This window comes from Seriola lalandi, unplaced genomic scaffold (assembly GCF_002814215.2).
Source record: "Seriola lalandi dorsalis isolate HSWRI2012SDOR001 ecotype SW California unplaced genomic scaffold, Sedor1 jcf7180002054832, whole genome shotgun sequence".
Taxonomy (NCBI): domain Eukaryota; kingdom Metazoa; phylum Chordata; class Actinopteri; order Carangiformes; family Carangidae; genus Seriola; species Seriola lalandi.
In genome coordinates, this window is record NW_019525385.1 from 280,974 (window position 1) to 351,802 (window position 70,829).

At 39.4% G+C, this 70,829-nt stretch overlaps 5 protein-coding genes across 7 annotated transcripts in view; 1 reads left to right on the forward strand and 4 right to left on the reverse strand.

The window, feature by feature from the left end:
* Positions 1 to 9,683, reverse strand: part of ptena (phosphatase and tensin homolog A) — a 10,788-nt gene extending 1,105 nt beyond the window's left edge. The window contains exons 1-10 of one of the 2 annotated variants that reach the window (XM_023426604.2): positions 8,901 to 9,682; positions 4,841 to 4,925; positions 4,635 to 4,679; positions 4,492 to 4,535; positions 4,051 to 4,289; positions 3,515 to 3,656; positions 1,849 to 1,917; positions 1,140 to 1,306; positions 135 to 434; positions 1 to 15 (exon numbers count right to left, since the gene is read on the reverse strand). The exon at positions 1 to 15 is cut by the window's left edge and continues 1,105 nt beyond it. In XM_023426604.2, coding sequence (XP_023282372.1) covers positions 1 to 15; positions 135 to 434; positions 1,140 to 1,306; positions 1,849 to 1,917; positions 3,515 to 3,656; positions 4,051 to 4,289; positions 4,492 to 4,535; positions 4,635 to 4,679; positions 4,841 to 4,925; positions 8,901 to 8,979 — 1,185 coding nt within the window. In that variant the 5' untranslated portion in view covers positions 8,980 to 9,682. Of the gene's footprint in view, positions 16 to 134; positions 435 to 1,139; positions 1,307 to 1,848; positions 1,918 to 3,514; positions 3,657 to 4,050; positions 4,290 to 4,491; positions 4,536 to 4,634; positions 4,680 to 4,840; positions 4,926 to 8,900 lie in introns of both variants that reach the window. The other variant, XM_023426605.2, reaches the window with a different exon arrangement.
* A 2,341-nt stretch (positions 9,684 to 12,024) lies between these two features.
* Positions 12,025 to 24,299, reverse strand: LOC111670080 (bifunctional 3'-phosphoadenosine 5'-phosphosulfate synthase 2-like). Its single transcript, XM_023426640.2, has 12 exons — positions 23,980 to 24,299; positions 21,264 to 21,378; positions 20,881 to 21,116; positions 20,631 to 20,769; positions 20,333 to 20,451; positions 18,058 to 18,171; positions 16,967 to 17,078; positions 15,821 to 16,026; positions 15,508 to 15,643; positions 13,915 to 14,183; positions 13,576 to 13,805; positions 12,025 to 13,028 (listed from the first exon to the last, which is right to left on the reverse strand). Exons 1-12 carry the CDS (start codon positions 24,193 to 24,195, stop codon positions 12,887 to 12,889), a joined length of 2,034 nt encoding a protein of 677 aa, XP_023282408.1. The 5' UTR covers positions 24,196 to 24,299; the 3' UTR covers positions 12,025 to 12,886.
* Positions 24,300 to 25,904: 1,605 nt separating this feature from the next.
* On the reverse strand, positions 25,905 to 30,898 carry minpp1a (multiple inositol-polyphosphate phosphatase 1a). Its single transcript, XM_023426645.2, has 5 exons — positions 30,210 to 30,898; positions 29,936 to 30,130; positions 28,836 to 28,933; positions 27,740 to 27,870; positions 25,905 to 26,657 (listed from the first exon to the last, which is right to left on the reverse strand). Exons 1-5 carry the CDS (start codon positions 30,796 to 30,798, stop codon positions 26,273 to 26,275), a joined length of 1,398 nt encoding a protein of 465 aa, XP_023282413.1. The 5' UTR covers positions 30,799 to 30,898; the 3' UTR covers positions 25,905 to 26,272.
* A 486-nt stretch (positions 30,899 to 31,384) lies between these two features.
* Positions 31,385 to 34,884, reverse strand: LOC111670039 (multiple inositol polyphosphate phosphatase 1-like). The gene is made up of 5 exons (XM_023426582.2): positions 34,249 to 34,884; positions 33,975 to 34,169; positions 33,307 to 33,404; positions 32,198 to 32,328; positions 31,385 to 31,838 (listed from the first exon to the last, which is right to left on the reverse strand). The coding sequence occupies exons 1-5, from the start codon at positions 34,811 to 34,813 to the stop codon at positions 31,454 to 31,456; spliced, it is 1,374 nt and encodes a 457-aa protein (XP_023282350.1). The 5' UTR covers positions 34,814 to 34,884; the 3' UTR covers positions 31,385 to 31,453.
* A 2,631-nt stretch (positions 34,885 to 37,515) lies between these two features.
* On the forward strand, positions 37,516 to 58,711 carry sgms1a (sphingomyelin synthase 1a). Of its 2 annotated transcripts, XM_023426565.2 has the most exons (7): positions 37,531 to 37,651; positions 48,860 to 48,981; positions 51,809 to 52,702; positions 52,822 to 52,939; positions 54,273 to 54,426; positions 55,143 to 55,309; positions 56,265 to 58,711. In XM_023426565.2, exons 3-7 carry the CDS (start codon positions 52,089 to 52,091, stop codon positions 56,439 to 56,441), a joined length of 1,230 nt encoding a protein of 409 aa, XP_023282333.1. In that variant the 5' UTR covers positions 37,531 to 37,651; positions 48,860 to 48,981; positions 51,809 to 52,088; the 3' UTR covers positions 56,442 to 58,711. The 2 variants fall into 2 exon arrangements, with proteins under 2 accessions (XP_023282334.1, XP_023282333.1); XM_023426566.2 differs by lacking the exon at positions 48,860 to 48,981 and having other exon boundaries at positions 37,516 to 37,651.
* Positions 58,712 to 70,829: the final 12,118 nt, after the last annotated feature.

Sequence of the window (70,829 nt, forward strand, 5' to 3'; positions counted from 1 at the left end):
AAAATACAACTTCACCTGAAAATGGGAATTAAAGACAATTGACTTCAGTCTGTGCAATAAAAAAATAACCATAAACAAACCTTATAATTGCTGTGTCAATTAACTGAATCCCGCCAGCCTCTGTCCCTGCTTACCTTGAAGTTTGGCGAGAAGTAGCGGTTAGCTTTGTCTTTGTTGGCCTTGTCCAAGTCGTTCTTAGTGAGCGTCAGGATGAGGTAGTCCCTGTCGCTATCCCTGCAGCTGTCCCTGCTCTCGGCGCGCTGTGGCTGCGTCTGTAGCTGTGGCTGTGGCTGTGACTGCGGCTGCCCCTGACCCGGTCCAGGTCCCCCCTGCTGGCTCTCTGCGTTGTTCACCGCCCCGTTCTCCATCTTTTCCCCACTCTCCTCTGGTCCAGGGATGAAGAAGGTGTTCACCCAGAAGTGAAACATTTTGTCCTGGAGGGCAGAGAGGAGATGAGCAACTAGGTTTTTGATTTAATTTGTTTATGGGCTCATATTTTCCTTGTTGTAAACAAATCTCACTATAAGAAAAAAAAAAAAAACAAAAAAAACAAAAAAAAAAAAAAACCAAAAACTACTTTACAACTTGCCCACCATGTTTCTACTCAATCTTTAAAAACTAATCAAAAATATAGTTTTATTTAAATAAAGAAAAAGGCTCATTACTTTCCTAAAACACCCAGCTGTCTTAGATCCTTTCTGAGGCTTAAGCCACTGGAGTTTTTAGGAACATTACTCAAAATAGGGCATTTGACTATTTTTAGCCATCGATTAATACACGTATTGCGTTAGTGGGCATTTACGGCAGAAGGATGGTGACTGTGGGATTGAGCGCCCTCGCTCACGGTACTGAGGGAACATGCAAACCAGTGTGGCAGAGCGGCTCATTGATGTGTTTTTAATCATTTTTGGACAACAAAAGCAGATTTTAACAATAAAAATAATGCGTTTTTGGTTTTGGTCTTTTCTTGGGATTTATGGATAATAACGACGAATAGTGAGAAAATGCTTAGTCACATGCCTGCTATTGTTCTTTCACATAGCAGACGTCATAAAGATCAACATCAGGAATGAGCTCTAAATGACTGTCAAGGACCCAGCTAATTAAGCTACAATGAAAGCAACAAAAACACAACTAACCTTTTTCATCATCTTATTCTGTTTATGGAAGAACTCCACTTTGATGTCTCCACACACTGGCAGCGGCTGGGGGAATTCGAAAAACATGTGCTTGTCCTCACGCCGCGTGTGAGCGGGGTGCGACGTGTGAATCTTCACTTTCAGCTGGTACACCACAAACTGGGGATCTGCAAAAAAACAAAAAAGTTGACATTGCACAGGGAGGGGAGGGTGGGGCAAGATTATGAGATTCATGAGGAGATGAGAAAAAAAAAAAAACAAGTAGAAGAGGAGTGAGTGACAGAGGAGCAGGGAGTGAATCAAGAGAGTAAGACAGGATACTAGTGTTATTACATGAGTTTGACAAAAGAAACACAGCACCCCCCAAACATTATACAAAACTTTATCTTTAAACTGAAGAGGAGAAAGGGAAAAGTTACAGAGCACAATATATAACACCCAAAGACCCATAACCAGAGATACAGGACCCTATTCTGATGGACAGTCACGGTTTGGTCTTGGACCAGCGCAACACGTTGCATATAGAAGAATTTTAACCATTCCTTCTTCCTGTCAGGGTGGGGGTGGTGTTGGAGATGACTTCATATGCCTGTAAGCTAGTCCTATCCTGCTAGGCAACATGTCTAACTCAGACTGCTCCTGGTGGATCTCTGGGGCCATATAAAAGCAAATGAATGAAATGATAATAATGGATGAAAGGCTCATTTACCCCAATGCCAATTCCCTTTCTTGAAGCCCTGAGGGGTCGGCTCGGTCCTGTTTTTAACGGTACTGTCCCCTTAGAGAGAAAGAAGGAGATTATCACAAGCAGGGCCTAGCTGGCCTGTCAGGGGCTTGACAGCACAGCAGACACAAACACAAGAGCTCTACACCAATATTTACAGATATTTGCATCTACATAGCTTTTCTTAAAAACAACATACAGTACGTGACTTTTAGGTGGAGGTACACATAGGGAAAGGGGGTGGGGGGGTGAGATTGAGGAAAATCTCAAACAACCATAAAACATTGGATTCAACAAAACAGAGATGTGTGATCTTGCATTATTTGTAACAGGTTTATCAAACTAGCTTCTCCTCTTTTATTGCTGCAGTGAGCTAAAACCTGAGGCTAGAAAAAGGGTGATGTGTGTGTACATGTATTAAGACATCAAACTCAGAATAGGTCCTTTTTAAAAAGGGAGAGTTAGGAGGAAAGAGAAGGATCAATACAGTGAGAGCTGTTCAGTACAGTCAGGTGTTAGGGTGAAAAAGCCACAGAAACGAAGGAAGAGGAGGCGTTTTTTTTTTTTTTTTTCTTCTTTCTTTCTGACCCATGGTTAAAAATGGACAAATTCAGATACAAAAAAAGCACAACAGCGTGTGACTCAGACACAATTGAGCAAAAAAAAGAGGATTGTTTGACATCTTTTCCTCCAAAGGCCATAACAGAGCACTATTAAACCACTAAACATCGTTTCCTCTGTACAGTAAAATACACGAAGACTAAAGGTGAAAAGGTGTCATTATCTGCTTAGACGTTTTACTCAAGGTCTCACAGACGTGTCAGTGGTATTTTAGAGGATGTGGACAGCTCAAGCAGTATTGATGTTGATACTGAAGTTTTGGTTTCGGCATGCTTTTCAAATTGCGCTTATTCTGAGTCTGACAGCTTTTTGTCTGTGTCACTCTTGCCACTGAGCACGGGGGACAACAAATGCCACTGTTAGCATACAAACAATTTTACAATGTCATACCACTCAAGCTCCAAGCAAATATGCAGTGATATGAAAATAATTGTGAACTACACTATGTGTATCTGTGTACAGAAACGTATAAATGAAGAAATGAAAGTTTACAGACTCCCTCTGAGGAAGCTAACAAAAAAAACAAAAACAACAATGGCTAAAATACCTACTTGCTCAACTTTTGAGATTTATAGAATAATAAAAATCTTAAAATGATTTCTGTTTTCGTGTGCTTTTCTTCAGTGAGAGTTGCCACAGAAAAAAATAAAACAAACATCCTATGACCCTAATAACATTTGAAAATTCCATTATAGCAAACACAGGGGATTTGGTTTTGGCAGAGAATAAGTTGGCCATGTTGTAAGCAGCAACAAGAGGACGTGATCAATAAGAAGCAGCTTTTTTTCCTCAGTCAAAATGGTCCAAAAATAGTGCCGTGGATTCAGCCACACTTGATTTGGTTTTAAAAACCGCAGCAGAGGACGACTCAACTGTACCATAGGTGACCTGCTCTGTTCTGTGATGCTAAACTGTAGCGTGGGTGAGCCCTACAGTGCACAACACATCCAAGGCTCTTGTTCCGTTTGAACAGCGGCATGCATGCCTACGCCCTAGTTTGGAGTTATAGTTGAACATAAGTGTGACTCACTGCAGGTGCCCCCGCTGAACATGGGGAGAGTCTCGAACACCATTTTGTGGAAGAGGAGCGCCACCGGCTTGTACTCTAGCTGGTTCTTCAGTAGGTAGCTGTAGTAGTAGACGTAGCGGCGCTGGCTCGGGATCGTTACTCCCTGCAACAACAGTAACAATATTTAGAAATCCTGAAATGAGGTTCTCTTTTTCTGTGCGTGCTCAAGCGCTTGCAACTGAAAATTAATTGACATCTATTTTGATAATGAGATAATTGGTTTGGTCACTTTTCAAGCAAAAATGGCAAATATTTTCAAGGACCAGACTCTTAAGAGTATTTTCTGCTTTTCTCTGTTTTACATTGCTACAAACAGAATATCTTTGGATTCTGGTCGAGAAATATAACAGCCATTTTAACCATTTTCCAATATTAAGCAGACAACACATTTAATCAAGAAAATAATCAGCAGACTAATGGACAGTGAAAATAATCTGTTGATCTGGGCTGATAAAGAGTTGCTGTGTTGCGACAGTTCTCTCTGATGATCATCTCACCTTCTTGTCCCTTGTCCTGACTTCCCCATAAAAGTCAAGCGCTTCTTGGGCCTCCAGGAATTTGCCGCGATGGAGGAGATAGGCGCAGATCATGACTCCAGTGCGGCCCTTCCCGGCCTTACAGTGGATGGCCGCCACGTGATTGTCATCCTCACTGAGCCACTGGTCCAGGTCTTCACAAAACGGCTTAATTAGCTCCAGCTGAGGAGGGTTGTGGTCTTCGAAGGGGTACTGTGCAACTGATGCGTGACGGGATGCAGGCCCACGCAGAGTTGTAACGGGAGAGGGGAGGATTGTGGACAGGAACACAGCAGCAGACAGGGGAGAGGAGACGAGGAGGAAGACACAGTGGACATTTTGTGAGATTTTCATGACACTGTGTCACCAGGCTTTGATATCAGACTGAAGAAAAGCATCTATAGAACTTATAAAGCAGCCTACCTCTGCAGTTAAATTTGGCAGCATCGTAGTGTCTTTCTGCGCAGCTGAAATGGGAAGAACAAGTTCCAGTTAGCCATCAAACAGAGGAAGTTAGTGAGTAAACAAAGAGCAGTTCAGGTATGAGCAACATGTGGAGCACTTACAGGTTGTAGATTTTGTAATGGTTTTTATGTTTTGAATCCAAAAACCTGTAGGAGCAAACATAAAACAGACAAAACATATTTATTAGGTCAATAAACAAATTCAACAGCCAGTAAGAAATGAATAAGCACAAGTATTCTATAATAAAATGTCTTTCTCTTCTGCTTTTCTATGATCACATAGCAGAAGCAGAGGCAACACAACTCACCGTACTACGTCGTCTATATTGTTTCTGTACACGCCTTCGAGTCTCTCTGCAGGAAAGCCCATTGCAATGATGTTTGGGTAGATATCTGTTCAGGGTCAAGGAAATGTACACAGTGCATGCCTGTGGAAATCAAGCCTTTACAGAACAGAAAGTGCCATTACCGAGCTGCCCAGCAGCACATATTTAATAACACATTCTAACAGCTATTAACTTCTTTTAGATAAAATAAAAAGAATTTCATGTTAGTCTTTAGCTGTTAGAGCATAATTACAAGAATGCAGAGATGAGCAGCAGAGCACAGAAAAGTGTCAGCCAATGTCAATATGAGGGCGTCATAGTTATGGATAGATAGGAGGTTTGCTGGTCAGCGCGCGTGTGTTTGTGTGTGTGTTGTGACAGATGGCCTTGACAGTGAGAAGCAGGCAGAGAGGACGGGAGTAGCAGCGCTCCCGCTCGAGCCAGGCCCACATGTGGGTGCACGAGGAGAGTCTCCGCTCCCTGACCTGCATGTATTTTTAGCGCCCAAAGTTATATTGGGATGATCGCAAATGTTCGGCTTATCTCTCTTTCGAGCTCAGCTGGACCAATTTGAATATCTAGGAGTTTGAATGCAGGCAACACGAAGACATGGGTAGAAAAAAAGAATTTCATCGAACAAGAATCCTTTGTGTCATGACTTGCAGGTTGCAGGTGCAGCAGGAGGTAGTTGTTGTGTTTCCATAACATTCAGCAATAGACATGACACAAGTGTAACCACACAAACACCAGATTCCACTGTGAGTTCAACTCCTGTTTGCACAACCTTGCGCGTGCTGCACCTCGTCTGCGTTTCAAGTCGCCTTACATCATCAAACGTGGCTCCACAATCCAGAGCAGGATAGTGATGGAAAATGTCGTGGCCAATTATGTGGCGACACACATTTGATCTTAAAAGGCACAAATCAGTGTCATGTTGCAGCGAAAGGAATAATTGAGTTGGCATGCATGTCTTTGAGGCTCGCCTGCAACGCCTACCTGTAACTGAAGTCTGCTTGTCGCCATAAGCTGTGGGATTTCACACTTTAACCACTGACTAAAGGGCAACCTTTTCTTACACTTCCTGTGCCATGGTGTCAAAAATAGAAAAGCTGAATATTTCGAATTAGATGTGTCTGTTTAATTTTGTGCAGACTTTATTTTTCCAGAGTCAAATCACTTTTTAACTGGTCAGAAAAATTTGACACACACGCCTGACAACTCTGGTGAGAAAGTGTGGTTGGCTCTACACAATCTTCATTTTTGCTAGTGTGCACACATGCAAGCACCTGCACATGTAAAAACACACAAGAAAAAGCCTCTCTCATGGTACACACACAGTACATTGTTCAATCAGTAGACCTCCGGAACAAGTAGTGGAGGTTTACTGTACGACAACTGACAGATACACAAAGATTAATGCAATATCAAACATTTCTGAATGATGATATTTCAATAAAGCCCTGTAAGAGGAATTCAGTAAGTGCCTTAACACAGCTTCATGCAGCTGAGGTATGCTTAACACAGGACTTGATGCATGAATTCAACAAGCCCAATAGCAAATTTATCGCATTATTTGCATACTGCCAAGCTACCTTCCCTTTAGCTCACAACACAGTAGCCTATATGTACATACTGTGCCATAATCCCTTCCATTAATGCCTCAAAGACCTAATTAGGATCCAAATACAGGTTTTCTATGCTATTTAATGGGCTACTCTAACCCGTGGACCTACTGGCAAAGTGATCCCAGTCAGACTATTCTAAGTGTTTTGAAAAAGCTCCAGAGCTCCCAGGAGAGCCTCAGCCCAGGGCATGGGGGGCTTGGTCTCTGCAGCTGGGAGGAAACGCACATGCGGGACCCCCGACGGAAGCTCCAAGTAGGAGGGGGGGAGGGAAAAAAAAAGAAAAAGAAAAAAAAAGGAAAAAAATCCGCCGTTTCAGGCACGCCTTTTCTTTAAAGCCAGCCCTGCCTCAGCTCTATGCATACGCCAAATCCACAACTGAGAACGAGAGAGGGGGGAAAAGGGAGAGTGGGAACCAGCGAGCGCTGAGCGAGGAGGGGGTGGGGAGGACAGGAAAGGAGGAGAGCAGAGGAAAGGGGGCAAGCAGAGGGAGGGAGAATTAGAGTGGGAGTAGTAAAGAAAAAGAGCAAAGGAGAGGTGGTGGGTTGAGAGGGTAAGAGAGGGAGAGAGCACTCAGACAGCAACGCTGATACAAGATCACTGGCAACTCTATTTTAAGGGCAATTCCCAGAACTGTGATACTGCATTACATAACGCCAGAGAGCCCATATTGTTTTTAGACACCATGCCAAAAATGATAAAAGGGATAGTTCAAAAGGGCCCACATCTGAACAAGAGGAGACTTCAAGCCAAAGAAAGATGCCACTTTAGAGTGTCGTGACCCCCTTCACACCTGCACACCACAGTCCTGCCAAAGGCAGACATCACACAAGTTTCACCACATTATAACACCAGATGAAAAACATCTTATCAATTGTTGTGATGCACTTCAGCATCTGCATTCACACATACATCACAGCTGACACTTCGGCCTGAATTCCATTCATTATGTTTCTATCTCTAGTGGCGGTATTGAATCAAGGTAACTCACTCAGCTTCACATTTCCATTCTTTGAGAAAAGAAAAAACGCTACTCAGCAATGTTATCATTGATGCCACAATATCAGAGCAAGTTCAGTCCATAAGTACAGGCCTGTTTAATTTTTTACATTCTGCACTGAACCAGATAGGGCTGCAACTTAAAATCATTTTTACTAATGATTCATTAAGGATATGCTTTCTTCTATTGTTCAGAGAGCAAGATGACATTTTCAAATGTCTTGTTTTGTCCAACCAACAATCCAAACCCCAAAGATGTTCAATTTACTCAAAGAGGACTAAAAAACCCAGCAACTTTTCAGATTTGAGGAGCTGGAAGCAGAGAATGTTTGCTTTTTTTTTTTTTGTTGAACGATGATAGAATGGTAACAAACAATGTATTGTCAAAATGACTGGATACTGCAGGTCATGCAGATATCCTGGGGGGACTGACTAACCAATTAATCGACTACTTGTTTCAGCTGTAAAACCAGAAATATCAAACTCAGAAATCACAGATTGAAAAGGCAGCTTGTTATGGTAATACAAAGTCAAGTGCACATCCACAGCAACCATGACCCATGTCACACATCAGAGTTTGTATTTAGTTTGCCATGGTCAACCACATCAGCTGCTAATCTAGTTTATCCCCAGCCAAATGAGTAAAAGTACCAACTTTAGTACCAGCGATGCAGCACCAGGGAACCAGGTCAACTATTATCAGTGGTAATAAATGAGAAATGAGTCCTGCAGAAGGGCCTGAAATAGCAATACTTAAATTTGGAAATGATCATATCTCCATAAATGGAAAGGAGAATATTAATTTGATTTTTTAAAGATTTGTTGTAAATCCATCAATGAATGCTCCTCCATAGAGGACACAGGAGAGGTGAGGCAAGGTGAGAGTAAACTTACACAATTTTGTCATCATAAACCAGAGATCTACCATATAATGAAGTGACATATACCGTGTAGATGTGTCTACATAAAAGAAAAAATAATAGGCAGACATTTCAAGATAAATACTAGACAAGATCTACCTGCGTTCAACCACCAACTGATTTAAAAGAAAAAAAAAAAAGAAAAAAAAGAAAAAAAAAAAGACTTAATGCCACTGACAATTTCACAAGCTCAAACTAGGTCCACCACTGGGTTAGATGCCTCGTCTTATTCTTTTTTTATACACAGTACTGTCCAGTTAAACGGGCTTTTCCTGCTATAATATGACTGTGACATTTATGCCTGCTGGTTTGACAGATCCACCATCTTTCAAACATGCTGGGTGACAGCAAAGCTGCGCTGTCTGACCAACTAGCCAGAAAGCTAAGTAGCAGCTAACTGCTTCACATCTCTGCTTCCACTTTTACTCAACAATGCAACTATTACACGTTACCAATTAGTGTCCAGAGTGCTGTGAAAATAAGCAACACAAGGAAGGATACATGTTAAGTCCAAGTCGAACCCATCCTCTTGATATCTCCTTTTGTTCCGGCTGACCATTTCTTTTATAATCGCAGCCATTGTAGCAGGTGACAGGAGTCTATTCGGGATAAATGATGAAAACAGGTTTTTCTAGTATTGGCTGTCTGGTCGTGTTTGTAGCAGTCAGTGGGTCTGCTCTCTGAATTTTGCAGGTCCTCGCAGAGACGTGCTAGCCCGCAGAGCTAGCTGTGGCTGTGGGTCGGATTAGACAGGCTTCCTCTGGATCATAAAGACGGGCCTCGCTCTGCTCCTCCGTGCAGGCCCGACTTTCCCAATCCTGCAATTCGTCTTGCAAACACCTCCGAATTAAATACATGCAGTTGTCCTCAGATAACCCTCTAGATGCCAGACACGATCCAAGCCGATGGCTCGGTCGTAGCAGCCGCCGCGATTGACAGCGAGATGGACTAGAGGACTCACCGGTTCCCGAAATCTGAATCCAGACGGAGCTAGCTCGCTAGCTAAGCAGCTAGCTAGCACAGCTAGCTAGCAACAATGGCTAATGCTGCCTCTTCGATCCAAAATCCTTCTACCGATTTAACATTGTCATCATTTGATTGCCAAGAACACATCTGAAAAAAGTGACAGGCTCCACCGTAATTGTATATAGAATATACAAAGCTCAGGAATCGGCAGAGATTGGTTTGACAGCTCGGTCCCGGGGAATCATCTTCTTTTCTCGGTCCTCTCGCTCCAGCTGAACTCTCAGGCTCCCATCATGGCCTCCACCGAGGGAAAAAAAGAAGGTAGAGCAGGCTGGGATTTTAGAACAAATATCCCTCCGCTCTCACCACATAGTTCCACAGCTGAATTAAAACCAGCAAATGCACTCTCAAATAATAGTGTATTATCAATTGAAATTAGATTCTGATCAACACCATCTTATACATATAATTGATTCAACCCAAAAAGGCGCAACAATCGAGTTATTTCGTGCTTCTGGCGGAAGGATAAAGTGAGTCTGCTCGCTACGCTCCCTTCTGTCAAAGTGATCACGTGTGTCTGTAATTAGGGAAGTTTCCAACATAATGTCACTTTTCGCGGTTTAAACTGTCATTTCAGACTGTCGCAAATGTATCCTTTTAACATGTAAATCCGCAACACGTTTAGTATGTTTACACTGAAAAGATTATATAGTTGAACGTTCAAGCAAAACCAATGGTAAATCCTAAATTGTACCAACGTTGTTAATTGCATGGGCAGTGTTATTGTTTTCACTGACGCAGACTAGCAGTGACAAAAACATCACGTTTTACACGTTAAAATGAAAGATACTTCCATTGCCTAACTTTGCATGACGAAATTTTCAATAATAATAATAATAATAGGCTACTTTACAAACATAGAAAAATAATATATTATATTGTTGATGAAGATGTAAACAAAAGTAAGTTTACTGGGTTTAAATTAAAACTTTGAAAAAAATTGCCAGTTAATGATTAGTTGATCCACAGAAAGTTAACTGGCATTTTATTGATTAATTGTTCCAAGTTTTACTTTCTCTGCCAAAATTTCACTGGTTCCAGCTGCTGAAATGTCAATATTTATTGGTTTTCTTATTTCTTTATGATAATAAAATGAAGCAAGCAATGTGAAGATGTCACTTTGGATTGGAAGATCCTTATTTTCTGACATATTTGACATAATCAGTTAAGTGATTATTTGAGAAACAGAATGGCAAATTAATCAACAGCAAAAAAATAATTTAGTTTTTGGATGCAATTCCACCACACCAAAAGTCATTACATGTGACTATGTTCTGCCTTTCAGAAAATAGTCCTGGAGACCTATTATTGATATTACCTAACAGAACCAGCCACATAACGAGAAGGGCATCACATCCATGATCTTCACACCCATAATGCAAAATAACCGAGGACACAATCTCTCCTTATGATCTGTGTGGAAATATTGGCCTACATCTGGAACTAAGGAAGCCCAAATCATCCCACATCCATGTAACATGACTGCTGTGCAAACCACTCCAGATAAACTCCGATAACTAATTTACATTTTCATATTTAAATAAGCAGCCTTTCACATCAGCCTTCATGCCAGCAGAGATGTGACTTGTGTGCTTCTGTAAGTTATACATCTCATTTTGGGGTGTAAAAATCAGGTTAGCCCATATTCAAGAATAATAGGCATGTAGAGCATAAGTGATTAACACCTGTGGCCGTCCTGGTCATTTCTGTGTGACATGACATATTGGATGTACAGTAGTTGGAGATTTTATAAAGCACTGAGGGTGCAGTTCAGCAGATTTAAATGGGGTTACCTGGAACATCGCAGATTAAATGATCTGATCACACGTAAGGCTAATTAGGAATCTGCTTCTTACAGGGGAGACTGGTTCTCCTCATAGAAGAACACTCATCTCATAGCAATGTAAGCCCTTAAAGCTTAATGACTGGCAAAATTAATCAGTCCTTCAAGTTCACTCGACCATCTCTTAAGTGTAATTTGAAAGCGTCTCAGGATCTCCTTAATCTGTTATAAAAGATCTAGTTGGCAAAGCCAGTCCAGAGCCAAACCATGTGTTTGTGCACAAGATTTTAGATAATTTTAAAGAACATCACCATTGTTGACTGCTGCTAGTCCAAGTTCACTCCATTAAACATGAAATCTGACTGTTTTTGGACAACAGTGAGAAACACAGGATTATCTTTGGGTCTGGTCTCAGTGAGTGAAGTTATCATGATTAGTGCAGTTATTAAGCCAACCTCCTGTCAGACACCAAAGTGACTGTGCACGTTCACACGCACTTACAGTAGTTTCTCCTGCAGTTATTCTTGTGTTTTCCTTTACCAGTTCTTGCCAGCAGAGAGCAGCATTGTACCATTGGCTTTGCAGCCCCAGAATACCACACTGCCCTATCCTTACAACTTTAACCTTAAACTGATAAGTGTGCACCTTGTTCTGACAGATGGAAATGTAAGGTATGTTGCACAACCAGTGGCACACAGACAACATCAGGACAGAGATATCACAGAAAAGAAAACCTTTAAATCCATTTAATTTAAAGGTATCTGGTTAAGGGTTACAGTACATAATGTCCATGTTAAGCACTCACCAATGACTCAATAACAAATAATTTCCTTTTATTACTGCATTTTACATACTCACTTTCATCTTCCTAAAACTGCAGGCCTTTATTACACGAATGCACTTCCCCACTTTATAAAGTCACACAAATCTCAGATGCATTTCAGGCAAATGCCGACAAGATATTTAAACAATTTCTCTTTTTTATGAATGTTGACATTTGAGAGAAAGGCACTTTCACATTATAAAAAAAAAAAAATCTATGTTGTGGTTCACAATAATATGACACATTAACATGATGAATTAATTAACATCCATACATGTGAAACAACAGGCACTGTAGGTAGTGATAAAACTGCATGTAACTTTCATTGAGGTCATACAAGTAACTTGACAGACTGTGACAAAACTGCCTTAAAATGCTACGAAAAGTGAAATCTACATGTTTATGTCATGCATTCCTTTAGATATTACATGTAAATATCCAAAATCATTTCCCTGTCTTGGGACGTGCTCCTAAACTTAAAATATAAAATTTAAAAAAGAATCTCAAGTTACTTTTAATTTATTAAAATACATAGCTTAAGTTAATATGTATATAAACATACAATGGATTTATAAATCACATAGTTTTATAGGAATGTAAAAATGTAATGCTTAAACTGCTTAAGACAAGTCATTTTGATTTGGCGAAGACAAAACACCCACCCCTGCCAGAATTACTCATTATTTATAGCAATCTAAGTTCATCACTCTAAATACCATTTTTTGTATAAGATAAAAGAAGAATCTATCTAAAAACTCCAGGAGGGATGGATGTGATGTATATGTAACCTCCTTTAAGAACTAACTATATTATTTTATATTATACTGCTGACTGGTGATCTGAGCATTGTGTTGATTACTCGTCCTTTTGAAGAGACATGTAGTATTCGACCAACACCTTCCAGGCCTTGGGGGCCATGAAACCATCGGGAGGGTACTCTTTACTCCGAGCCAAGTTCCTCATCTTGGTTCCAGAGATGAACTCAAAATCAGTATGTCTAAGAAACAGGGCAGTATAGAGAAAGAGGGTCAGAGAGTGAGGATAGGTCATTACAAGTGTTATCTAGTCTTACAAAATTACAATATTTACAAATTATACAGTATGATGAGGCCATGATCACAACAGCAGAAAAATACCAAATGGTACTGAATCGAGGATGAGCCTCATAATTCACATTGTCAGAATTTTGGGAGCTGTTTTAAGATTTATACTATAATCTGCTGGCAGTGTCAACAGGATAGGACACGGGGTCATTGATGGTTCACATTTTCATGAAAATCATGTTTTCGTTTAAAAGATTTGGGTGTACAAATGTGTGTAGGAGGATGTTATGTAATGCTACATCAGAATTTCACAGCAAGTCTAAAAATAATGTTATAACACATTCTAATTTAAGAACATTACACCTTAAGTAAAATAGCAGCACTTATAATCTACAGCACTTTGTCCCTTTCATTTGCTCTAGTTTTTGTTCTCACAAAGTGCATCAGTCCCAATACATTCAAGCTTCCACACTACCAATCTGCAAATCTTTCTCAACTCACCGCTCTGGGTCATAAAAGTCCATAGCCTTCTTAGTCTTGTTGTAGGCGGCTACCCTGAAGGGGATGATCTCCACAGAGGTGAGGCCCGGGGCCATGGTGAGGACCTTGCCTCCATGGGTGGGTTCATACAGGTCCTGCTTAGTCTCTGGGTGAGGCATGCCTGCTGGGTCTCGGCCAACAATGTAAAAATTTGCTCCAGCAATCATTCTGGCTCTACAATGCCACTGCACCTGTTGAGAAATTGGACGACATGCAGGTTAATATTCAATCATACACATATATAATAGGTTACTGATCATAACCGCCGACTTAATAAGTTACTGCAACACTGCTCCTCACCTCTGTGGGTCCAGCATACATCATAGGTGAGGGGAAGATGGCAACAATGGTGCTTGCTGGGTCGAGGATACCCTCCTCCAAGACAGCAGCATGCTGCTTCATCCGCCAGTCCAGAGGCACATCATCATCTTTAGTCCAGCCGCCAAGTGGGTGCAACAGGAGGACTGGATTCTTGTATCCTCGCTCTAGCAGACGGCGCTTGGTGTCCTGCATCAGCAGGGCGTGACCATTGTGGACTGGGTTACGCAGCTGGAATGCAAATACTGCGTCTAAGGAGGACAACATGGAAGAGCACAAAATAAAGTTCACTTAACAATAGTGTTTGCAGCAATAGCAGCAGAATTAAAGTATTTGAGTTGCTGAACTTCATGATTTGTGCAGTCCAAAATGTGAGGCTCATATTGTGCATTTTAACATCTGTCACAGCAAAAATGCTCATCATGCCTTTTACAAAACTCAAATGGACTTTCTGTCATAAATTTGGCAATTCAATTTCCTTTCCTAATTTCCTTTAAAGGACAAATCTGTTGATATTCTATATTTTTCTTACTGTCAACAAATCATATGATAAATCAAAAACCAACAATGAATTGATCTTACCAACAAGCATTGTCAGTTTAGCAAAAGCCCAACATAGATTATTTATCTGTGCCACTTAGCTCCATTGTATCCAAAAACTATTAAAAACTCATCAGCGTTGCACTGGGTGACACAACAACCACAAACATGAGCATTATTTTGTGTCAATCTCACATATACCATCATAAATACTCACAAGTATACCTGCAGCAGAAAACAATCCCCAACAAATGCACTTCCTTGTTTAAGTAATGTTAAACTACAGTCCCCACCTATTGTAGAAATTCAGCCTATTTATACAATGAACGTATGCATTTTTGAACCGTTTCAAAAGGTTTAATTCCTTAGTAAGTACAAATGCACTTGGGTCTGAGAGATAGGCTTGGGAAGTTGGAAAGTACAGAGGGATGGATATTGTTGGTTTTGGACTTTTCATAGGGTTTGTTAAGAATAGGAAAACATAGATTATTGTCAGCCTCATCTGTTCTGTGGACATCACAACATGCTTGCACTAGTACCAAAACTCAGACGAGCATCACGGAGCAGCAAAGAATAGAGAAAAACAAAAATGACCAAAATAAATACTGCATTTCGGTGCAGATAAATAAAGGACACAATCTTGAGCACAGCATTAATTTCAAAGTGAACGGGTGAGAGACAATAAAAATAAAAGGTGATCACATTTCATTGTTCATTACTTTTCAGACAGATACCGCCCTGTGTGTCTGCACTGAACACAAATCACAATCATTGCCATGCAGCTTTAAATTTACCATTTTATTTTTTCATCTGGTCCTTTGTCAAGTTTTTCTGAAAGACAAATGGTGCACTGCTAAATACATTGCTTTAATGTTTCATTTACTTTTTCCCTCACTGTGATGGATATATTATTTATAGAATGGTATTTTTTCAGAAGACACTTCTGAAATCACATCAGAAGCTACTTACAACAATTCATATTCCATTTTGTGTTCTCTAATTGTGACTTTTTGTGAGCAACTCAAACCAACTAACCCGCTTTCATGTCTTTGAACCTCTGCTTGAGCTCCTGTGGAGTAAGGCGGTACTGGTCAAGTCCATCATTCCATTTGATTCGCTCCAGCACCTCCAGGTCGCCACCCACCAGCCAATCACCTCCCTCCATAACCATCTGCACAAGGTGATAATCAGAGAATACCAGTTAGGCTATGTTTTACTGACTCAAATGTTTACCTGTAGCTGCAATTAGTATTAATCTTCATTGCATTTTAACTGACATTAATAATATGATATTTTTCTGGGGTTTGATTTATGTTCTGTTTTATTCAATATATATAGGCCTTATTACCTTAATGTAAGGGTGCTGTGGACAAGTGGTGCCCCACTGTCTGGCACAGCGTTCCTCCTTGCGGTGTACATAGAACTCTGGGTTCCTGAGAATAGCCACTCGTGAACCCTGGTGCTCCAGAGCTACAGCCGCACAGCCATCCAGCTCCTGCTTGGCCTCATTGCTAACAGCCAGGACAATGGGAACAGACAAGTTGATGGCCCCACCTGAGACAGAGCAGGGTTCAGTGATTTCAACCGCTCAGCGAAGGCAAATATCATTTCAGATATGTTATTTACATTAAGGAAACAAATACAACGCATGTCAAACTTATTACAACAAATTATTAAAAGTGTTGATTTCCAAACAGGTGTATTTGTATTACAAGTACAGTTGCTGCCAGCAGGTATGTGGTAAAATTGTTGAGAGGCGCAATTAATTTGAAAAACTACAAAGTGTGATTTGGTTTAAAAATATCTTTACACATATTGAGTGACTGTAATAGCTGTATACCACATGTTGCATTGAAATTAGTCTTACATCAGTGATAAAATGAGTTATCAAAAATATATAAGTAATGAATAAACAGTTCAAATAGTTAATAAAGGTAAAGGTAATAGATGACAGTTGAAATGATTTGATAAAAGTAATGATCAAATAGTTGAAATAGATCAGTTTTATAGCACTTGGCTTCAGTGCTAACAGGCAGGACGATGGCAACAGACAACTTGATTCATTATCTCAATAATGTATAATTATAAGATAAATAGCTAAAAGTAATGGACAAATGGTTGAAATGTCATCATGTCCATCATCTGCTACTCCAACTGGTAGTTGTACAAATGCAAACCACACTAAATATTGACAGTTCCATTGTATTAAAAAATAGCCCATTTTATGTAATTAACATTGTTAAACACCACCAGTTTTATATCAAATGAACACATTTGGAAAATGACGGGTGATGTTGATGGGAACTAACTTAGAGGATATAGATCCATAAAAATATCTTGTTTTTTATTGTAATGAATATATAAATTCTGTAAAAAAAAACACGCATCTGAGTCCTCTAGAAGGGCTTTAAGTGCAGCATTTATGTGTTGGACTACACTGCTGGGGTGTAAGGGTTTAAAGCTTACAAGGAACGTGAGTGCAGTCATCTCTTACCATCCAGCAGGTTGCCAAAATGTAAGACCTGGAGGAACTCTCTCTCTCTCATGAAACCCTTAAGAGGGCTAGCCCAGCCCTCTGCCAAAACCTGCACCCACTGTAGATCTAACTGTGGACAAAGAATATTCACTCATTATCAACAGCCTGAAAGGAAGATGTTACTAAAGTTGAACAGCATTTAACATGCAGTATGTTTCAACCTCAGGAAAGCCACAGATTTAACTACGCTGATGGTATTCAGTGTATTGTAAATGTTGATACACTAATAAACAACTCTATGATTACTCTATGAATGAAAGACTCAATGCATTGTGGTAGTAAGAATGCTGGAGGGTTGGAAAACAGGCACAGCAAATCTGTGCTTTCTTTTAAACTCACATATTGGCTCTAACCTTTTGACCTCCAGTGCCAAACCTTATAAAGGCCTCATTGTGCTGTGTTTGATTGAGACGTTGCTGCTGCCTTATTTATGAACAGTATATTAATTTACTCACTAAACCATAGTGAGATGTTCTGAGATAACATGTTGTGCACACAGCTTTGGATGAGTAACAGACTGAAGACATATTTCACAAATGTTCAACATGATTATTACTGGTTTATTTTCTGGCCAAAAACAAATCAGATGACTTATACTGAAAGGAAGTTAGTGGCTTGCCATATTCAGGACATTGACTAGAAAGCAGTCATATGTAGCGTACTGACTTACAGTCATATTGTCATTATACATTAACTGCCATAAATTATTTTACTAGAGATATTAAGGTGGCATATTGCCCTAAATTCTGGAAAAAATAAAATGCTTATGGTGGTAAGCATCCATTCACCTCCAGAGAACTGACCTGAATGGTGATTTGATAAGACAATCCTATTAGTGTGCGTTTCAGTGCTTCTGCCCTACGCCTGGTAGGGTTTTATGTCTTTATTAGTACCCCGGGAAGTCAGAGTGGTCATTAGTACACAGGGTCCAAACAGAGGAAAATGTTTATGGGCTCATCATGAGCAGCTCTCCGCCATGCCCAGCATTGACCCCCTTGTCCATTTGCTGTGTGATAAAAAGAAACCTATATACTGGAGCGCCGGGTTACCTTGGTGATGCTGATGGTGGGAAGCGTGTTTGCGTCAGCCACAGCAAGAGTCAGCTTGTTCTCCGGAACAAAGAGTTCATTCACCTCCTCCATGATCTCGCCTGGTACAATATTCTACATACAAGCAGAAAAAGGGAATATGACGATTGATTTCTCGACTCATCAATTAATTGTTTGGTCTATAAAATGTCAGAAAAAGTGAAATATGCCCATCACAATTTCCCAGAGCGTAAAGTGATGTCATCAAACTGCTTGTTTTATCCAACCAGCAGTTCAGAATCTAAAGATATACGATTTAGTGTCATATGTGACAAAGAAAAGCAGCAAGTCTTCACATTTGAGAAGCTAGAACCAGAAAATGTTTCACAATTTTTGCTTTAAAAAAACTGAAATTCTTAATCAATTATCAAAATGCTTGCTGATTCATTTTCTTTTGTCAACTAATCAATCTATTGACAAATTGTTGCAGCTCTATAGTAATGTATTAACTTACAGGTTGTGCCTGTGAGTTTGGTCTTTAATTGCAGATCTGACGGTTGTAGTTGTAAATATTTTTTATGCAATTTGTGTGGCTCTATTGTAAATAGTCAAATGTTCAATATAATTTTATGTATATTTTATGTATTGTGTTGTGTTAAAAGCAAGGGTGAAATAATTGTAAAACCTTCATGTCACACCTGTGTCGCTACATTAGTTTAGTTAGTTAATTTGTCCTTGTGGGTATTATTAGTTTCCTATACTAGCGAATAGTTTATTGCATAAACCAGTTGTCTCAGGTCACTATTAAAAGACGAGAATGAAAAAACAGCTTAGAGTTGTCTTAGAGGCCTCTGGAGAAAAGTACTGATAACTGCTGCCCTCCTTCCACAAATCGAACTTTTCTCTTTACTTGATACATTTTCAAAAACACAAAAATCCAGCACCTAGTTTATGTACAGGGAAGCATGAACAGTTAGGTTTAAGATCTGTAACTTTCTCTGGTTGTTTTGATGTGTAATTGTGTATTGCATACGAGTTTGCATCCTAGCTCTGTGTTACCGAGAGAACATGAACGTGGCAACTCTTTGTTTCGCTCAAACCCTTTTCATACCAGTTCCCACTAAATTACTGGCACCGGATTTGAGCAGATGAAAAAGGTGCCATACTTTAGTAAATTTACACTGCTCTATTGTTTTTGGAAGTGCAGTTTCCAAATAATGAAAGGAATCAGTCACAACTTGAAATGTGGAAATGACCCAACTTCATGGAAGTGTATTGTGACGCAGACTGCTACAAAAATTGCCTCAAGACATTTAATATGCAATGCGCGTACATGCGTGTAAATGCCACTACTTACTACATTTTATCTTCCATTCCTTCAGTGTGACTTGAGTGCTACAATCACAATCCTCAATTTCCTCTCTCAACAGCTGTTTTTAAATATAATTAATTTACTGTATTTATCAATTACAGGGAACACAGCATTGTTTAAATCAGCTGTACCTCAGAGACAGAGCTGGGAAAACCTTATGTGCTTAACTTTAAAAAAAAATTTTTACACAGCATGATCCTTGGCAGCAGATGTTCAAATGTATGTTCATTGCTTGCATCTAAGTCTATTAATAGTACTTTCATTTCATAAGACATGGGCTGGGTCACACTTGTCTTTCCAGTTTAACTTATAAAGTTAGGGTGTGACAGAAACTGGAAATTGTAATAGATAAACTTTATATCTGTACGTCAGCTGACAAATCTGCAGCAATGATGTTATGTAATCATGTCAGCGTGGAACAGAACCTCAAAGGAGTGTTTCCAGCATTTTGTGGTATCCATGCCATGAAGAACTGAGGCGGTTTTGAGAGCAAAGGGAGGCCCTAACCAGCAATAAGTATGGTGTTCCTAATAAAGTGCTCGGTGAGTGTATGTGGTAGCTACTTTTTTTTCAACTGAATCATTATTCTTGCTGCAAAAACCTACCTTGTTGTTTGGTTTTAGCACAGCACATCATGGACTATAATGAAGTTTCTTTGTGACATAAGCTGCTTGTTTAAATGGGGATATATTATTCTCTGTCACTGACAATCTAATAGGTATTAGTATTTGACATTTACATCACTTACACAATGGTTCCTTAGCCCACAGCTGAAACCTGTGTGTGCATGTCGCTTGTACATTGTCATTGCTTTACAGATTATTTTCTTCCTGTTTGTAATGTTAATTGTTTTGTGAGAATATGTGCAGTACAGTGAGTCATTTGTTCAACTGTGAAACCAAAATTCTTGTCGGTCGCCCCCACCTGGTCTCTGAGCAGCTCCAGCACTTGGTGGAGGCATTCGTTCACTGAGAGTTCTCCGGTTTTCAGTACAAGCTCTGGCACCTCAGGACGCTCATAATCGGAATCAATCCCAGTGAAACCTGACGACAAATGTAAAACCATTAAAATAAATGTCATTGAAATCCTGTAGCCATTGAGAGTCCATTTTTAGATATATGTATAACCACACGCCCTGTGGTTGTAAAAAGGATTTGGTATTACTTGAATAACTCAAAGGGTGGTAGCGTGCTAAACAGGGAAAGTTCATTGTCTCACAGACCTTTAATCTCGCCAGCCCGAGCCTTCTTGTAAAGTCCTTTTACATCTCTGCTCTCACACACCTCAAGAGGAGCATGGATGAACACTTCGAAAAATGGTAGCCCGGCGCTCGCATGGATCTTCCTCGCCTCAACACGATCCTAAAGAAAAACGATAGATATATTTCATTTAAGCCTTCATCAGATAATGGTTTTCTACCTACTTAAATGAACAGATATGCACCATCCCATGAAAACAGAATGTTTTCTGACCTTGGCGAAGGGGGAGATGAAACTGGTGATGCAAACCAGCCCAGCATCTGCAAACAGTTTGGCCACCTCAGCAACGCGACGGATGTTTTCCTCACGGTCTTCGGCGGAGAAGCCCAGATTCTTGTTCAGGCCATGGCGAATGTTGTCTCCGTCCAGTGAGTAGCAAGGGATGGCATGGGACACGAGATACTCTTCCAGGGCAAAACTGATGGTAGTCTTCCCAGCACCAGACAAACCTGGGACAATGTAGTAAGACGTGTAAACAGTGTGTTTAAAATAGTCCATATCAGTTTAATCCTTATGCAATGTATGCTTCCTGTATGGCTGAGGAATGAGCCACTTCATGACTAATAAGTGGATATCATACGAGTATAAAGATTTACCGGTGAGCCAGATGGTACAGCCTCTGAAGCCTCCTCTGGTACCCACGACCTGCCCTCTCTTGCTCCGGCTGACATGGTGGGCCTGGTACACCACATTGGTTGACCTGTTGAGGTCCTGAAATAGAAGAACACGGGTTCAGATAGAGGCAAACTGAAGTGATTCTGTGGGAGATACTAATGATACAGATAGCCTGATGTAGAAAAAAGGCAAACAGTAATTGAGTAGTTGCAATAAGCCATCTTACTGGGGTATATCTAAATGTGAACAGCTCAGATCATGTTAATGTTGTTATGTTATGTTGTTACACGTCACACCTCCTCTTTGTTTATTCTGATCAGTTTGTCAAGTCTGGTAACATATGTAAGCTAATGGTTAGCATGGCCTTCAGAAAAAAATGTAGACACAATGACTTCAGACCTGAACAGACTTGCTGTGTCGTGCCAATAACATGTCATGGAACTTTACAGAGAAATCAGAGCCAAGTTTAGCATAGTACCACTTGTTCTAGATGCCCTGCCCAAAGTGACTATGTGGACCAAGCTGTGGATAAATGGGGCTGTATTGACTTCTAGAGGGGAGGGGTAGAGGAGGGAGGCAGGGAAGGGATGGAGGGAGGGAGAGGACTGACACAATGTGTCCAGTGTGCTGCCTGCAGCCCAGCGATGATGTGGCAGTGCTCGTGCCCACACGTTTGCCCTCTGCACCCACTCTCCCTTCTTCCATACATCCACCCCACAGCTTCACTTTTTTTACCCCCCCCCATCACTATTACCTTTTGCCTATAACCTGTCTTCCACATTTCAACCCAGTGTTACAGCAGTTTAACATGCTATTTGATCTGACAGGGTTTCATTTTAAAACCAACCATCTGCATTTAAAGAGCTATTTCTCACACACACACACACACGCACACACACACACACGCACACATACACACACACACACACAGCAGTGACTGTGAAAATTGGTGACCTCAACAAACAAAGGTGTGCTTCAGTCAAGAATGTGGGAAAAGCACAGCATAAAGTTTTTCTTTATGGCTGTCTTCCAAGTGGATGAGGTGCTGCAGTTTATAGATAATCAATCTTGCCAGTGCTGGTATTAAAAAATAGAAATCACACGAAATATGACTTATTACTTCTTGAATTTCTCCTAGGGGATCAATAAAGTATCTATCTATCTGTCTATCTATCTATCTGACCTTGATTTTAAGGGCGTTCATTTACCTGGTACATAGCGCTGTATATACCGGGTATTATGTTGTTGAGCTAGACAAACAGCATTATTACAGTGTTATTATTAAACACAGGAGACACCTTCGCACCTTTCATCACACTCCCAATGTCAACACATTGCTCCTTATTCTCTCTCTCTTCCATTCAACAGTTGAGGAACCATTCAACAGTGGGAACATTATGTATTTTTTGGCACATCATAACTGTGAGTTTAGTGAAGGGAAAACTTGAAGACCAAAACCCAATTTTGAAGACATGCCTTTATCGCAAAAAACATTACTTCACTTCATATTATTATTCTTATTTCATTTTAATAATTTTTTCTTTGCATTTCAAATGCTTTTATGTTTAACCAGCATGCTGATAAGCACTTCCCAGCTGAATTCCTGTGTAAGAAACATAATATAAAGTATTGTTATTGTTCATTCAGAAGACCTTATGTAACTCCTTTCTCTTGCTCCCAGTTCAGCCTACATCCTCTTTCTAAGGAAATAGCAGCAGATGAGACGATGATAAGCGCTCTGAAATTTCTCAACGGAACGCATACATTTAATAATGAAGATAGTCAAAGTATTCTGTCAAAATTTGGGTGACTAAACAACTCAAACAACAGTATGCATTAAATTACACTTGATTTTTAGGGCTGCAACTAATGATTATTCCCATCAGATACTGTATAATAATAAATATCTATTGAAAAAAATAAGTTTAGGTTAGATATTTAAATTGATCCTTGTCAAAAAAATCTGTTCATAACGCAAGGATATTCAAAATACTCTAATTTAAGAAGCTGGTTTCACCTTTCTGATTAAAAATAGCTGCTAATACTCAGCTCTGTAATTAATATGGTGGAATCAGTGTCACACACTGTGTGCAATGTTGAACACTATAAAATACAGGGTTTTTTGGACAAAATTCTCCTGGTCGTGTCTGATTTCTTGCTATTCTCATTTTTTTTAGGATAAATCCGCATATGCTCTCCAAGTTAGCAGCATTCCTGTACAGCATCAGCCTGCCATCTCACAGTGGCTTCTTTCTCCCCACCCTCACAAGACACTCTATGTTATGAATGGACCAAACAGACATGGATACGTTACTACAACAACCAGCCTATTCAGAGTCAAGGCATGTCTGTAACCATCACACCTGGTAGTGCAGTAAAGAGGCACAAAAGTGAACATGGCATTGAAGAAAACAAGCTTTAAAGCAACGATCCAGAGCTACTTTGAAGGAAAAAGTCATCTATTGTGTCAACTTTGTGCTGCCTTTTCTGTGTGAGCGCACCAGACCTCAGTGGAAAGAGTCTCGTCAACAACTTGAACGTATACGTTGAGTTGTGATATTCACACTATCATTGTTGTGTATTAATAAGACACCCACTTGACACATGTTCATGTTTAACCACATCTCAAGCGCTCACACACACTTTTTTGCACTTTTGACACTTCTTCCCCTCCCCGTTATCTCCACATCTACTTACCGTTCTTAGCTTTTTCACTCCGGACATTTCGCAAGAGTCTAACACCGCCGACGGACCGGGCTTCACACACACACACACACACACACACACACACACACACACACGGGCCTGGGTGGTGACAAGGTCTGCCGCTCGCTCGAGTCGTAACAACCTTTTGGCTACGGTAATCGAAGAAGACGACGGGCTTTTAAAAGGGACTACCGAGACACGTAGCATTCCGCTGGCCCAGCCTCAAGCCCTCCTCCTCCTCCAGAAATCTGCATAATTTGCCGGATAGCAGCCAATACTCAAGCATAACGACATGACGGGGCCGAGCACCGTTACCGGCAGGACTTGTCGGAGGCTGGGCGTGATATTCCTTTACAGCAGAACTGAATTAACCCTAATACTTTCAACTTACACCAGGCAGTGCCGGTGTATCCTTTGGCGGTGACTAGACAATGTCACACCCAACTCAGATTCCAGTAAAAATCTTGAGTGCAGCTGTAGCGACTCAACTATAGACCGAACCGTTAAAACACATTCGCTAGCCTCTAAGTCACAGCTGTACGTCAGGAGGCAACCGTTAAGCGTAATTTAAAAGCAAGCAAGCACATATCAGTTAACGACGGTTGAGTTCTATCGAAGCAAAATGGCAGTAAGTTTTTGTTACTGTCTTCTGTCTGAATTTATTCACACTTAATTGATGTTATTCAGCCAAAGTTACTAAACCCTTGAAGAAACTGAGCACTATAGTGCACAAGTTAATATTTGGGTGGGAGAACATGCTAATAAAACCCACCAAAACTAATGAAGCGTTAGATACTCTGCGTTTGCAGTTTAAGGTTCTACGTGTATATTTTAACCTCCTGTTACAGTTGATTATCCATGATTGAAATGAGCTAATGCGTCTTGTGAAGTCATAATTAACTTTAGTAACGATGAGTTTTTGGGTCTCAAACACCGTCGTTTTGGGGAATATTTCACTGTCCTTTTACAGGTGGAAAAGTGTTCAAGTGCTAGTGATTATTTTGTTGGTCATCCAAACCTTGCAGTCAGAACAGATCCACACCAACATAATCTCTCTATGTAAATTATTGCCAAAAGAGTAATATTTATTAATAAGTTATTAGTATAGTTGTATAGTTAGGATAGAAAATCATTGGCTTTATGCAGTAGATGTAAGCCATTCATAAGAATAACTTTGAGATTGCCTGGTTTTGAAATAGTCCTTTAAAAAGTATATATCTTTTCATAACCAGGCAGTTACACCTTACCAAATACACTTTACTCACTTCTAATAAGCCACCTGCAGTTATAAATGTGAGTAAGTCATCAATAAAGGGTTTTAATCTATCTGGTCTGCAGTTGTAAAGGTTTAATAAATGGATTCATTAATAAATTGATTTTGGACAACCTGGAAAAGTAAATGTTCTTATTGGCACAGACAATCAGAAACCTGGATGATGTTAAAATCATACAGGGCTATGAATATCCACTTTTGTTATATATACCGAATAAAACCGGGATAAGGGACATAGGGACATAAGGTACACAGCTGTGTACCCGTAAAGGTGTAAAGGTACTATGTGCGGTTGATGATGGTATGTTGCATGTTGCATGTTGCATGCATGTTGAATTAAACCAAAATGTCATGTGATTTCAGAGTAGTCACTGACTTGTTTGGCCCATGGCACCAGAAACAGCTGCCAAATTCAGTATATATATATATAAAAAGGTTAAATGACTTGTGAGGCATGTATAATGTAATAAACACCACCAATTTTCTTGATATACATACTGACCACACAATATTCTATCCAGCAGCCACAAATGGCAGCGCACTTCAGTTCAGGAAATGCTTCAAGTGCTTCTTGAAAAACAGGAAAAGAGCAGAATGATGAATACAGATACATAAATTTCATACGCAGAACATATAAAATGTGTACACTGCAAAAATAAATTCTTTAATTTCTGCAAGTTATGCAACAATGGAAAGAATCCTTGTAAAATAAGCGATATAGCAGTAGCAATACTGTGATGGTACAGATAAACTTGAAATTCAATTCTAAGGCTGGGATTGTGGTGCGTTTCAGAGCCAACAAATCTGCCTTTTCTCAGGCCTAAGACAAAGGGAGTGAAAATGCTTCTTAGTTGATTCATTCAAGTCAAAAAGTAATATGTTCATGATTCACATAAGAGAAACATTCAGACTAAGCTGCGCCAATTAGCAACACAAGATTCACTCCATTTTGCAAAGAAAAGACAATACATCCATTATAATATGTTCTTTTCCAGAATCCACCCTGTCAGCTTAAACCTGAGCAGGATGCTTGAACAGCTCACACTCAGTCTCAAAGTCACAGCCCTGGAGCAGTTCTCTGTAGTGCTCTTTGACGTCTTGATAGAGCGGCATGGAGGCCTGCTGGCCAGTTAAACCAGAGAAAGCCACAGGCTTCTCGTTGAGCAGTGGCTGCAGTCTCAGGTCACTTCCCCCACAGTCGTACAGAACCAGGACTAAGTTAGCTGCATAGGGCAACATGTGGCTGGTGCGGAAGGAACGCTCGGTCTGTGTGGCGTAGTTGGTCGATGTCAGGGCTTCACTGTCCTTGAAGAAGCCCAGCAGGGTAAGCAGTGGCAGGAGGGTCTCTGCATGGCCGACCTGGACTGTCACAGCTTCAGTCACCTGCTGGCCTGACCTAACATATAGCATATGTCAGACAGTATTAAAAAATGTCCATTACATGGTCCCAGAGTTGAAGATGAGTCTTGTTTTGTCCAACCAACAATCAAAAACCCAAAGATATTCAATGTATAATGATATTAAACAGAGAAAAACACCACATCCTCACATTAAAGAAGCTGGAATCAGAGATTCAATGTTTTTTCTCAATAAATTACAAAAATACAATTACAAATGTTTATGTTGAGCAACTATTCATTTCAGCTCCACTTCTGAAAAATTGACTAGAGCAAGACATGCAGTGCCTCAATCTTTTACTGTGTCTTACCGTGCAGTGATTTAAAGGATATAACTGGTGATATTGTATATTTTTCTTTTTGTCAACACATCTCATAAAAAGACAAAAAACAAGTGTTATACTAAGCTAGTGTTATACTTTCCTCATCTGCGAGTAGGCCTATGTGAGGGTCCGCTAGGGTCTCCGTGATGTAAATTTCGTTATCAGACAACGTATGCAAGGCTCTGCACAGATGTTTGTGTACCCACCAATTTCTTGTGTCCCCGCAGACTTGTCCCTGCCAGCCTGTGCAGCCACTATGCTACAAGGGCACCAACTGTGCATGCACTCCTCCAAGCTGACTAGAATAAAGTGTAAAAACAACAACTATGCGTCCGCGGTGTCTGCAGCTGTCACTGTGCACATCTGCAAGGAAGTGTAATTGAGGCCTTATTCCATAGACGTCCATTGTGAAAAGCTCATCAGTGCACCACATCGCTGCACTGGATTACATGTTCCTTCATTACAATGAACCTTTCCACTGTAGTTTATCTTATACTAGTACTGACTATCACACAAAATGTGCATTAATCCACAGCTGAAAATAATCCCCAACAAACACTCAGCAAGTTTTACATATTTTGTAGGAACGAATGGTCTTGGGGCTGAGAGACAAAGACAAGGTAAGGTTATTGAGAAATAATTAGAGACGTGCTAATGCATTGTTGGTTTTGGTCTTTTCATGGGATTGACAAAAACAAAAAAAAAATCAAACGACAACACTCTTCACTTTTATGTGCTCAAAAACATGTTTTACTCACTTGTTCTCATCGGCTGCTTTGTCCAGTCGGCTGAACACATCATGGAAAAGAATGCAGCTTGACTTACTGTTGATATCATGACCATAGCTTCTTTTCCAGAATTGCTTCAGGTCATTTGCATACTCCATAACCTGATGAAGCAAATAGTACAAACAGTTGGTAGTTTGGATGTGAAGTGGGCTTTGTGTGAAGACTACAAAAGATACAAATCTGTCCTTATTCAAGGTAACATTTACCTGAGTGTTAGGTCAGGGAGTAAGACAAGACACAAAACACTCTTTGTGACATGGATAATACCAAATAGTTTCTCAGGGAATGAATACTGGGGCAAGGCAGAGAATACCTGATACTACTTGTTTTTAAAACAAGTTGTAAATAAGGCAGAAGGCTCTCTCTAACTTAGTAATACAACAGATGAATTACTGTATAGGGCATATAGCTGAAGTTAATTTGTAGCCACCTGTCCGGCTTTGACTTTTAAATTCAGGTTTACAAAACTTCACAAACAAATAAATGGGACATATTCAACATTTTGCCCCATTAAGGTGTCTTTAGTGGCATGTTTCCTCACAATATTTGAGGGTCTAAGAATGATTGTCCCAGGTACTTCAGACAGAATTAGATAGGTCTGTTAGTTTGCTCTATTGTTTTTGAACCCTCCTTAAATCTTGTTACTTTTCCTTTCTGTTCCTATCTAGGTTTTCTATTACTTGCAGATGTGCTACTGATAAATTTAAGGAAAGTTTTAGGAAATCATTGTACACATTTTGATTTAAAAAAAAAAACCTGTGAAAAAATCAACTTGACACATTAACAACCAAAAACAACAAAACACAAATTCACTGACATTTTTGCATTCTGAAATTCAGGGCAGTTTTGGCAAAGTCTCTGCTTGTGTAGCAGAGCATCTTATTTGTCCATGTTGTGATAAATGATTAACAATGAATGAATTAACTGAAAACAAGCAGTTCAGGTTATTGACCCAAAAACATCTCCTTTAATTCTTGTGATGGAATCTTAGCTGAAGATGAATTAACAGGTATTTGATGAGACTCCAACATTAAATACACAAACATTAAATAGCTGAGGCACATACCTGTGCATCGACCTCATCAAAGAGCCGACACCAGGGGGAATTCACGGTCTTGATGGCAAACTCATAAGCACATAAATAAAAAGCAGCTTCAGCCATATCTGTAAGAGGAAGGTTGCAATAAAACGTTAATGAGTAGTGAAATCAGACAGGACATGCTGCCTTTAAAACAAACACAAAGGGGAGCACTAGGAAATCACCCATTTTATCCTAAAACCGAAACACCATGATGTACTGCACTGAGTGAACACTTGACTAAAGTTCAATAAATTACTAACTTGGGTGTAGGAGCTTGGATATTTTCAGAGTAGAAAACAGCTCCACCTACTGTGTACATAATCACTGTGAAATATTGTATGACCAATGAGATGTTCTGCAGACTGTTGACCCTTCATTTTCTATCATTTCCTTGAAAGGAACTGACATGTGACCGTAAATTCACTGGGAGGATCTGGAGAGGATGATATAATTTTGTATTAATACTGGGAAACTGTAGACAGCATTCAATTGGTACATTTTCAATTAATTATGTTCAGTTAAGTGTGAGTGTAACCTTGGGATTTTTTAGTAAGTGCAAATCAGATCAGCTGCATATGCAAAAATTTGATATTTTCTTAGAGGCAAGCATGAAGATAAAGTTTGCAATAATCAATGAATAAAGAATAGATTTAAATGGGGAAGTTTCTAAGGAAATATCTATAAACTCAACACATCTAACTATATATTCAATAAGCTTTTCTCTACTGCCACAAACTAAGTAGTACTTTTACCATTACCATTTTACACTTTCTGCTTCCACTCCATCCCACTTATTCAACAGTTGCAGTTACCTGTAGTTGTGCTCACGTAAAGTTGTGTTCATGTGTTTCAAACTGAAACATGCAGAAAACCTGTGGTCAGGTAACATACCAGTGTAGGAGTTTTGCTGGGGCTCTGTGCAAACTATAATGAAGCTCCGATCTATAGTATGCTGTGCTTTGTCCAGTGTACTTGATTGGAGCTTGAAGGAAACTGGGCGCAACAGTAAATGTTTACCCAGAGCCCCCAATGCATGTGCGTGCATTTATTTAAATAAAAGATCTGAGGATTCCTCTGCAACTGACCATCTGTGATGGTATTGTATTGTACTTTAAGACGATCCGCGATCTTCTCCTGGACCCTCCTCATCTCTGGCCCCTCCTTGAACTTGTCCACCTCTGTCAAAGCTGAGGGGTTTTTGTCAACTTCCTGCACAAACCTGGTGCATTTGTCAAAAAACCTCATCAGAGCATCGTTCACTGCATGGTCAAACTCCTTATCTGGGTGGAGAAATGGGAACAGGTTATTGCAAATGCATCTAAGTGGTGGACAGTGATAGTATAATCATCATGGCCATACCTTTAATAGCCCACAGCTCAGTCAGTCCTGCTTTAAAGGACAGTGTGCTGTTCACACACCTGTGCTTTGAGCTGGTTATGAATTTGATGAGTCCACCTCGAAGCTTCTCCTCTGAAATCAGTGAGGGGAACAGCTTCGACAGCCTGACGGCCAGATGCTTTTGATCATTCACTCCTTTCTGGACGAGTCGGCCGTCCATGTCCTCAGTGTACCACATCGTCCACTGCGTCTGGAGTTCACGCAGCCACTTCTCTTCGGCAGAGGCATTGCTCTTGACGAGGTCGTAAAGTTTCCGCATCTTCTTGATGTTTTTGGTCGTCGGGTATCTTGTGCCGTGTCTTATTATGGCAGTCAGATGAATTTCGCGACATTGTGCTGACGGGGGCTGTAAAATAGATCTGTTAACAGCAAGTATGTCCTCTATGAGATACGGGTTCACTTCCTCATACCTCCCTTTCGTGCTGAAATATTTGGCGATCGCTGGTATAACTGGATTGTCCTCAAGACTCACGTCATTACGAAAACAACAGGAAAAGCCAATTGTGGTGGTGAGATGAACAACAATGATTTTCCATAAAATGATCGGCATGATTCAGCCAAATAGCTTGTTATGTATGGCCGTGTGTACCTCCACCTACCAGACCCAAAACGGAGTGACGTCGTCCACGTGGGACTGTCCAGCCAACCCGTTACACAGAGCCTGTGTAACGGTTACACAGAGCCTGTGTTACAGAGTGACACAGGCTATAATGGACTTTGCACATTGACCAAGGCTGGATTACCAAAGTGGGCAACTGCCCAGCCTCAGATTTACTCCATATCCCTTTGGTCAACAAATCTCATTAATCCAATGGCCCTGGTCTTAAAACCTGGCAAAAATGAATAATGTTTTCAACTAGTATTTTGACTAAAAGAAAAGAATATATATATTCTTATCTATATGTATATATATATGTGTGTGTATGTGTGTGTGTGAGAAATATGAAACTGGCCAAACTAATAAGTGATTAAAGGAGCTTTATATAATATAGTTTTTTCAACACATTTGTCATAACTATGAAAACAAAAACAATTTAGTCATATCTTAATTTTAAAATGTTGATTGAATTAAAGCAACAAAGATTCAATGTATAAAAAAAAGAGCACTTTAGAAGAAACTTCTTCAACCGGTGACATTTTCAGGATAGGAGCATAATGTTTATTCCATTTTACAAATAGAAGAGAATAAAATGCACCCCATTTACCTAAACCTCAGCAGGAGGCTTGAACAGCTGACACTCAGTCTCAAAGTCACAGCCGTGGAGCAGTTCTCTGCAGTGCTCTTTGACGTCTTGATAGAGCGGCATGGAGGCCTGCTGGCCAGTTAAACCAGAGAAAGTCACAGGCTTCTCGTTGAGCAGTGGCTGCAGTCTCAGGTCACTTCCCCCACAGTCGTACAGAACCAGGACTAAGTTAGCTGCATAGGGCAACATGTGGCTGGTGCGGAAGGAACGCTTGGTCTGTGTGGCGTAGTTGGTCGATGTCAGGGCTTCACTGTCCTTGAAGAAGCCCAGCAGGGTAAGCAGTGGCAGGATGGTGTCTGCATGGCCGACCTGGACTGTCACAGCTTCAGTCACCTGCTGGCCTGACCTAACATATACAGGAAAAATGGGGTTCAGAATTAAACATAGCTTCTGCTGTAACATTGAAAGAGCTTTATTTCATAAGTTTTACTAATACAAATCAGAACATGCGATGTGTACCAAGTAATATCTGGGTAATTAGACCCAAGTGTTTATACCAGTTATTTTTCAGTCAGTATATGTGTACATTTTAAACCTCCATACTTCTAACTTAGGGATAGGACACAAACTAAGATGGAGGGACAAACAGATAAAACCAAAGATACCACTAATTATTTAATCTATTCCACTGAAGGTTTTCATCAAGGTCTTCAGTTAGTATAACCCCACATTTGTATGGACTGCAGTCCTTCAAACATGACTTACTTTATCTCATTGGCTGCCTTGTCCAGTCGGCTAAACAGATCATGAAAGAGAATGCAGCTCGATTTGCTGTTGATATCATGGCCGTAGCCTCTTTTCCAGAATTCCCTCAGGTCACTTGCATACTCCATAACCTGTTGGTGCAGAGAGTTCAATGGTAACCTGTATGTTGTTTATAGCAATCTGCTAGTTTTGCATTATATGAGGTTACATTTCAGGCTGTCTGAGTTTTAGGTCAGCCTGTAACACAAGACACAAAACACTCTTTCTTGTGTGACTAATGCGTCCTTCCCTCCTTAGAGACAAGCAATGGCATATCTAGATGACTTAGTGCTATTTGTTAGCTTTGTCCTGTTTGTATTAGATTCAGCAGTTGGTTTAGTTCCTGTACTTTCTGTACTTTGTGTCCCTGGTCGACCTAAATGCCCATCTGATCAGCTGAAGTGTGTCTCTGGGTAACTCAAGTGCCACTTTGTTGTGACCGTAGGGCAAAATAACCCAAACCTAAATATAACCCTTACACTAACACTGTGGCCGATAGAGGTGCTGCCTCTGTAAAGTCCTCACATGCGATAAATTGGAACAATATTTGCTTATGTAAAGAAACATCCTGTTCTCTATGAATAAATGAACTTGTGACAGTGGAATAGAACATAAATTTGCTGCCAAAGCTGCAGAGTACGAGCATTTTTGTATTTTGAAATTTAGGGCTGTTTCAGAAATGGCTAATACAGGTGTAAATAACAAATGAACTGTGGCTGAATTCCATTTAGCTGCTTCAGTTTCAAGGTCCTGGTATTGTTCATGCTGTCTGTCTGTCACACTGTCATGGCTTACTGGGACACTTGAATAGAACAGAGTCACCATTAATTTTATTTGTAATACCTGTACTTTTTCTGCTATGACAAGAATATGTGAAAAAGTATGGCTTTTTTCTCTGTGATAAAAAACCCCATAAATAAACAAACTTGAAAAAGGCAGCTCACCTTTTCCACAAATATTTCCTAACTAAATGTAATAAGACTTATGAACTCCATAGCTGAATTAAGCGAAGCATTTGATGCTACTGCCACATTAACTGTACATACTGTTGAACACTGAAGCTCCTTTACCTTTGCGTCATCCTCATCAAAGAGCTGACACCACGGGGAGTTCACTGCGTTGATGGCAAATTCATAAGCACATGCGTAAAATGCAGCTTCAGTCATGTCTGCAGGAGATAAAATGTTGAGTGGTGAAGTTACAGGAAAGCTGAAATGCCAGAAAAGTGACATCCTCTCGAAATAAACTGGAAAGCACTTAGAGAGTGCATACTCCCACTTCAAGCACCAAAAACTATTTTACTATCTAGTAGCATTACAGTTGCTCAGAGAGTAGTTTATCTTGATTTTAAAACTGAATCCTCTATGTAGGCATTGCTTGCTTAAGCAAACTGGTGCAGAGGCCTCACTACATCCACATCTGAAACAGCTCCACCTAGTGTCAGATATGATCACTGGGTTGTTCTGCATGTTATCCTCCTCAACTCTTGACTACATTTAATCTGATGTATACTGTCTTATATATACGTATATATAAATATAATCAATATGCGCTGACTCTATGGTCTGTTTCAGACTGTTTGTTTACTATGCTTGGATTAAACTTTAATCCAGGAAAACACACTCACCACTGAAAGCATGGATTCTTAAAAGTTTGGATTAAGGTAAATCTTGCATACATGAGTACATGTTAATAACACACTCAACAGCCAAAAAGGTAGTCTTAGTGCAGATAAAACCGTGTGTGATGAGACAGTACGGGACCCTAAGACGATCTGCGATCTTCTCCTGGACCCTCCTCATCTCTGGTCCCTGCTTGAACTTGTCCACCTCTACCACAGCTGAGGGGTTGTTGTCAACTTCCTGCACAAACCTGGTGCATTTGTCAAAAAACCTCATCAGAGCATCGTTCACTGCATGGTCAAACTCCTTATCTGGGTGGAGAAATGGGAACAGGTTATTACAAATGCATCCAAGTGGTGGACAGTGATAGTATAATCATCATGGCCATACCTTTAATAGCCCACAGCTCAGTCAGTCCTGCTTTAAAGGACAGTGTGCTGTTCACACACCTGTGCTTTGAGCTGGTTATGAATTTGATGAGTCCACCTCGAAGCTTCTCCTCTGAAATCAGTGAGGGGAACAGCTTCGACAGCCTGACGGCCAGATGCTTAAGGTCGTTCACACCTTTTTGGACGAGTCGGCTGTCCATGTCCTCAGTGTACCACATCGTCCACTGGGTCTGGAGTTCACGCAGCCAGTTCTGTTCACCAGAGGCATTGTGCAGGACAATGTTGTAGAGCTGCTGAATCTCCTTGATGTTTTTGGTCGTTGGGTATCTTGTGCCGTGTCTTATTATGGCAGTCAGATGAATTTCGTGACATTGTGCAGATGGAGGCTGTAAAATAGATCTGTTAACAGCAAGTATGTCCTCTATGAGATACGGGTTCACTTCCTCATACCTCCCTTTTGTGTTGAAATATTTGGCAATCGCTGGTATATCTGAGTCATCCTCAAGCTTCACAGGAAGTAAACAGAATGAGATGATAATAGTGAATTTCCAAAAAGAAGCCAGCATGATGCATCCAAGGGGAGGCTTAAAAATCAACTGTCTGCATAACTTTTCCAAACCTCAAACATCAGTGTGAGAGCATCAAAAATTGGACTGGGCAGAGTCCAGTCCTGTTTGTTTACCCCAATTTCATCACAGCATATGCTTACTTCAAAAGTAAACCAGATATTTCAAGCTACTGTCACCCAACTCCTTCCTGTATTATTTTGATTCAATGTTTGCAATGAAGAAAAAAAAGAGTTACAAAGTTCCACTTTAACAAAAAACAAGTCGTTACTGATGTTTTAATATCTTACAATGGCACAGTGAAGTTGTTTTATATGAAGACTGTGTTATTGAAAAGCCATTTGTTTAATCTACTCTATCGCTTTGACCACACATTTCTGGTATGACAGCACTGTTGCAGATGTACAAATTCTCATTATCACAGCTCCAGTAGTTCCACTTCAACAGCTTTCAGATTAAAGTGGAAATAACAAAACATTCACCACAGAAATGGAAGTTCAACAGTAAAATATGTCCTTATGTTGAATATTGTTCCACAGGTTCATGTACCTCTTGTTTGTGATTTATTTCCCCATCCACTGTACATTAGTCACTATTGCACCTATTTTATCTTCTTGTCTCCCAGTTATATTTTAGTTCACTAGATGCTGTTTGGTAAATAATTCAGTCTTACAGGATTTTACTGCATTTGGCCTTACACTTCATACTGAACTCACAGTACTCCATTAGTAAAAAGTCAAAAGTATTCACATGATTTTCATACTTAGACCCTATCATGAGGCACTTGTATATCAACATGCATTTAGGTGTTACTACTGTAAACATCAAGATGACATGAAACATATGCAAACTCCACAAATGCGAGACCCATCTTGACATCATGTAGGCCTATAACAAAATTCCTAATAATAAATTCCCAATAATATAATAATTGTAATTGTTGGCTAGAAATAAAATACATCCAGGCTTACAGTATGTCATAAACTGCTAGGCCTATTCCACATTGCATACATAGTTATTAACAGGTCTAAATCACAGGAATTAAGATATTTCAATTTCAGGTTTATTTTCCTAATTTTACTGTTAACATTTTTTAGATAACATCTGTGTGCAGACTCTACTGGGCTTTACAGGAATTCTCATCCAGGGACCAGTCAATTCAAAACTTTTACAAACACCACAAACTCAAAAGTATATTCAAAAGTGAAGGTAAAAGGAAGCAAGTACTGGGGTGATGTCGTCTGTTTTCCAGGAGCCAATCAAAAACAGTCTGCACAAGCTGCAGCTGAGAAAGGGAGGTGACGATTTTAAGAGAATTGTAATCCAGCCTTATTTACACTTGTAATTTTAAGTGTCTCATATCCAGTTTAAATATACATTTTAAATACTTTTGTTTACACTACATCGCATATATACATCCCTGCAGCCAGCATTTACACCTTTTCATAATCTGGCCGTGTCTCTTATTATTATCAATCTCTAATGCTTCTTGGTTGCATTACACTTAAATTACTTTTATGACTTGTCAGGGTCTGGAACAAGGATTAGTGTTTTATCATGTTAGAGGATAATCTGTGCTGTGCAGATCTTTGTGTCATTACGTGTTTTACATTGAAAAGAAGCTATTTCAAATTAAACTGAGAGACACCCTAAGAGATGAGTAAAATGGATCCATTGTTGATCCTTGAAGGAGTCACATATCAGTTAAGGCTGGTTACCTACAGAGACAGTGAATGCTCTGTCAAACTAAACAGAAGAAAATGTACTCAGTGGGTATTCAAGATATGCCAACCCAGTTATCTTATCTGATCAAGGAGTATAAGCTGATCAGTGGTACCAAAGGCAGCATGACTGAAAAGCAGAATTATTGCAAGTGTGCATTAAAATGTCAAATGTAGTTTTAGTGGAGTTATATTGTAGAGGTCAGACTGCAATTTCAACTCAGTTTATTGTACTGCATCCAGTCCTTTTTTAAGACTATGACTATGAATGTTCAGCTTACTACCCTACTGCAGTCAAAAATAATCAGCATTACCAGCAGTGGAACTCTATCATGATGATTTGATCATGTGTGTGTGTGTGTGTGTTTAAGAACCAGTTGTCTAAATTAATGTTTGTAATTTGATGTAATTTTTTTTCTTTATTGCAAAAACTATTTTTTATGAATATTGCAATACTGATAACACATTGCTGCCCTACCCATTAGATTACCTATTACTTCTCCTGAACTTTCTGATACAATGATCTAATTAGCTAAATAATCAGTACATTGAGACTTTATTTTGCTGTAATATATCCTTGTATTATTTTTGTGCAATTAGGGCTATATTTTCAAAGCATAGTTTACTTTCAATAATATTTGGCGTGCTCAAACCTTCACCAACAGATGGCTTCAGAAAAGTGAGTTGGGTTTGGCTTTTGCTGCTCCAACGCTGGATTTTCTGCGTAGCTGTCACTGATGCTGCATTCAAGTGCTCCTCCGGTGCTCCAAATGGAGCGGTTCAATGGTGAAAACGTGTGTTGTTGAGTATTGTTTTGCTAAATACTTCATTAAATCAATTGTAATTGTTGGTTTGTTTGGAAATTGACTGTGCTGCTGCGACATGTCACACCTTACTCCATCGTTTAATCGCGTGTGCACTGTAAGTGTGGGTATCTTGACCGACATTTATGATGGTACCTGAAGGCATCATAGGTGACGGTATTAAGGGAACTCCCGCTTCTCCAGTCACAAATGCCTACCCACGATAACGCCGGACAGACCCATGGAGCGATCCGTACCACATTGCGGTGATAACCACTATTAGAGGAGAAGTCCTTCAACATTTCGACAGCAAGGTAATCACACCTTTACTACTGTTTTGTCGAAAGCAGACCTAGCCATCCGCGAAGCCCCTTAAGCCCTGTGTGTGATCGGTTAGTTAACACTGTGACTCCAAGTCATGGCAAGACATCTGTTAGTTAATGTGTTACACAAACTCAGATAAACAGCTGTATCGTACCACACGTTAAGCTATGTTACTCTGCTATGCACTATATTTGACGAACCACTCCTGAACGTTATATTTACTGCCAAACGTCCGCTAACTAACGCTGCTCATTGGCCTTGTGTTGAAACATTTTATCAGTTGACGACAAAACATCTACCGTTATCGTTAATCCCGATTCAACGTGATGGGCGGAGAAGCTACACTCTGGAAGCTACAATCCGCGTTGTGTTCAAGTCGACCTAGAGCAGGTTAATATCTTATTTAATAAAAACAAATAAACATTTTGTAGCACTGAAATCCACAGTCATGTAGCTAACCGTTATGCCAAATCTCGCTACGACTACCAGAGCCCAGGGTGGGCTGTTGTAGCTAGTGAGCTAGCTAGCTAAATACTGAAGACGCTAGCTTGCTCATCTATTTTTAGGTTTTCAGTCTATAAGCTCTTAAGCCACAGTATACAGAGGCTGCCGAGGTCTTAATGTGAATGAAAGCAGTGTTTTTAGCACGTATAGCCAACTGTGTCAGTCATGGTTTTGACGTAACGTTGTCTCACAGGTGTGTCTACTAACGTTACAGTGGCAGTGAATGTGGCCGAAAATATTCTCAGCTGATTTTCTCAGTAAATATTAACCCAGAGTTTTAACAGCAATCTTGTGTCTGTTCTCTAGTCTCGGCCGGGTCACATTAGGGATCTGTTTTGCCTTGGTTTATTCACCTAAGAACGGGTGACCTGATTTAGCACTGTTTTCCATAAAGTCTTACAGACACGTCCCTTCCTCTTGTGGGGAAAGAGGGGGTAAACTCGATCACAGATGTGTTTGAACAGTTGTGTCGTCGGAAAAACACCCGCCCGCACTGTTAGCAAGACATGCTGTGTGTGGCAGCTAACCCGAGATCCACTAAGGCCACAGAAAGGGACAAATAGTTGAGCCAACAGAGACGGTGATCGAAATAAACAGGGAGACGTCTGTGTAAAGGAACTGGTGAGAAAGCAGCTTTTCACAGACATAAACAGTGTGAATGCAGTCTGTGTGAAGGCTGCATAATGTTTAAGTAAGTCAATGGGATGTATTGTTGTCACTGCATCCAGCCCAGTTGCAGAGAAAACCTCATTGCCAAAGCAAAGCATGTCAGACTATCAACAAGCAAACGGGTACATTTGACAAGCAAGGCACTGGAAACAATGAGTTTTCTGTAGGCACAGCAGCTATGATTCAGCCTTGGAAAACTGTCTGAGCTGACAACAAAACTTACTGACTTAACAATATCCTGTATCACCGACTTCCTCTGAACTGGAAAAAGCACTTTCTTGCCACTGTTTTGTTTAGAGAGTAGGCAAACTCTTTTGTGAGTGATATTTATACAATTTTCTTTATTCAACTAAAAAAAATGTGTATTTATAACTCTGGAAAGCACATAGACTCCTGCCTCTCTATTGAAGCTATTGGTTATTTCCATCGGCTGCAGTTAATTCAATGACATTAGAGCAAGATGTAAATGCTATGAATGAAATCATCATACCTCTACTGGATATCACTGATTACCTAGGCAGAGCATCAGATGTTAGTGATGTTTGCACTTATCTGTAATCCATGTTATTGTCAGGTGCTGCAAATATCTGACCTTTTTGAAGAAAAGATGAAAACAGAGCACTTGGAAATTAGGAAAGATATACAAGGCACAGATGATAACAGGATAGGATGAGGGAGACAGAGGAGACTGATACAGAAAATCAGAGATCAGGGGAGAGAGAGAGAGTGAGAGACAGCAACAGATGAGAGCAGTTGCAGACACACGACGTGGGAAAGGTTAATACACACACTACAGATCTTTAGTTAAATGTGGCCTGTCTATCTAAAGACCTACTGAGTGTTAACAGTGCATATTTGTGGTGTTTAAAAAGGAGAGTAAAAGTCTTATGGTGTTTTGATGAAGTGATCATTCCCATAAACCCCCCAAATACCTGAGTAATCACTTCTCTGCTTGAGCAGAACAGACTTAAGCGATATACTCTTACACCTAACAATTAACAAAGGTTTGTTAAGAAAGTATTACAACTATTATAACCATCAGCTTATAATTCAGTTTACAAAAAGACCAAACACTATCTTTAAAATTATCTTATCAAAGACCCCATTCTATAAAGCTAGGTAAAAATGTGCCAAAACTGAGTCCCCCTCCATCCAGTTGAGACACATAGACTTATATAAAGGTATATACATTCAATGGCCACTTCATTAAGTACATCTGTACAATCTAATGTAATCCAATAAAACAGCAGTGTCATAACATCCATCTTTATTAAGTTTATAATGGTGACTTTTGTTGGAAATTGAAGTTGAATTTAGCCAACAGTATACATGTCACTGCCAGTACAAACGTTGCATTACCTGCCAATTTTTGTTTGCCTGACAAAGCCTGAATAAGATATAGGTGAAATCAAACCATTGCTCCTTTACATTTGGTGGTGCTGTTGATACAGTGTGCAGATCCCTGGTAATTGGCCCAACAATTATTTTGTTGTATTGCTTATCATTTCATCAAAACTGCCTCAGAAGGCTAATGGAAAAATACAGTTTGAGTCTTAATACATTCTAACATTGATATACATTAGACAATGCTTTTTGGACCTTTCTAAAATGATTACACATTTGCAAATGCATGTATCTGCTGCTCTCCAGTGTATTTGAGCCTCAATACTCAAACCACAGCTTAGCTATAATGCTATTACCTGATGGCCTTGGCCTGTTTGTTGTTCTAGCATATGGCACTACAATATTAGTGCCAGCCAAAAGCCATTGATCATTTGATTTCAATCATAGACTTGTCTCCAGAGAAACAATATGTAATGGCTTTAATCTTGTTTCTGCCATAATTAGAAACACATGAAGTTTAACTGCCACTCACATGATGTCCCAGTTTCCTGTGGCCTCCAATTGCTTTTTGGAAATCTAGGCTAGTAGCACTAGCATTTTTATGTCGCCTATTTCGTGTATTTCAGAGAAGAAATTATGTCACAATATGAAATGAAATTTTAATAATCCTCGTGGGACAGAAGGGCAGTGTTTAAGTAGTCTAATGTCATCTCATTTTACTGGTCTTTGTTTGAGTAAATGAAGGAGCCACACAGCTTTAGTGAGTTTGGCACAATTTGAGAAGAAATAATGTGCATGTGGGGTTTTATATTAGACTAGAAGATGCAAGTACATGACAAATGTAATGGCAAATGCATGTGGACAAGGGTGAGGAGCCAGAGAATTGGTCAGGAATTTTAAGTAGTGCAAGCTGCCTGTGTGAAAGCCAGTTTCTTTTCTTCTTTGTGCTATTGTCTAGCCTGCTTACACCTGAGCTGGGTATCCCCCTGTCCTGACTTGTTTCGAGTAACTGACTTCCTCCTGCATTCTACACATATGTTTATGAAGTTTCTCTGGGTGTTTGGTTTACAAACAATCAAAATGACAGTATTTTCATTTTAAGGTATGCTGGTGTGATCATTTTAAACAGTAAACCAGACACCCAAGTAGCCCAACTTCTGTATACCTGATCCTGCCCTAATTTTTTTGCACATTTTGGCCTTTTCTTTTTTTTTTTTTAATGCAACATGATGCTATGCTGAGGGTAGATTGTGTAACTTTTGGCAGTGACAGGCCAGTTTGCAGCTGTCTTTGAAGGAAAACTCCACATTAATAAACACAGAATTATGTAGGTACAAACTGTGAATGTGAAAAAAAGTCTTGTGAGTGATGGTTTCTTTACTATCCTTTAGTTGCTGGCTCTACAGCAACTTGAAACTCCACCACCTCAGTGTATTTTAATGGTATAGTGTGCATCTTTTGTGCAGAAAAGCTTCTCTGCATTCATCTGTAGTTATAGTAAGTATCTTGTTTCTTCTTTTTTCTCTTGTAATCATTTTTAAAACAGTTGTCATTAGGGAGACACCTAGAATAATTTACTATAAATGCATGTAAGTAGCTGCGTCTGTAAAACCTCTTTTTTGGAAATTGCAGAATTCCAGGCTATATGCTTTCCTGTACATGATAATGTACAGTATGGATAACTTTCTTTGTGGTTATGGGTGTTGCCACTTGACTAACCCTTGACTTAAGCCCAGTTTAAAGTTCATGTCTAAGAATGCAACAGTGTGTACATAATTCGGATATGACTGAGAGAAAACGACTGGAAACAATGATAGCACCTGAAAGTCACATTTGTAGTATCACACTTTCTCTATTGTAATTGTGTGAATGTAACTACATCCAGGAGCAGATGAACTTCTAGCTGAGTGTTTTTTCCTTTACCTGATAGTGAATGTGCTTTTTCCTTCAATACTATGGAGTTTTAAAATCATCGGACATGATCATTAAATGGGTATAATGGATGACATCTTCATATGTAAATTGCGTAATACAATATAGCAGCCTCCAAAGTTCCCACAGAGCTTTGTTCAGGCCAGTAGGGAGTTATCAGGTTGTGTTATGTGTCTTAAATTGAAGGCTTACATTCATTTTGAGTTTAAGTCCAAGAAAATCACAAATGTATTAATATGCCACCATGAGTGTATTTAATTTAGTCCATGTTACAGGGTTTCCGTGATCATTCAAGAGTGCTGTTGATAAGAAACATGATTTTTCAGTTTGATAAACTGAATAAAACAGTGTTGCATGTTTCTGCCAAAACATGCAAAGTTATTGCAGGTCTGTTTAACTGTCTCTTGTCATTTGACACAGACCTTTTGAAGTTCAGGTAGTTGATGTTTGAAAAGATGCGCTAAATGCTGTGCTGAACACTAATTACTCCCTGTTGAAAACAAGTCCCCTGTGAGCTATTCTAGTTTTTATTTCTGATGTGTCTGCACCACATATAATTGAACAAAGTCTAGGCAAGTTGTGTGTTGGTCCTCTGGGGCTGTGAGGGCCTGACATCCTAATCAGTGACTCATAAAGCCGCATGTGATTTTCTCATTAGCAGATAGCACCTACCAGTACAGTAGTTGTTGTGCCGTTCAGCTCAGCTCCTCCGAGACTTCTGCAAGAGCCATCCATGTTTCACGGTCTGTCTCATCTCTACCCTTGGCCAAACACCTTGCTCTGTTAATTAACAGACTGGTTGGACATAATAATTGTTCTATGAGAGCAGGGTTGCCAAGGTCTGCGTGAAGAGGCACATTTTGAAGCAGACTTATTTGGCATTATAGACTTTATCCTATCTCTGTGTTTTCTTGATATTAATATCATGTAATGACAGATCAGTATAGTCGTTTTGTAACAGGTTAGTAAAGGAAAATGTTGCCCCTGCCATTAACATTTTATCAACATTATTTTAAATGATTTGGAAATAAGGTGATCAAGGTATTTAGTCGCAGGGAAAGGGTGTGGGAATAGAAATGGCTAATTTTAAGGAAAATTATTATATATTATGGAAATTTTGTATGTCAGAACAGCACAAAAATTGATTCAAAACTTTCTGAATGTAGTTTAGTTTAGCAACGCAGATGCAGTCAATCATGGAGATATGACCAGCGCTCGGTAACACTATAAAGTGACCACAGTGGAAAAAATTAAATGGAAAAGTTTTTTTGTTTTACCTCTTATGAAGAATGGATGATGAATAGACATTTTGAAGCTTCTGTTGTCAGCTGTTATAGATCCATTGACCTTTTTTCCAAGACTGTTTGTACATTTCTTGTAAATAGGATGATTTTTTTATCTAATACAGGTCTACATACAGTGCTATCCAAAGAAGGTTGGTATTGTCTGGAGGAAGTGTTCTCCTGGAAGTGATTTATGCATGTTTATCAACATTCCAGATATATTGATCAATTGCTATGAGTCATTGTTTCCTCCTGAGGTGATGAGTAATCTGTTGCTCTGTTGCTATTTCCTGACAATAGAAAACTAAAACTGCAAGCAATATTTTAAGTGTAAGTGTGGTTAAAAAAAAAAAAAAAAGATTGAGCAAGCAAAATTGATGCTAGTGCTGATAAGGCCATCTTTTACTCTAACACCCATTTACATGGTTTTAATACTGATTTGGTATTGCTGACAGCTTGAATTACATAATCTACAGTTGCATTGACCCTGATTGTTCAATATACAAGAATGCAAGAAGAGCATAATCATACAGCCAATCCTTGGCACACAACACTGGAACTATTTGCAGGGATCGTAAGTGGTAACATGTTTGTTATGTGAGCTGACCTTTTAATGTCTAAGACACTGCATATTCCAAGCATTTTGTTATCCTATGTGTTCACTTTTGGCAAACACTGTATGCACATCATTTAGTCTGTTCCTCCCAAATAGATCAATTAAGATGGGCTATGTACTGCTGGTCGCTAAGCATCTTAGAAGTTCACAGTGCATTATCAAAGTTTTCTTTTTAAGGTGTATGAGTAATTTTTCCAAGGGTTTTATGCCTCCCCCCAGGTGACAGCCATATTGCGTGGAGGGAATTTAATCAAATTTGGCACAAACACTCACTTGGACCCAAGGGTGAACTGATGAGATTTTGATGGTCAAAGGTTGCTGTGACCTCACAAATGCATGGTTTTGGTCCTGTGTGTGCAATATCTCAGGAATGCCTTAAGGAAATCCCTTCAAATTTGACTCAGATGTCCACTTGTACTAAAGGATGGAATGATTTAGATTTTGGTGGTCAAAGGTCAACTCACAAATTCATTTGCTAATTATGATGCAATTTGACACAAAAGTGAAAATGCAGTAGGCTAATGACATTTTTTATCCAAATAGTCAAATGTCAACTTCACTTTGACAACATAATGTTCTGCAATAACTGGCTACTATTCAACGATGTAACACAAGAAGGGGAGATTGTGACCGTAATTTCCTTCAACTTGCTTAGTTGGCAGAGGCATACAACCGCAAGGCGGTAATTCTAGTTCTTATTATGAATTTTTTCTGGTCAGTGACTTACAGATAATGCTTGGTGTAAGTATACTAACTCATTCTAATTATAAAGCTGAACTAGGGTGTAATCCATAACATACACAGTTAATTTTTAACCGTCATATCTTTCACTGTAACCAAGCTGGGCCAGTTGTGTAAATATTGGTCTTGCATTGTCTACCTGTTGGGGGTTTGTATTCCAGGTGTAAAGGGATACAGGTGAGAGCCTGTTGTTTCCCCCATTGTTAGTTTGTCTCACAAGATGAAAAACCTGTAAAGGGATGATACTCTTTAAAAAACTTTACAAAGAAAAGGACACCCTTAGGACACAAATTAGGGATATGGCTAACAAAGCATTTAAAGACATGCTTTGTTTGCCATATCCCTAATTTGTGTAATCATGGTGTTGTTGTTTTCTTTGTAAAGAAAATATATATTCCCTCTTTTTTGAGGGGGAATATTATCTTTGTTTGGCTTTTATGTGACTTACATTGTTGGCAGGTTGTGTCATGTTGTGCCTGTTGTAACTGTCCAAAGATTTGACCATTTTGTGCAAATGTATCACACCTGGTTAAATGCAACATGAGCTGTAAAAGATGAGAACTATCAGTGAAATCATATACAGTACTGGTTTGTCAGGCTCAGCCCTTATGAATAAAGCAATTTTGATTTCAGATTCGCCCACCACAGGAGTAGGTGCTGTTGCTTGACAGAGGCCCTAGCAGAATGTTTTATGCATTGGCCAACATTTGTCAGTTTAAAAGTTTACCTAATTAGACTTGGATTAACAAACACAGCTTAACAACAATGAAGAATCATGTACTTCATTATTTTCTCAATTAATTGATTCATTTAAGAAATATCAAAAAATGTAGAATAAAAAAATTCTCCAGGCCCCCAGTTTCTTGTTTTGATTGACCCTCCAAAACGCAGTTTACTATCATATATGACAAGGAAAGGCAGAAAAGCCTCACATTTGAGAAGCTGAGAATTTGGAGCCTTTTTTGCTTGTGAAGTTAATGAAACTTTATTTGCTTGTATACTGTTGTAACTTGAGTAAAACCTGTGGTTATTTGTACTTTCATATCCTGTCAAACATAGTTGCTAAAAACAAATATTGAGTGACTCATTGTGCCATCTGCAGTTCTTTTGTTCTGTTGTAGTCACTGTTTTTTATTTGTAATTTTTTGATTTGCTACATCTTTCTAGTTTAGGCTTGTGTACCTTATATCTTTGCAAATTTGTAGTTGCCTATAAATGAGCTTAGTTTTAAATGATGATGGCACTGTCCTGCATTTGTCATGGATTCCATGGTGGAAACACTGCAATGGTTGCATAGTTGGTTCAGCAACCAGCTCAGGCACAGGCATGCTGTTGAAAAGCCTGTATTATGATAACTTCCTGACCTGAGTGTTCAGTGATTGTTACTGTTACCTAGGAGACAAACTGCATTTGTCAGAAGTTGGCTACATATTCCAGTTGAGGTTGTAATATTGGTAAGACCAATGGTAAAATAGTACTGGAAAATTTTACTCAAGTAAAAGTTCTGTTACTTAATTTTTCTTGAGTAAAAGTAAAATTACTCAAGTAAAAATGTAAGTTAAATGTACTATCAGTTAATAAATAATAATGTAAGAGTTGCTGATTTGAAAAAAAAAACCAAAAAGTACAAGTTACAAATTCGTTACAGTAATGAGAGTAAAAGTAATTGGTTCCTTACACACTTGTATGAATACATATCTTGTGTGTTGAACCTCTTTACTATATATCTGTGCTTGCATCCAAGAAATATTCATGTATCTGTACTTTTGCCAATTTGACAAAGACCTTTCTTTTCACCAGGAGAAGTTGTAACTGTTTATTTTTTTGAAGGCCAAAAAAAGACATCAAAATGAAATGAACAGCAGGAAAAAATGTGCAGCAATAGAGATAGAGTGGGAGAAAGTACAATCAATAGGCGCTGGTTCCTGATCATGCAGGCAGGGAGGAGGATGAAGGAAGAGGTGGAAACTAAAAGACAGAGAGTGGCGACAGGTCAGAGGAACAAATTTCCTCCCCACTGAGGTCAGTCCTGTTGGAGAGGAGGGAACTTATGACATAGCACAGGTGCCCTTTTATTATGAAGCTCAAATTCACTCAGTCATTTTTAAAAGCTCAAAACTGGAAATTAAATAGGTTACTATTGAGAAAAAAACCACAGAGTTGCTTAGAAATCTCAGAGTACATCTGGTCTGCTTGTCTACATTAAACTTGTAGCCGTTCAAAGCCATTGTGAATGAGTCATTTGGTTCCACTTTGGCTGCCTAAAGATGAGCTATGGATGGTGTGTTTATGTTTGTGTCAGCTTGACATATTGTTGCTCTTGGGTGGGATCTTTTTCTGGTGATGTCACATGCATTGCCTTGTGCTAAACAACCAGCCCCTCCCATCTCCTCCCCCAGTCCCATTACCTTTAAGGGGGGAAAGATTTTCCACATGAAGGAGAAGTTGTGGTACGTCTTGAGCACAGCAAATTTAGCTGTATTGCTACCATTACTGTTGTCATTTTTAGTTTGTTAGAGTAGTTTTTATATCTGTGGTGGCTGTTCCGCTTGATTAAGGTGTACACAGCAAAGACAGATTTGAAAAGTAGAGGAAGCGATTACACGAAACGCATACAAATTAAAACCACCGCCCGTGATGTTTTTACTAGGTTGCATTTATAGCTGCTTAATAAAACATTATCCACTTTTGAATGGAAGAAGCAAGCATTATGTTTTTGGATTAATACTTGGGAATAAGAAATGTCAAATAAAGTGAAAAAATCACAATCCCAACATCACAGAGCTCAAGTTGACATCTTTAAATGTCTTGTTTTGTTTGATCAGAAGTCCAAAACCCAAAGGTAATCAGTATTAGTAGTATTGTTTTATAGAGAAGTTGGAACCTGAGAATGTATTGCATTTTGTCACTATTTTTGCTTGAAATATGACAATTACTTTTCTGTCTAATTGATTAATGGACTAATCATTTCAGCTCTAGAGCAACGGGCAATCGGCTTTGTACTAAAGCAGGCAGGCTCATCGAGCACCACTGTGATGTCCCTGGGGAACCCCATAAAGTTATACCCCACCCAAAACCCTGTTGCTCAACTTCCTCTGTGAAAAACAGAGAAATGTGACTACCTAGTGAACAGGGAGTTGTTGAAAAAGGGATATACTCAGTAAACCTATACTAGGTAAATAATGACTTTACGCAAAACTAGGTGCTGTTAAAATGATATATGTAAACCAATTGGTTAAGTTTATACAGTCCATGGCCCCTAATGCTAAAAATGCAATTGACATTAGTAATTAATTTACACACACAATAGGCATACACAGAGTCAGGGCTTGTTTTTAGCGAAAGCACACATCTGTACTGCACTGAAAGTCATTCAAGTAAAAATGTCATTATTTAAAACAAGGAAAAATTAGCTTTACATGTGTGAGAAGCATTGGAGAATAAAATAAAAGTAAACCTTGTCAAATCTAGCTCTTAGTGTATGGTCTCTGCATCAAGTCAGTTTCCTTTTGTCTATTGATTTGTGGGGACACCTGGTTGCTTGATTTATCTCTTCACTAAGTGTGAACTCTGTGCTGGCTTATGAGCAGCGTGAATATTAAAAGTTTAGTTTACATAATTCTAAAAACCTTCAAAGATCCCAGTTCTATTATCTTCTGTGTTTGTGTGTGTGTGCTGTGTCTCTTAGTTACAAAAGAAAAAAAAAAAAGGCACTTCCCCTAACACCTTAAACATCCGCAGCTCAATGAACAATGTCAGTGGAGCCTACAATAAGTAAACATATCACAATAGAACTCCCTGCCCAGTAAATATACACCTCAATGCTCAAAATAAAAGTTTTCTGTGCTTCAACAATGTGGCAAGTAACAATCCTGTCCTCTTATGTTGTCATATTCAAATAAGTGCTGGAGGGAAACTGAAGTCTTTCAATTGTGTGTTTAGGGAAGAGCTACACTGTTTTTTTCCATCTTTATCTCGTATCAAAACTCACAACATCATAAGACTGAAGCATTTCCAGACCTTCCTCTGTTTCTGTAGTTCTCTGCTCTCAAACAATATTGTCCTGAAGTCACGTTTAATCAGATTTCCACTTGTTTTTCTTCTGGCAGAAATATTTTATCAAAGGTGTTGGTTAACCTCTGCACACAAGGATTTGCTTGGGAGAAATGTGAATTTTCCACAACCTCGGGATCTATATGTTCCTGCAGGATCAAGTTACAGCCAGTGAAAAGTAAGTCACTAAATACGTGTGTACTCCAGGTAGACATGTATGCATTGTGTATTCTTTCCATGCTTGAGTAACATAACAGAAATTGATATGCATATTCTCATGCAATTCTAACTTACAAGTCACAAAACACAGCTACAGTAATTTTGAAGTTGATAGCAACCCATATTCAGTATTCCTGAAATCCCTGTATTCCCTGGATAAATAATGGTTAGTTTATTGGTTTCAGGATTAGTTTGTTTTTCTCACTGCCAGTTCAGTTCAGTGAGATTATTTCTTCACCGAGCACGCTGTAAGCTGATTCACAGACCAAAGGTCCTCAGCACACAGCTGACTCAGTGACAGCTAATCTTTGATCCGTCTCAACTGCACACTGTTAACAGATTGATGTAAGTGCTCTTTGTCTCTATTAACCTTTATCTCCACTAAATCCCATTCTCCTTTGCACTCTTCACACCATGTGAAGACACAGCTGGGTTGTCACATAGGAATGAGGAGTCTCATGCTGTGCCATTTGCATGCTATCATATGCTTATTTTTACACTTCCTCTTTCGTGTTTGTATGTTACATTAGAATCCTGGGGTTATTGGGTCAGATTGTTCTCTGGGCCTCAGCAGGAATAAATATGATGCCAGGTGTTGTTGTAGATGACCCATCTTACAGCCCATTTTATTTGGCCCTGTTTTTCTGGCCTAAATGAGCAGGCCTCTGAGCAGAGCTGAGGTGAGATGAGTTACTGATGTGCAGTGTGTTGTCCTGCCAACTGGCCGGCCTGCCAGTGTATTTAGCTGCTATTGGCCTGTGCTGAGCTGGCTGTGCTGGGGCCTGGCCGCTGGCTGATTGCCTCATTCCAGGGGTGGGGCTGCCTCAATGCTCAGCACTGACCTTCACTCTGATTTATGAGTTCCTCCTTGCAGTCTGTTTCCTTGCCATCCTCCTCCTTTCCCTCCTGTTCATGCTGTAGATTAGAACTTGGTTCCAGCTGTACCTCATACTCCCCCAAACATAAGCAGGGCCACCCTGTGTCTACCACCGACATCGCAGTCTATAAACAAATGCATGATATGCAGCAGATGTGTGAGTTCATCTGCTTGTTATTGCTAAGCTTTGGCGGTTGCCTGAAGCCTGGATGAGAAACATGCACTATGGAAAAGTTAAATTGGATCAACAGATAATCAATTGGCAGCTTTTTGATGATTTGAATAAATGTAGAGATTTTATTTTTTTAAACCAAAAATGGTAAAAAAGTATAGTATATAATATAGTTGGTATATATCTGCTATATTTACAGCGTAGAAGCACCTAAACTTTCATCGGTTTTTTTTTAGTTTGTTTGTTTGTCTTGAGTAATAAATTGGTTAAGTAACTTAAATTACATGGTCAGTCTTGGCAGTCTACGCCTTCAAATTGTGGAAATGTAGATTTATCTGTGTCTGACCCTGTCTGTTCTGCTTATCAAATTTCCTTCAGTTCACCTTGGATCTATTTACACACCGTTGTCAATAATAGTGGTTTTGAACCAGGAACCAGTTCATGTTGGCAGTTGAAAAGTGATAAACACTAGTTATGTTTGCTGACTCTCTTCTCATTGGAAAAGAGGGTTATGTATAAAGGCTAATCGGATGTTGCCACTGATGTACGAAAGGTTCCCCTGCAGTGAGGATCAAAGAGGGGAAACCTGCTGATCGATCAAATCCTTGTACTGTTGTTATTACTGTTGGAAATGCTTTAGAATGATGTGAGTTATTCATTTAATGTTTAATGTCTGTAAAACGGAGCTGTGATTTCCATTAATTTAGAGTTGTCCAAACAACTGCTGCTACCTTATTCAGTCACAGTGGGTTTCCTGGTCTGGCCTGGTATCCAGTCCAGGACTACCCTAGGGTTGCACGGTATACCGGTACCAGTATAGTACCGCGATACTAGAGTTTTGAAAACGGTACTATACTAGCATTTAAAAACAAACGGTACTTTTATTTCATTTTATTGAATGCAAATGAATTGGTAAATTGGAGCCTGTCTCTTTAAGCACAGCTTACGAGTGTGACGTAGTTGCCTGAGCGGATGTAAGCCGCCTCCCACGCGCACTCGCATGTTTAGACTGAGGAGGAGAGAGAAACCACAAGTTGCGTCTTAGACAGACGGCGCGGGTTGAAGAAAATACAGTAGATAGAGATGGCAGCTGCAGAAAAGCCCGAACTTGTGGACAAAATGGGGGCCCGAAGTTCGGTGTGGAAATATTTCAGGTTCAAACCGAACGATAAAGGCGAGCCACTGAACCCAGAAGCACCGCAGTGCAAGCGATGCTACAAAGTGTGTCTCGCAAAAGCAGGCAACACTTCAAACCTGTCGAAACATTTAAAGAACAACCATGCGGACTTGTTCCGAGACTTCAGTCAAGAACGACAGGTGATAATGTTGTTCACCTGTTCACTGCACTGTAATGTCAATGAAAGAAGTACAAAGCCCCTCCCAGCCCAGTAGTAAACCTACAGTAGCCTGCATACAGGGAGCTAAAACATGTCCATGGTTAATAAATACATTCAAAAATATATTTTTAAAAATTAAATTACATTCTTTAAATATTTAAATAACCCATTAAGGCAATACATAATATAATGAAATATTTTTTACAAAAAGTATCGAAAAGTATCGAAATACATATTGGTATCGGTATCGAAACAGAAATTTGGTATCGTGACAACCCTAGACTACCCCCAACTAGAGTTTGGTAGTCATCAGTGGGATTTTGAATCATGTTCTTGTTTAATGGGAGTGGATAGTTGTCACTACATTCTGATTCACAGCGTTTTATTTTTCCTTTAACAGGGGCGCAGTGTGTGGTGGGAAAAAAGCTGATGAGGTGAAGAAAGTTGAAAGAGGCCACTGGGTTCACCTGCTATCTATTGGACTTAATCCTGAGTGACCCTGCTGCCTACTTTCTCTACATCATTTCTAGAGGAGGCTGGGGGCCCTCTGGGTGCAAGAAACACCATGTGCCAAAACTGGAGAGGACTTCCCACTGCCCCATAAGACTGCCAAACCTCTTGCAAACCTTCCTCTCTAGTCCGAGGAACCTCCTAATCCTCTAAATTGCCCGCTGGCAAAGATGAAGAAGGTGGCAGCATGGTCAGCAGAGGACGTCTCTGACTGGCTGAGCAAAGAGGGGATGCCAGAGTATATAGAGGCCCTCCGTCAGATGGATGGTCACGCCATGCTCAGGCTCACCAAGGCAGATTTCCAGAATCCTCCCCTCTCGTTGGTGTCATCAGATGGCGGGGAGCAGATGATGGAGCGACTGGAGACACTGAGGCTAGAGAACCATATGGAGGCTCACAAAAACGGTCATGCAAACGGGCATGCAGGTGGGCTACCTAATGGGACAAGCAAGCCCCAGAGGAATGGCACACTGGGGAGGAAGGACTTAAGGATGGAGATGGTCCACATCCCCATTCCTACTATGGAAGCTATGCGCTCCTCGTTCCCTGCCGAGTGGAGGAAGACAGGCATAGCGTTCTTCTATGCGGTGGTGTGCTTTGTTACCACCACTGTTGTCATTTCAGTGGTCCATGAGAGAGTACCGCCAAAAGAACATACCCCACCACTGCCCGATAAGTTCTTTGACCTCTTTAACAGGGTGGAGTGGGCCTTCTCCATCTGTGAGATTAATGGCATGTTGTTGGTTGGACTGTGGCTTATACAATGGATTCTACTCAAGCACAGGTACACGCAGAAAGCTCTTAGTAAATGACATATAAAACATCACATTCTAATGAGTTCTAATCTGAATTCAAACTAAATGAAAATGTCACATTGTTCATTTTCTTTGTCTTTTTTTCCAGGTCGATTATTGGGAGGCGATTCTTTTTCATTGTGGGCACACTCTATATGTACCGGTGTATTACAATGTACATTACCACTCTGCCTGTTCCTGGGATGCACTTTAAGTGCTCTCCAAAGGTATAATACATACATTTATTTCTCTCAGCACTATGAAGGGTTCCGTCTTACTTAACTGCTTTTGGAACATATGTGCTGAATGGGCAAATTCAGCAAAATGAAACCTCTTCTGTTCTCGCCACTGACCGCTGATTGCAAGATGTGTGCATTCAAATTTTTTTTTTTTTTAAAAGGAAGAGGCCCTTCAAGTGATTGTTTAACTTTTTGTAGTTCCTGTTAAATAGTGCAAATGCTATGAAAGCATCACTATTTTCTTTCATACTGACTTACTGACTGGTCAGAATTTTGAAAATAGATGAAGCACAATCACTGTTAAAAACCTTCATCTGGTAAAGTTAAAAAATTGCATTCACCAAAGAAAAAAAAAAAAGAGAAAAAAATTGAGTTTGGGCAACTAAAACTGTTGAAGTTGTTATGGAGGGGGAAGTTGTCATGTTTAAAACAAACCAACTCTTAAGTGTAGGAGAAAGGTAATAGGATGGAACATGAAGCATGTTTTACACTTATTTTACACCGCCTTACTACTTCCTGTGTAAGGATGCGGCACTGCTTCATTATGTGTTATCAAATGCAGACACTAACACGGGTTGTTTAGGTTATGGTTTTTCTGAGGAAGTCAAAGTAAAAAAAGAATACTACTGAATTTACTGTAAATACAGTTGAGATATTTCTACTTGATTTTTTCCCCACTTTGTGTTATGTTTTATTTCAACATTACTACTAATGTTTTAGAGGAAATAGTAGCGGGAAATCATCTTTTTACTCCACCAAATGTGTCTGATGGTTTATTTAAATAATAATGACTTTATTTGCAAATGTAGGATAAGCTCATGTGATACCATCCATTGTTGTATATTTGATTACCCAAATTAGTATTTCCACTTTTGATACTTCAACTACATTTTGCTGATAATACATTTGTTTAAACTGTTTTAACTAAAAACCTTTGAGTGTGGGAGTTTAGCTTGTAACCATGTATTTTACACTGTATTACTATCATTTCTAAGGTGAAGCATCAGGATTCCTTTGATCTCTGTAACTGCTCCTCAAATTATATCACAGTGCAACATTTGTAGCAAAATGAGACAATTTGATGAGTGAGAAGAAAAAAAGTTGTACTTAAATATAGAAGGTGAAAAAAATGCACATGCAATGTAAGATTATCTCAGAAGCAATGGAGAAGTCTTAGAGGTGGCATTACAGGTGATTCAAGACTCAATTTGAAAACTTGATGGTGGCTGTCCTCACCTATGAAGAAAGGCTAGTAGAAGTAGTTCCTTATTATTCCTGTTAATAATCCAAAATTGATGTAATGTATGACTGTTTCTTTTAGCTTCTCGGGAACTGGGAGGCACAGATGAGGAGAATAATGAAGATGATTGCTGGTGGGGGCCTATCTATCACAGGTTCCCACACCATGTGTGGAGATTATTTGTACAGTGGCCACACTGTTATGTTAACACTAACATACCTCTTCATCAGGGAGTGTAAGTGATCTCCAAATTTTTATCTATTTTTTTTTTTTTTTTTTAATTGACATTAAGTTGTACTTACAACAACATATACTCAGTTTCATAACTGAAGTTTTAGGTTCACATGCTACAATTTTCCTGTCATCTGTATCTCACTGATAACATTCAGCTTTTTGATTTTCATACTTCTCTGCTCTGTCAGGAAATGTGAAAATGTTATGTTACACTATTCACTTACACATCTGCTAACATGTTATTGTGTTAAAATATTGCTCCGTCACAGAACCACATTTTCTGTTCCTCAGCAGACATTTCCATTACCTAACTTTTGGATTACACACCCAGTTGGTTGAAGACAAAGTCCAAGGGTTGGAAGTTGTCGCATTTTAACTGCTATGTCAAGTTGTAGAAATCATTACATTACTCATGCAAGCTTTGAGTAAAGAGTTGTGTCTTCTGCTACGTCACATGGTCCTGCAATGCTTTTCCAACACGTTTGTGTTGACAGACCTGATTGATGCAGCAGCGACATCTAGTGGGGAAAAGGAGAACAGTTACTTCTGCAAAAGAGCCACAATGTCTCTTCTCAACCTTTGAGGCCAGTGTTTTTCCACCAGCTAGATCACATTTACTGCCCCTGATGGCCCATTTAGCTGTGAAAGAATGCAGCCTCTTCTCTAAGGTCAATACTGTTTAGTCTTTGGTATAACTTTTTTTTGTTTGATTGGCAGATTCTCCCAAGCGGTTCTGGTGGTACCACTGGTTTTGCTGGATCTTAAGTGCTGTGGGAATTTTCTGCATCCTTCTGGCCCATGACCACTACACTGTGGATGTAGTGGTGGCATACTTTATCACTACACGTCTCTTCTGGTGGTACCACACTATGGCCAACCAGCAGGTAATCATGTTACCTTGGATTTTGAATTGAAGTAAAAGTGAAATGAGTGAAGTCAATTGGTACACAGGTTTATTCAGTGCATTTGTCCTCTAGTCCTTATTGTTTTTATCTGGTAATAAACAAACTGGTACATTTATTTTAGTACCTAAGAAGTTACATCGAGTATATACACAGAGAATGGTCAAGGTGGGAAATGTACAGTCAGATTGTTATTCCATATACACTTGTTTTTGTTAAGTGGAACACAAGTTGGAAAGCTGATGCACTTTCCTTGGGCACTAAAGAATATAATGCATCTTGTATACATGGTTGGGCCACATGACAATAGATAATGTGATATCAACTGTCACAGATTTGTACTGTATATTTTACAGAGGCAGCTATAGTTATACGTAGCTTCCTTTTTAAAGGAATAGTTTGATGTTTTGGGAAATATACTTATTCACTTTGTAGCGATAGCTTAAAGACTGGAAATAGTTTGATAAATAACACCCATGTCATTTTTACACGGTGGCTTTTTTTTATGGATTAAATGATTGAAATATGATGTGTTAATTATTGAGCTTTGGAGGTGCTGGTAGGTAGATTTTTGGGCAGAGGAAGGGTAGCTGTCCCAGTTTGTTGGTAATGTAGTATTTTGGTATTAATCTGATGAAGTATCTTGAATTTTAATTCACTGAATTAGCCAAATAAATATATTCTCGTCTGGTTATTTTAGCTATAAATTGTTTCTCAAGTACACCATAGTATCTGATTTCCCTCCTGCCTTTTATCTGTGTGTAAAAGATTACATGTGAAAGACTTTAAGAACAGAAAGTACAGCTGACACAATGTGAAATGACAGTAGTCCCTGAATAATTTGAAGTAATTCGTTCAAAACATAAACTGGTAAGGAAATGTGTATTAGATATTCAATGACCGCACTAATAGCACTTGTGTCTTTGATTTTTTTCAGTCGCTGAAGGAGACATCACAAAGTAACCCGTTCTCGCGGGTGTGGTGGTACAGACCGTTCCAGTACTTTGAAGAGAATGTCAACGGTATGGTCCCTCGTAACTATCAGCTGCCGTTTTCATGGCGAGCGCTGCAGTGGAATCGTGGTCTAAAGTACAGCAGACTGGACATCCAGTGACTCCTCTCATGTCACAGCAGGCAAGGACCGTGATTTCCATAAGTGCTGTTTTTTACCCATGGAAGATGGAACTGTTTAATGTAGCGCTGTCCTTTCACATCTAGTAACAGACACATCGTGTCCAAATGGGTAAATGGGAGGCACTGTGACCCACCAAGTATTTTTTTTTTTTTTTTTCCCTTGTGTGTATCTATATGTATATTTCTTTTGTTGTTTTTCTCTTCTGGTAGTATTTGTCCATACATAGCACTAATTTATATTTTTTTCATGTCTTCACGGGCCACATAAGTTTCTGCTTTTGTAGCAGATCTATGAAGCATTTCAACAAACAAACTCAAACGTTTTTGGCCATAAGGACTCAAATACTTTTTCTTCCTCTCAGCACAAAACCATAGTTCATGTCTTCATGTTCTTACAAGATTTTTAGTGCAGATAGTGTCAATCAAATGCTTATTTGATAACCAAAATGCCATAATGCCATTTTTCGTTTTGATAGCAAATTACTTTTTGTAAACTGTCCTTGCTAAAATGAGTCAAAGGTGCAAAAAATAATTTTTCTAAGTATGTCAAACTTTATTTTTCAAAAAACAAATGATGTCCAACAAAAGATTTTTAGATTTTTACCTTTTTCAAGATGGATAACTGAGAGCATAAGAATCTAATGTGGTATAACATTACTCCAGTGCCTTTCTTAGCTTGATTGTAAAACAGTTCAAGTTCTATTGTGTCTTGTATCTCGCTGCCGCGGGTGTGATCACGCCACGGTACAAGGTGGTACTTAGTTAACAGTCTCGTTCCCATGAATGTAAAAACAACTACGCCAGCCTTACCAAAAGATTGGTCTTCCCAAATTTAAGTGCAGTGAGTGAAATGTCCCGTTTATTTATGATGTCAGTTTGTGCTTAGTTGGTTAATGCTGTTCTAACAGAAAATATGACTGTTAATTGTATTTTTATGTCTGTAACATTTCATTTTTCACCAACCAGTCTTTAACCAGCAATCAATGACACCATCATGTCTGCTAATTTTGTTTTCCACCCCAACTTTATCTGCTAAACATCACTGCCTAATTGGAAATTATATCAGAAAACTCTCCATGGTGCAAGTTGTTATGGACCTGGACATGTCTTGTGCATCATTGCTGCAACTTGCTCGGGAGATAATGAGCCCCAATCTTGTTCCCCACATTGAGTCCCATTTTGAAGAATTATCCTCATTACTGTCTTCTCTTGTAACCTTTTTAGTGATGAGATGTGGAAGAAAATATTCAATGTGACCCTTGTGCTGAGTTTAGGGAATGTCAAAGTTGTAAAAACAGAAACTTCAGGCAAAGTTTCTGAGCATGTCTGTAATGAATCTGTATGTGCTTTGTATAGTTTGTCTTGTACTAAATCAAGCTGCTACCTTTCAGTTTAAAGACTGTATCTTTTACGCCAAAACAAACTTTTTCCTAGAAGTAGCAAACAATTAACGTGGAACTTAAATGTGGGGAACAAACTGAAGCATGATGCGCAGAGATGGTAATATAATTGGCCATATGTGTGCAAACATTGATTTCCATGAATGTGAAAATGCGTCCTTATTGATGATCCTAATCATGTACATGTTGACTTGTTCAGTTTTCTTTGTGTAACTATGAATGAACTGTAAAGACTGGCTATTACACAAGTTCATCTATAAGCAAAAGATTTAACTCATTATGTGAAACTTTAATTTCAAATCAAACTGATGAGCTTTGTTGAAAGAAAAACTGCACTAAGCTTTAGATTATACAAATTCCAAATAAATAATGGTCACGCGATTATTTCAACATTGTCAAAGGGAGCTGAGAATACACCATTGTTTTCATTGTGACATCATGAAGCCAATAAGAGAAATAATGTTTGAGACTAGTTTGACCCCCTCCTTTCTGTAGCATTGTCAAATCATTTCACTTTTACAGAGAAAGTTTCTTAGTTTTTAAGAGAACAGTAGATTCATCACGTATGGCCATGTTTTGGTTTCAGATAATATTTGTAGTATTGGTTGAAACATGGCTCTCTAGTGATGTTTGAGTGCTTTGATAAGGATGAAGAGTGGAGTTAATGTTTGTCCTCTAGTTTGCCAATCAAGTTGAAATATTTTTTGTCTCCAAGAAATAAGTTGTTTATTCTGTATGTTTCTCTGTAAACTTCTCACCCACTTTGTTTTTGTGCGTATACCACATGTTTGTAAGATATGATAAAGGATTCCTTGGGACGCTTTTGAATAAATAATTTTACTATAATGTATTTGATTTACTATTACGCTCTTTCTTTATCAGTTTATCACAAGTTGCAGATTGTTGCAGCTCATTGTGCCAGAAGATGACATCATGGCAGATCCATGAACAGCCAGCAGATGGACACATTGAGTTACATAAATAAGATCAGCACACTGAGGGGTGGTCTTTGCTTCCAAAATGTGTTTTTGCTTCCAGTATGTACTTGTGCACTCCACCTACAAGAAGTATGTTGGACATAGTTATTTCCTGCATTCGTTCTGCTCTCTCTAGGCCTCTTATTAACCCTTCAAATGTCCTTTTCTCACGTTTCAAACTTTAGTCATCTTGTAACCTCTCTCATCCACCCAGTTGTTAAAGTCAGTCAGTAAATAGAGAGACACCATGTACTCACCCTTAAACTTACACCTATATAGCCTCCATGACAATCTTTTTAATACACACTATAATAATAATTGATACTTTTATAACGATATAATAAACAACAATGTGAAAAGGGCTTCTGGTAGTGAGGAACTTACAGAATTCTCACCTGAATCTGCAGTTCCCTTGGCTTTACAGAGTTTTAAAGTGAGTTTTAACTTGTTTAGCTGGAACTTTACTGTTTTGGTTCACTCTCACTCCTCTCATAGTGTTTTCCAGTCACAGTAGATTTCAACCAAAAAGCTCTATAAGTCCATGTCCACTACCTGCTCAACACCAAACAGAAAACAGTCACACCTAGTGACTAGCTGGTGAACATAGTGGAGCATTTAGCAGCTAAAGAGAGATATTTCCCTCAGGAGACCAAAAACAAAGCTAAAAAAAAACTGGACTTGCTGTATATTCAACAGATGGTCACAAACACAACTTCATATGAACGATAATGTTGCTCCGTAACTGCTGGATGTGTAAATAAGCAACTGCTTCTCTCTCGTGAAACAAAATCTATCTGTCCAAACTTTATCAGAAAAGTTATTGTGTTAGTGTTCATGTTCGACTGCGTCATTCACAGTAATATGTCCGCTACCAATTTTCAACCAATTTCACACGAGAAATGAAGTTGTGAACGTTCTCTTTGAAGTCTGAATAAACATCTCCATATTTTATCTTGAAAATCATCAAGGGACTGCTCTGGCGCCAATCACTGTGGATTCTTGCCACAGCTTCTAAAGATATGAAAGGTACAAATAAAACTAATTAGATCACGACCTAAATTGCTGATCACGATCTGCGATCACTCTATGTAAAGTAACATGGTCCTGTTGGGGGGTGCTGCTACTGCTCGACTCTGGCAGCCTGTCAGAGTTGGCCTTCAAGGAATGCGGTTCTGTTTTGAGCAAGTTCTTCCCAGTTAGAGCTGTTGATGTGGAAATTTTTTAGGTTTATCCTGATGTCCTTGAGACACTTCATCTGACCTCCCAGTGCTTGTTAGCGAGCAGTTAATTCTGAGTAGAGGACCTGTTTTGGGCGGTGTGTCAGGCATTCGAATTACATGGCCTAAGCTGGTGTTTTAATAATGGTGGTGGTAATGCTATCGATGTGTACTTCCTCGAGAACATTGAAGTCGATCGGATTCTCTTTCCAGTTGATATGCAAGATTTATCTCAGGCATCTCTGGTGGTAGCACTCCAATACCCTTACATGCCTGTTGTAGGTAGTCAGGTATTTGCAGGTATTTGGGCAAGGGAACTACCTTGTAGACCAGGAGCATGGTCTTTGCAAGCAGGTCAGAGTTTTCCAAAACTCTTCTGCAGTCTTTTTTATGTTCATAGACGAACCAAAAAGTGTGTACACCCTGGCAAAAACATCAGTGTTATATATATATATTTACTAATGATATTATATTAGATTATTTTTATATATATATATATGTACTAATGATATTTTTGTGTGTGGGTGATGATGTTGCGACCTTGATCTCATCATCCATTTTCAGCATTGTTTGTCTGTCCTTAGAGCAGAAGAGGTTGGATCCTTAGCAGCTGGGACCATAAACAGCTTTAGTGGCATTAAAGAAACACCTTGTGTTACCTGTTTCTACAAGATTTTGAATTTCATAGGCTTTCTCTACCCACCATTTGTTTTTGAGTTCCCTTCCCTGGTGCTGGACAAAGGACTTGGTTCTGGAATAAGCTTCCCTCTTAGCTTGTTAAGTGATGTCCACAAAAGGTCTGTCTTTTTTTTGGGGGGCACCATTGCTTTTTCCTTGGTCTTCATGCGGGCATTAGTCTGAAGGCCATAATTACAAGAATAAGACGATGGTTGGTCCAGCATCCATCTGTACTAGTCATTGCCCTTGTTAGATGCACTCTGCGCCTGTCTCCGGCCTGGACAATGCTATAATCAATTAGATTATGTTGCTAAGGGGTTTGGGTACACCCCTGGAGTTTTCTGCAGTTGCTTGCTAAAAGAGCAAGAGGTCCTCACAATTCCTTGGCTGAAAACGGACATATATTTATTTCAAGCTGGCTCTTCAGCTCGCTAGAGAATTTGCTGGCACCCTGGAGAGACAGTGCTGGCCAGCCAAGCAAAACTCCCACACACTACTACTGTACACAGTCAAATGAGGGAGAGGGAGGAGTGAGTGTGTGTGTGCTCTAAACATCTACTAGTTTCAGCTGACTTCATTAAATAGGCCAGAGTGATGCTCTCAAGATAGTTCACAGTGTAATTTGTCTGAAAATATTTTAATTATGCAGGTGTACAGGCTGTATTGTGTACAGGAAACATGCTGTTCTTAATTACTGTCACTTGATGTGACATTTGATTTGAGTTTTTGCTGTGGTAAAATGTTTTATGTTGAAGTGTTTTTCCACTCAGGTAGTTTCAGTAATTACGTATTTTTTGTATAGTGTGATAGCCAGTGAAAACACAGCCTCTGCTCTATCACTGTCCAATCCAGTCACTCTCTCTGCTCTGTGTTCCATCATCAATCATTTCTCTAAAGAACATTTCTACTGACTATTCCTCAATATATGAAAATGCAAACTTTTACAGTTACATGACTGCCTCAAAACACACCGTCTGTGGCTATAGACTAACCTACCCGCTCTCAAGGCTTTGAAGCCAAGAGAAACAACGCCCTGATTCATGGGTTCACAAGCAAATTCTATTCTATTCTCAGCAGTGCTGCAGTGTTTCACCATAATACCATACTTAGTCTGTGAAGATAATGTTGTGGAGTGCAAATGGAGTTTTTTCTATTAATGGATGGCTTGGAAAGGGGGTGGTATGAGAAAGAAACATTTGGGTCATAAAACTGCCACGGTGTATACAATCATGTTCTAGACTGTAGTTGTCACTCCCTCCTGTGATTACACTGCTGATAGTTAATGGATATAAAAATACACATGCATTTACATGCATTAAGTGCATTTATTATTAGATGTCTTATAATGATTAATAAGTTATCAGCTTGAACATGAAATCATCCACACATCTGTGTATTTTCATTTGTATTGCTGGAGTGTTTTTGTGGTGCATGTAAAAGAATAAGAATGCATATCTTCCTCTGATTGATTATATAAGGTATAAAAAGGTTATGTTGCTTGCCTGTGTATTCTTCACCCTGCAACAACTGATTTTTTGGCCACTTGGGGGCAGCATAAACTTGTGAGCATAATATTGACATGATCACCATCTAAGTTGATATGTTGAACTTGTTAAGCAAACAGTTGCTTATTTACTCATCCACCAGGTACGGAGCAACATTTTCATTGATTCAGATTTATGTACATGTAAATACAATATTCTCTTTTTCTTTTAGCTCTGTTTTTGGTCTCTCTAAACTTCTAGGGGAAATATCTGGCTCTTTAGCTGCTAAATCCTCCAATATGTTCACCAGCTCGTTGTTAACTGTGTCCGTGTGTCTTTTGTTTCATGCTGAGCAGGTAGTTTACACAGTTTTTGGAGTATTTGCACTGAAAACAGCTGCCTGCAACGTTCTGACTAAACAAAACAAAGCTAAACAATGAGCTCTGTAAAACTAAAGGGAACTGTAGATTCAGATGACAATTTGCTTCACTACCGGAGACCTCTTTCACATTGTCACACTGTTTTCACATTACCATTTGATATATTGTTATTATACAAATATCAGATTTTGCCAAGTAGTAAGTATACAGCAGCTTTTTTTGGTCTACTTTGCTGCAAGCATGGATCTGAAGGACTGCAAAAAGGATAAATGGCGGCATTCAAAAACATTCAAATAAGTTTTTATATCTCTTTTATTGCTAACTACTTTTGAGGTACTGCGAGGTCAGGAGAGAAACAACACTACACAGTTGGACGGCTCTTACACAGGGAGAATTTTCCTCTCAAGAGACTAGATATCAACGAAGCACTTCAGGCCCAGAACGAATGTGGCTGCTGCTGCTGACAGTTCTAATGATTTCATCACACACACCATTATCAGTGTTGGTGAGATGTAATGTCCCCCCCCGCCCTCCACCATCAGGACTCCACACACATCTCAAGAACCATGAAATGACCAGAGCTTAAATATGCGGCTGTGTCATCCCCTCCCTGCAAACCGAGTTTATTCTCGCTTCAGAGCTCGCTCATCTCGCCATGCTCTGCCAGTTGGGCCAACACTCCCTACAGCCTCTGACCACTTGAAATTGTGTTGCAGTTTCAGCCCATCTACCCCTGGAGAGGTGACCCAGTAACTGGCAGTCATAACAGCCAAAATGACAAGGTGGTGATATTCAGTAGTGCAGGTCACCACCAGGCCATGTCGTGCTCTTAGAAGCTCTGAGGCTGTAAGTCAAATTCCACCTCTATCCTGTTAAGTTGGGACACGCTTTGTGACTCTGCTTCCTCTACCTTCTATGATCTTGGATGGTGTCCCAGGCCAAGCTGGAATCATCTCAGAGAATGTCACACTCTGTGATGTAACAAGTCAAACGTCAATTCACAGCAACTGAGGGGATACTGTCATGACTGATGGAAACTGTTTCAGCCATCTGTCGACAGTGTTCACCACCATTGCTGGCACAGCAGACTGAACAAACACAAACATCCTCGGTCATCACACCGCTCTACCTGGAAGGCCGATTTCGATGCATCATCCTTGAACAGACACTTTTATCTCTGGCTGCTGAGTAGTTTATTTTTGTTGAGAGATTTTGGAAATAGGCCATGATGCCAACATGTTCGGGTGAGCAGATGGCATGCTGAGTCCCGTAAGATCATGGTTGTCAAAGTGTCATTGGATGAGGCCACACTGCTGAACTGTGGCATCTACTGATCACAGTAATATGGATATAGTTTGTCTGCGTATTTCAGTGACTTACTTTGAACCTGCTTTAAATTATTTTGTTTGGCCTTTTGGGGGCAGTGAAACAGGCTGTAAACACAACACTGACATGTTATCACCTTACAAAGTTAATATTCTGAATGTGTGAGCAAACAGTTACCTAGTAACACATCCAGCAGACACGGAGCAACATTATCATTCATTCAATTCCATTCTCTGTTTTGCTCTTCATTAGCTCCTGATGGAAATATCAGGCTCTTTAGCTGCTAAATACTGTACTATGTTCACCAGCTAGTTTCTAAATTTGTCATTTGGTGCTTTTTTCCAGCTGAAAACAGCTGTCTGTTGTGGCCAACAACAACATGCTACGACAGCAGTGAAAGTGAACCAAATGAAAAAAGTCAGGGTGCCCCCCCCCAAGTGACCCCTTTCACATTACGCATATTTATTTGACCAGTTGTTGATCTAACATTTTTAATTAGGGCAGCTTTAATATAGTAGATCTTTCAGGATCTTAAAAAATACATTGCGGATATTGCTGGCTATTAGTTGGCACAAGGCCACATCTCTTGATGTTATAATCCAGAGCGTCCTGGACTTCAGGCTGGGAGAGATGACAGGTAGTGGCATCACCTACGTGCGTTGCTCTGGGCAACCCAACCACGGCAGCAGTGTGTCCTGCTGTGGGGTTGTGTCCTGTCACCTGACCTCACACAGGAAGTTAAAATTTGCTGAATGACCTCGTCCTTACAACACACGGCTCTCAATGCATTATGGGAAACGGAGCATGCCCTTTTTCATGCAGCAAGCTAAGCATTACTTGCTGGTCATTAGAGAAAGTCCTGTAAAAGCCCACAGTGAAAAGTTAATCTGTCTAAATTCCGATAAAGTTCCTTTTTTCTATCAGTATTGAGCCAGAATCCAGACCTGAAGGGGCTTTGAAAGGCCCATCAGCAGGAAGGCAATCAATACAGAATAATTTTGAAATGTAGCAGCCAACTGCAATGTCGACTGAAAGAGGGCCTCCCTCCCCCTTCCTACTATTTTCTGCTCCTCTGATGATTCTCAGTGGGATGGTGAGCAGCACTGATGATGATTCTTGGCAATTGCTGTATTTTCATGCTTTGTATTAAACCCTGCTGTCTGACTGACGACTACACATGGCTCATTTTTCAGACACCAAAAGCACCCCCTCTCAGAAAAAAAAGCCACAGACAGAGATGCCTTTGATCCAAGATGACATTGTGACTTTTTAGCTTTGGGATGGCATTTGGACGCGATGAAAGAAGAACAAAAAATTTGGTCAGCAGACGGGGAAACAGGGAAATGTCAATGATAAGTACAGACTCTAAAAAGTCTTATGTAACGCTGTATGTGACTGTCATGTTAGTTCACTTCTTGAAGAAATTACCCGACACAAAATAATGACCATATATAGAGAGTGTGAAAGCAAGAAAGTATTCACCCTGCACAAAGTGTTCTTTAGCAAAATACTGGAGCACTTCCAGGTTCACAGGATGCTCCTCTGTAGTTCAGTGGAGCACCAAAGCACATGGTTATTTTGAATGTCTTCGTCTGAATCTGTAATCTGATATTTGGAGGGGAGACTGTGTTCAGATGCTCTGTAGCTGCTCGATTCAGGGATTTCAAAAACTCAAAGCAGAGCCTGTAAAAGCTTGTTCAGTCACTGTTTCATCTTTATTGTATTTTTTTTAAAGGCAGATTTATGTACCTGATCCTCCCAAGTCCACTGTGTTGGGCAATCGCGCTGTTTTGGCTGTGGGTACGTTAACTTTTACTCAGAAAAAGAAAAGGGGTTCATGAGCAAATAGGGGAGATCTGAAAAAAATAAACATATGTTTGCTCATCACTGCTTTATAAGCCATGTCAAAGACAGACTGCAGCTGAAATTTAAATCTACATGGGATGATGAGCACGTCAACAGAGTGATGCTGTTTGTCTTGATGGGTATGTACAAAGTTAAAGGGTTGCTATAATGGAGACCTGTATGGCTGATTTACTGCAGCACACGCAAATGAAGAGTGATCACGCCTGGAACATGAAGACGTGGAGTGTTTCCCAGCAGCCAAGCCTGACTTTGAACCAGATTTCTCAAAGTGCTCCTTCAGGCTGAGTCATCCACCAGTTTTCTGTTTTTTTTCTTTTCTCGCAGGGGTGAACAGTGATATGCTCTCATCCAGAAAATATGGTCAGATTTTTACTGCATTTGCAAAGTCAGAAGAGTCTCTCATGACTAAATGCAGGATGAAGATACTGAATGCTGTTATGTAATATAGGCACAGATTCATCCAAGCGTCTATGAAGAATGTCTCTGTTTCTGTTAATATCTCTCACACTAACACTCTGCTGTGATAGCCATGAAAGGGATGGCCACTCAGCTCGTACATATTACATTAGTGAGCAGTTGCCTCTGGAGGCCTGTCCAGTTATTCTGGGTGAGCTCTTCTGGCGCCATGTGATGTCGATTGGAAATGAAGAGGGCGTCGCTGGCTACTAGGCAACTGCAACGCAGCGCAAATCAGCAACAAGCCAACAGGAGCCGCAGATAAGATCTCAATCTCACCTAATATCAATCAGTCTCGTCTTTGTTATGCAAATATGGAAATTGTATTTGCAAGTAATAAGCAGTGAGCCCACTCCTTCTTGCTGAAGGATGGTTTCTTGAATCAGACATCAAAGCAGAAAATTAATGTTGCTTCTTTTATCAGTCACTCAATCTTTTCAACAGGATTACTTTGGAAAACACTCAAAATCCTAATGGCCACACATTGACTCACACCAATCTGAGCGAGACAACGATGACAACAACACAAAGCGATGGAAAAAAACAAAAGAGCGGTTTTATCAAGGTGGTGGGTGGGGTATTTCAGCATGAGGATGTGACTGAGAGGCAGAGTGTGGGCATTTTTCTCACATTTTCCCACCACAGGCTCAGAAGTGACAGCTGAGACAAGACACGGTGTCTCTCCTTCCCCCACTGCGAGCATGCACAGCCATGGGCAAATGTCAGTCAAAGACATCAGCCTTTTGTTTTCAGCTTTAACTGTATCATCTATAGCCTCAGCATCTCTCTTTTGTCTTTTGTCTCTTAATCAGTATAATCTCTTCTCTGCTCCTTGTGTATTGCTGTATATCAAGTTATCATTAAATTTTCTTTTTTTTTTTCCCAATTACTCCTCTTTTTGCCTCTGCTGTTTCTATTCTTCACTTATAACTTGACAGCATTCACTAACAAGACCTGTAAGTACTTTTCAGACTCTTTTTCAGATTTTTACAGCACCCTGCAGTTAGGGTGATGGTAAATGGTTTCACAGAGAGAGGGGGATTGTTATCCCTGTGTAGTTTGTTGACATGCTGCAGGTGGTGGCCTGTTGCATGTCCAGCTGAGCCGGGAATGTGGAGGCCCTTTGGGCGCAAAGCAGCCAGATTCAACTGTGAGGGCAGGAGAGGGGAGAGGGTTCTCCTAAATAGCTAATACTAGGAGTATTAGTATATTAAAAGTATGACAAATCTTTAAAGCATTTAAGGCATTAAAGCACCGTAAGAGATTTCAGAGCATCCAACTGCAAAGCAAAACGGTATACAGCCATGTCTTTAGGTCACAGTACACGTGATGGGGGGAGGTTAGTTCAGTGACAGGCGGAAGATAAGCAAAATGGCAGCAAGCTAAGCTACACCATCTGAGGACCCTTTCTCGTCACACCCTGGGGGTCTCCTCTAGTGATTTACTGCAGTCCCTCTGACTGCCTGTGTCTATCTTTAGCGGCGCTGACTTTTATGAGCATGCTGAAGTGAAGACGTGCTCCAGACGCTTGGACCGACTTTACATTATGTCCCTCCTCAGGTTGTGTAAAGCTTGTTTAGTGTGCTGGGAACCCTGCAGAGATAGGCATGTGCCAGAGGAATTCAGGGGTGCAATAGTTGTTTTTTTAGACTTCTGCAGCTCACAACTGCAAGTGTGCTACTGTCTATTAGCTATCCATACATAACTAAGTACATTTACTTAATTGTTGTACTTAAATTCCAATTTGAGGGACTTATACTTTGAGTCACACCTTATTCCTCTACTCCACTATAAATCAAAGTGAAATATTATATATATCAATACGTTTTACCTCTACATTTGTTTGATAGTAAGTGTAGTTTTACAGGTTAACATTTTACATACAAAACAAGTGATGAGCATATGAAATATGATGCATTATTATATATCAAACTACATATGAGTATATAAAATGAGTGCTGAAATGATTAGATTAGTTTAAAGTAACTATATTGGTAAGTGATTTATCGTTTGGTTTTTTTAATGCAAAAATGCCTAAAAATATCATGGTCCACAAATTGAGGTTTTAATTTGCTGGTTTATGATTGACTGATGTGAACAACAATCAGACGATTAATGGATAATAGAAAAGTTAGTTGCAACCCTACACAAAACAATTAAAAGTCAGCTCCACCTTAGCTACAGCAGTAAATGCTGCTTACACTTCAGTAGGAATAATCTAATGATAGGGGGCATTGAGTACTTTTATTTTGATACTTTTTTCTAATAATACATACTTTTACTTAGTTGCATTTGACTAATAATGACTTCTGCTTGTAATATAGTATTTTTTCAGTGCTATATTGCTTTTTCTTCCACCACTGCAGTTACCGCTTTACTACACATGCTAATCTGAACATAATGCAGGGAGTTATTAACAGCTAATGATGCAATACACTCAGAGAGCTTTGAAGTGAATCAGGAGCATCTTCAGAACAGGGTGGAGCTATAAGAGCAGATAAAACCTTTTATCTCACTGAGGAGGCATGGTGTTATTTCTCAGATGCTGCCATTGGTCACAATGTCTGCACTCCTCCCATTCATTCATAACACACACAGTGTGATGGAGGACAATTTAACCCATGAGTGTTCAATTGTGATTTACCTATAGTACTTGAAAAATCCCTGTTTCAAAGCTGTTTTTAAAGCTACATTTTTTAATAATGCTGCACTGCAGTCCTCTCCAGCTGACATACAATGCCTCTGTCTACATGTATGAGGTGATATTATCATTAATCAATGTGGAAATGGTTTGAGACTTTGACCATTTAGTATTATTCTTGACCTTTTTTGGCAATCCTTCATAGGGCTATTGTGATGAAGTTCTCTTACCGCCTTTGGTCTGATGATTCACAAACTCTAGAAGAACCTCCCAGAAGATATTCAAACAGCAGATTCAAATACTTAAACACTAAAAACTAATGTATTAATAATCTGACATTTCCTGTGTGATCAGTTGTTTTAAGATCTGTTCTCATTTATGTCATTATGATCTTTTTATTATTCCAAATTCGTTTTGTTTTTATGTGCTTTCAGTGTTTATTTCTAGTCTCTGAATCCCTGAAACTTGAAAATTTAAACTAAGTTTACAATGTCTATTATTCATTTGGTTGAGTGAGAAACTGGATGAGATTAACTATAAACCTCTTGACATTCAGCTTTTAGAGAACATTTGTCCTGCCTCGGCTTCTTGCAGCTATTCTCTCCTCTGCTTAAGAAACCTCCTTAGTTACATAAAACTTTAATCTAAGGTACATATATCATCTCTCCCATCTCATGACAGTTATTCACCTGAAGCAAAGTAAGGAGTAAGGTGCCTTGTAAAAACTTTACAAGAATCTCATTTTTAAGAGGACCTTCTAACCCAGAAAAAAAAAAAAGGAAAATAATTGTTCAGAATTTCTCAGGTTTTTGTGCACTAATAAATAAATAACTTAATTTTTGTTTTTCATCTTAGCACAGTTTATTAATTATATACCTCTGCCAAACTATAGAGATGTCCTTGTTCACTAAAAGCTGAATAAACATTGCATATACAACATAAACATAAAAAATTTAAATATATAAAATAATAATACTGATTTAAAAAAAAAAGCATATTATCTGTAGTTCAGCTCTTGTAGAACCAGATCAGACTCAAGCTCAACTGTTTATCTGAGCGATGGATCCGCTTTATGTGGTTTTCTACAAGCAATTGCTGACTTATCCTCTTTAATTGTATTTCCTATACTTCAATATATATACTTCTATCTAATACATCCTTTGTGGATGAGTTGCAACCAATGATTAACTAATTTTATAAGCATCACCCTGTTTTTATCTAATTAGGGACTGTGTTTTCAATGAAACGTCTAAGAAAAAAAAAAGAGTAGATAATCAGCAAATATCCAGTGAAATAATGTGAGATTTATCATACTGTCATCAGACTTTTGAGGTTTTAATTTATATCATTCTGTTCAGTAAGCCCTGTAAAACTTTACTAAATCAAAAATATATCATTAATCATGAAAAATATACAATCAATCTACCTACTACAAACAGGCCACAAGCTAAGAATGATTTTGCTTCCTGGAACAAAGGTTTCATTTTGGAAACTGCTGTGCTTTTTTTGGCCTAAAATATTTCATCTGAGTGAAGTGCAACAGATTTTTCAGCACGAAATGTGCTTGAAATGCTCGAAATGTGCTTGACCTAAAGGTTGAGAAGAACATTAAATAGCTAAGAAAACATCCTAAATCTAAGGCTTTTACCAGGATAATCAACTCACTGTATGTGAAAGATTTCTCTCCTGACCCCTGCAGAAGAAAATGGCCTAAAGCCTGACATATAGACTCCATATGGTATGGTTTACACTGGGGGAGGAACGTGCTCTCTCCAACTAGCTTCCATTAAATGCATTCCTTGCAAACAGCCCAATGACGGCATGCTACTGGGTCCCAGCTCTCCAGTTATGTGACTCATTACTCAGGTGTGTTTATAAGTTATTACACAAGAAGAAGAGGATTCTCTGGAGACACTTTGAGACGCTTTGTAACACATTTGGAG

What these genes read in the sequence shown, in the direction of transcription:
- sgms1a (XM_023426566.2), top strand. Translation starts at nt 52,089, where the DNA reads ATGAAGAAGGTGGCAGCATGGTCAGCAGAGGACGTCTCTGACTGGCTG. An exon ending in ACTTTAAGTGCTCTCCAAAG is followed by an intron (nt 52,940 to 54,272) that starts GTATAATACATA and finishes TGTTTCTTTTAG; the next exon opens with CTTCTCGGGAACTGGGAGGC. An exon ending in ACACTATGGCCAACCAGCAG is followed by an intron (nt 55,310 to 56,264) that starts GTAATCATGTTA and finishes GATTTTTTTCAG; the next exon opens with TCGCTGAAGGAGACATCACA.
- LOC111670080 (XM_023426640.2), bottom strand. Translation starts at nt 24,195, where the DNA reads ATGCTACGTGTCTCGGTAGTCCCTTTTAAAAGCCCGTCGTCTTCTTCG. An exon ending in TGGAGCTGCTCAGAGACCAG is followed by an intron (nt 18,172 to 20,332) that starts GTGGGGGCGACC and finishes GCTTGTATGTAG; the next exon opens with AATATTGTACCAGGCGAGAT. An exon ending in TGTATGCTGGACCCACAGAG is followed by an intron (nt 13,806 to 13,914) that starts GTGAGGAGCAGT and finishes ATTTCTCAACAG; the next exon opens with GTGCAGTGGCATTGTAGAGC.
- LOC111670039 (XM_023426582.2), bottom strand. Translation starts at nt 34,813, where the DNA reads ATGCTGGCTTCTTTTTGGAAATTCACTATTATCATCTCATTCTGTTTA. An exon ending in TGAGCTGTGGGCTATTAAAG is followed by an intron (nt 34,170 to 34,248) that starts GTATGGCCATGA and finishes TTCTCCACCCAG; the next exon opens with ATAAGGAGTTTGACCATGCA. An exon ending in TTGATGAGGATGACGCAAAG is followed by an intron (nt 32,329 to 33,306) that starts GTAAAGGAGCTT and finishes CTGCACCAACAG; the next exon opens with GTTATGGAGTATGCAAGTGA.
- minpp1a (XM_023426645.2), bottom strand. Translation starts at nt 30,798, where the DNA reads ATGCCGATCATTTTATGGAAAATCATTGTTGTTCATCTCACCACCACA. An exon ending in TGAGCTGTGGGCTATTAAAG is followed by an intron (nt 30,131 to 30,209) that starts GTATGGCCATGA and finishes TTCTCCACCCAG; the next exon opens with ATAAGGAGTTTGACCATGCA. An exon ending in TTGATGAGGTCGATGCACAG is followed by an intron (nt 27,871 to 28,835) that starts GTATGTGCCTCA and finishes TTGCTTCATCAG; the next exon opens with GTTATGGAGTATGCAAATGA.